This window comes from Populus euphratica, unplaced genomic scaffold (assembly GCF_000495115.2).
Source record: "Populus euphratica unplaced genomic scaffold, PopEup_1.0 scaffold421.1, whole genome shotgun sequence".
Taxonomy (NCBI): Eukaryota; Viridiplantae; Streptophyta; class Magnoliopsida; order Malpighiales; family Salicaceae; genus Populus; species Populus euphratica.
The window spans coordinates 72,392-140,026 of NW_011500307.1; the positions used below are offsets into that span (position 1 = coordinate 72,392).

At 30.6% G+C, this 67,635-nt stretch overlaps 6 protein-coding genes across 10 annotated transcripts; 3 read left to right on the forward strand and 3 right to left on the reverse strand.

Moving 5' to 3' along the window:
- Positions 1–9,266: 9,266 nt before the first annotated feature.
- GLA1 (Folylpolyglutamate synthetase family protein) lies at positions 9,267–14,375 on the reverse strand. 2 transcript variants are annotated; one of them, XM_011009625.1, is made up of 10 exons: positions 13,983–14,375; positions 13,699–13,796; positions 13,409–13,559; positions 12,914–12,976; positions 12,511–12,672; positions 11,321–11,512; positions 11,059–11,158; positions 10,498–10,629; positions 10,147–10,278; positions 9,267–9,718 (listed from the first exon to the last, which is right to left on the reverse strand). In XM_011009625.1, exons 1-10 carry the CDS (start codon positions 14,250–14,252, stop codon positions 9,396–9,398), a joined length of 1,623 nt encoding a protein of 540 aa, XP_011007927.1. In that variant the 5' UTR covers positions 14,253–14,375; the 3' UTR covers positions 9,267–9,395. The 2 variants fall into 2 exon arrangements, with proteins under 2 accessions (XP_011007927.1, XP_011007928.1); XM_011009626.1 differs by having other exon boundaries at positions 13,699–13,836; positions 13,983–14,166.
- Positions 14,376–20,283: 5,908 nt separating this feature from the next.
- Positions 20,284–23,577, forward strand: LOC105113452 (uncharacterized). Of its 4 annotated transcripts, none has more exons than XM_011009629.1 (4): positions 20,284–20,381; positions 20,487–21,045; positions 21,585–22,686; positions 23,018–23,577. In XM_011009629.1, the coding sequence occupies exons 2-4, from the start codon at positions 20,598–20,600 to the stop codon at positions 23,217–23,219; spliced, it is 1,752 nt and encodes a 583-aa protein (XP_011007931.1). In that variant the 5' UTR covers positions 20,284–20,381; positions 20,487–20,597; the 3' UTR covers positions 23,220–23,577. The 4 variants fall into 4 exon arrangements, with proteins under 4 accessions (XP_011007931.1, XP_011007930.1, XP_011007929.1 ...); XM_011009628.1 differs by having other exon boundaries at positions 20,493–21,045; XM_011009627.1 differs by having other exon boundaries at positions 20,517–21,045.
- An 8,196-nt stretch (positions 23,578–31,773) lies between these two features.
- Positions 31,774–36,801, reverse strand: LOC105113453 (mitochondrial carrier protein MTM1). Its single transcript, XM_011009631.1, has 11 exons — positions 36,694–36,801; positions 36,305–36,577; positions 35,643–35,732; positions 35,395–35,523; positions 35,003–35,062; positions 34,717–34,887; positions 33,590–33,686; positions 33,050–33,141; positions 32,776–32,925; positions 32,407–32,465; positions 31,774–32,225 (listed from the first exon to the last, which is right to left on the reverse strand). The coding sequence occupies exons 2-11, from the start codon at positions 36,572–36,574 to the stop codon at positions 32,090–32,092; spliced, it is 1,254 nt and encodes a 417-aa protein (XP_011007933.1). The 5' UTR covers positions 36,575–36,577; positions 36,694–36,801; the 3' UTR covers positions 31,774–32,089.
- A 6,059-nt stretch (positions 36,802–42,860) lies between these two features.
- On the reverse strand, positions 42,861–44,447 carry LOC105113465 (inorganic phosphate transporter 1-11-like). Its single transcript, XM_011009645.1, has one exon. The coding sequence runs from the start codon at positions 44,445–44,447 to the stop codon at positions 42,861–42,863; it is 1,587 nt and encodes a 528-aa protein (XP_011007947.1).
- A 1,974-nt stretch (positions 44,448–46,421) lies between these two features.
- LOC105113454 (plastid division protein PDV1-like) lies at positions 46,422–48,739 on the forward strand. The gene is made up of 2 exons (XM_011009632.1): positions 46,422–46,844; positions 47,947–48,739. Exons 1-2 carry the CDS (start codon positions 46,530–46,532, stop codon positions 48,460–48,462), a joined length of 831 nt encoding a protein of 276 aa, XP_011007934.1. The 5' UTR covers positions 46,422–46,529; the 3' UTR covers positions 48,463–48,739.
- Positions 48,740–49,332: 593 nt separating this feature from the next.
- LOC105113455 (CRAL-TRIO domain-containing protein C3H8.02-like) lies at positions 49,333–52,665 on the forward strand. The gene is made up of 6 exons (XM_011009633.1): positions 49,333–49,546; positions 49,661–49,916; positions 50,048–50,084; positions 50,724–50,841; positions 51,164–51,274; positions 52,347–52,665. Exons 1-6 carry the CDS (start codon positions 49,475–49,477, stop codon positions 52,482–52,484), a joined length of 732 nt encoding a protein of 243 aa, XP_011007935.1. The 5' UTR covers positions 49,333–49,474; the 3' UTR covers positions 52,485–52,665.
- Positions 52,666–67,635: the final 14,970 nt, after the last annotated feature.

Here is a 67,635-nt window from a genome sequence, read left to right on the forward strand (position 1 = left end):
AGTTTCATTAATTTCTTCACTTTGTCTTATTTTATTTGCACAGAGACGATTCATAATTTGTGCAGTTACATGTTATCTTGAAAGGACAAACGGCTAAGACGAATTTCCTTAAAATGCAGGGGTCAGAGAAGGCAGTGAAAGCTCTTTTAAACGAGGGGAATAACTTCTCTAGGAGCCATCAATGCCGTGGCTTTATTAGAAAATCAAAGCCATAATGTTTCACAGAAATATAATATCCTAGGTCCAAAAAAAGAGTGCCTTACAAACCCTATATATTCTCTTAATTTTATTTTACAAACAGTTGAGAGAATTTCCAGAAAATCTCTCATTCACTGTTGCACAGGAAGCAATCTATAGCTGTACTTTCGTATGTATTATGAAGTTGCAAGGTTCATACTTTAGACTGCAAGCAAACACGATGCATGCACTTTCTTGGATTAACTTTATTTTTTTGTATGAAAAAAAAGAGAAATTTTCATGTTAATTAATTATGAACTAGTTGATTATAACTCAATTAGTCGTTACTAATAGTTTATCACAACCAATTAATAATTGATCATTATAGTATAAAAAATAATTAAATATTAATTCCTTGATTATCATTAACCATATATGCATCCCCAGTTCAGAAGTTTTTTGTACTAAAAATGCCTTTTCTTCTCATCAAATTTTCACGTCTTATCTACTTCTCTCTTCTTCTTTTTTAATCTATTTCTCAAAAAGCAAAAACAGAGTAATTTGGAAAAAAGCGAGAAATTGACTAGAGTACTATCTTATTTATAAGCATATTTAAGAAAATAGAAATTGAATATAATATAGTTTTTAAAAATATGAGGATGACTTAATTAGTTTTGACGTCACAATATAGGGACTAATTAAGATATAATTAACTGAAGAATGAATTTGCTTTTTTCCATAATATTTCGAGTGGAGGTGAATTTAAATCTTGACATTCCAACTTTCAAAGACTCTGTATAAAAAAGATAACTAAATATAAAAACTTCCAAAGCCGTAGTGTTGATAACTAGACTGGTGATTCATTGTTTCGAAAATAGCTAAATAATTTCTTGCGCTGGATAAATAAAAATTTGATGTAAAAAAGGTATATAGATATTATTAATATGTTTTTTAATAGAAAAAAAATAAAACTAAGTAATGATTGATCTGATATGATCTAATTAGCTTGATAATATAATTTGACTAAAAAAAATCTAGACGACATAATTTTTAAAATATTGAAATGACAACATATTAAATTGATTTGGATCAAGTTAAATTAACTTGCTAAATCCACTTCTTAGATCAGAAGAATGAAATCCTAATAACCTTATAGAAAAATATTAAATATAATTCTCAATCAACCCATTATTAAAGGATAAAATTAAAAATATAATTTAACTAAAGAAATAAATTAAGTCAATTCAAGTTAATTAACCTACAAAACCTAAGTAAGTCATGAGAGTGAAATAACCCATAAAAAGCAAATAGAAATAAATTATAAAACTCAATTCTCAATCAATTCAAAGTTGAATGATAATATTAAAAACAATCAATTAAAAAAATAACACAAAAAACCACTCAAGTCAACCGTCTAAAACCATGACCCAAGTAATGAAACCAGATAAGCTCATAGAATGCAAATCTAAATAAATTATAAAATATAATTCTTAATTAATTTAATATTAAAGGATAAAAATAAAAAATAAAAAGAATTAAAAAACCATATATCAACCGGCCTAACCTACAACTCAAGTTATAAGATCATTATAACCCCATAGAAAGCAAGTAAAAAAAATATTATGATATTCAATTTCTAATTAATCAAAGTTGAAGGATTAAAATGAAAAAAAAATAAAAAACTTGAATCAACATAGGTTAATTTGTTAAATCCGAGTAAAAAAATTAGAATAAATCCATAAAAAGTAAATAAAAAAATTATAAATTTTAATTTTCAATAAACCTTATTTTGAATGACGAGATTGAAATATATATATATATATATATATATATAATTAAAAAGGAAAAAATAAAACCGGGTCAACATGGACTAACTTGCAAATCTTGCGACTCGAGTCATAAAATCGTGATAATCCTATATAAAACAAATAAAAAAACTATGAAACTCAATTTTCAATCAATTCAATATTGAAAGATAAAGTTAAAAAAAGTTAATTTAAAAAATAAAAAAAACAATTCTTGAGTTAACATTACTAATCTACAAAACTCGTAATCTAAATAATAAGATAGATATAAAAAATTATATAAAAAAATAAAAAAAAAATTATAAAGTTTCATGTCTAATAAACCCTATGTTAGATGATAATAAAAATAAATAAAAAGCTTGAAATTTTTAAAAAATAAAAATCTTGTCAGCCAATATAAGAAATACCGCATTTCAATCTTTCGTTTACCACATTGAAATGTAAATGTCTTTTAATAAATGTTAATAATAATAATAATTCTATTTATGGTGCAAGTTCTTATACCGCATTTCAATCTTTCGTTTACTACATTGAAATGTAAATGTCTTTTAATAAATGTTAATAATAATAATAATTCTATTTATGGTGCAAGTTCTTATACCGCATTTCAATCTTTCGTTTACTACATTGAAATGTAAATGTCTTTTAATAAATGTTAATAATAATAATAATTCTATTTATGGTGCAAGTAGTTGGAAAAATTATTTTTAGTAAAATTATCATTGCTCAGGAAAGAGATAAAAAAAAAATTGTAAATAGCTTGACTGCCATGATATGGAGGCGATGGAAACTACAAAACTCAAACGATTGTTTCAATGAATTCTACCAAAAAAACATGTTTGGTTGGCTCTAGCTTTAATATTATCAACAACGTTTTCTAAACACGACAATGTGAACATAAGTATGAACTTGTTAAAAGAAATAAGAACAAGAAATAAATGAGAGGAGAAGACGATGATGAAGACGAGTGCTGAATAAAAGCCGGCAACTTGTCTGCTGAAAATATTTGATATATTACAAAGATGGAGACTTAGCTTTCAATGCGCAGACACGGCATCTCCGTGCCTACTATGATATTGATATGATTTTCTTTATCGATATACGAAATATATTATATAGTTTTTTTTTTAATTTTTTTTATGTACAATATATTCTTGGAAGATTTAATGGTGGGTTTTTACATTTATTAAGAAAATAATTATATGGAATTAATTATGAACTATTTTGATATAAACAGATAAATTCATTGACATCATTATTATTATTATTATTATTATTATTTAATGATTTGATTAATGATTTGATCATTAGCGGCACATAATGCATTACTAACATGTTTACTAACATGTATTTTGTCATTGATTTATTGATAATATTTATTGATGGATTAATCAACTAAAAAAGGATCCTTAAATATTTCTTTTAAGTAAATATTATGTCAATGTATTTATCAATAAGTAATTTTACTGGTTAAATTACCGACAGACATTACATTTTTGACAAGAAACTTGCTGTTTACAGGTTTCCATCAAGAAATCTATACATGATCTATATATAGATAAAAATACATAGCTTAATCGTTGACATAAGAGTATTTCATCGGTAAAAATCAATTTTATATGTTCTTTTAAGTATTAATTAAATTAGATATTAATGTATAAAAACTGATCCGAAGATCATAGACAATAAAAAGAAAAGAAGAAGAAGATGTTTCTCTGTGATTGAGGAGGGGTCACATACGATATGGCAGAGATTGTAGGGGAGGAGTAAATGCAAATTCAGTATGGGATTGCGGTTTCATTTAAAGGTAAACGTGTCTTTATCATTCATGAACTTGTGTCATCACAATCAATTAATATTTCTTCCGAGTAGATACAAACATTTTCTCTAACCCATCAATTCTCAACATTTACCATCCTCAACAACCAAAACCCTTCTCTCTGTCTATCTGTTTCTCTCTCTAGTCTCTAGATGGAGATCTAGTGCAGATGGGATTTCGTTGGCTGAACCAGAAGCTATAACAACCGTGAAAATTATGTTACTGTGTAGATTCTTGTTACGTAGCTATTCTGCTGCTGGTGCTTTTTTATGAACAGTCTAAAACCCAAGGTTCGGTTTTCCGATGTCAGAGAGATTCTTTGAGGAGCCGTTGTTATGCATGAAATCAAGGCATGCAGATGCAGTGACCTCTGTACATCACTGACCTTATATCCTTCAACAGGAATCTTATCCCAAAAGGAGATGCTAGCTAGTTTAAGTCATCATTTAACGTACTGATCAAAGGCTTGAAGCAAATGAATGGTGAACCATGTTAACTACTGTCGATATGTTTTGGACCACCTTTGATTATAACAGTGGAATTACTCTTCGCTGCAATATTAAATGAGCTTGCATTAGGGTTTCGAGGTTAATTTGCCGTTTTTTATCTGTTTGGAGTAATAATATTTTTTAATTTTTTTTATAACAGTGTAATTATTATATTGACTTTAAAAGTTAAAAATCTAATCTAACCTTTGATCGAGTAACCGTATAGTAATTGCATTTTGCAATGAATAGTTTAATTAATTATTGTTTATTCAGCATTTTCATTTTTGTACAAATAATAAAAAAAAAAAAGAGAATTTTGTTTTCCTATTTGTTTTATTTTTGTATGTTGAATTTAGTCTAGCTAGCTAGTTGTGCGGTTCAAAGCTTTGAATCCAATATGTTTCCCTATAGCGGCTGTGATCTTTTTGGATGTGCTGATCGATGGTGTTAGCTCTAATCTACAACTTTCTGTTTTCCTTTTGGCCTCGTAATGTGGTAAAAATTGTGAGCAAGTACTATTGTAAATGTCAATGAATTGTAGCTAACTGGGGTTTGTATCTCCCTTCTCTTTAAGAAATCTCGAATTCAAAACCTCTCTGTTATAATTAAAAAAAAAAAAAAAAAGCCCTACTAATCTAAACTTTAAGTTCCTAAGCATGTGGAAACAGTGGAAACATAGTATAGAATAAATTGCTGCTTCCATTGCGCTGTTGGTCGAAAAATATTAAAATATTACTAATACTTTTCTAGTAAAAAGAAAAATTATAAAGAGATTGATCTAATATAACCTGTTTTAATATAACCTGTTTGGCATGATAGGTTCAAAGAAAACCTAGACAACAAATAAATATATAGTTTAACTAAAAAAATTCAAGAAAAGATAAATATTTTAGATACAACAAATCTTGCATCTTGACTTGGACAATAAATGTTTAAGAAAATAGAACCTCAAATTGTTTTTGACATTGTAAAACTAAGCATATGAATAATATGGCTTTAAAGAATCTGTACTAACTCTAATATGATAGAAGCATTTAATAATCAGATGTTATAATCAAACAGTTAAATTATTGTGGTACAATAAATGTTTAAGTATCTTTTAAACTATCCAGTAGAAAATGAAGTCACTTTAAAGGTGTAAGATAATAAGCAAATTATTAAGAACATCATGGCAAATATCAAATAATATAAAAGTTTAAGATGATAATTTTATATTTGAGCCCAACTCAGGCAAAAATACATTTAAAGCAACATTTGAATTGAATAATTTTTTCTTGTAGAACGAGAACATTATATCATAACTTATTAATGTACTAAAAACTTAGAGATGGAATCCAAGGAGAAATCAATTTCAAGAGAAAACAAGTAACATTAGAGTTTTACTAAGGCCATATATATATATATCATCTAGAGATTAAGTTCAATTATAGTAGACAAATAATTGAGTATAATTTTCTTAATTTGTTGAAACTTATTTAAAGGTGAATCTAAATAAAATGTTGTTTAGAGACGCACCTAAATAAAATAGTGATATTAAAATTCTTAAAAACTCATTAAAGTTAGTTATTTTATGCTAAGAATGAAAAACCTTAAGGATAAAAAATTAATTCTTATAATAATAAAATTTCAACAAGTATCGTACACTAACTTTTATTTAAGTATTAATTATATGTATATTTAGTATGCATGTTAGAATTGTATTTTAATATTTTATATAAATTTATATAGTTACTTAGTAAACATGCTAGCCTTTTATAATCATTATTAAATTACCATGTTCTTATAATGTTGTGTAATTATAAACTAAATACCAACTTTTCTACTTAATCTGGTCATTTTGGACAACGTTATATATGTTCTATGCATGGGTGCTTTTCTTCGTACAATAAGTGTTGACTTGTAAAGAGAAACGATGGCCTTGTCACTTTTTTATCTTTACAATATTATTTTAAATTTATTTAAAAAATGGAATTTATTGTGTCAAATTCACTCTTTATTTTTTTTACGATATTATTTTTATATAAAAAATAATAATACACGTGTAGAATAATTGCTTGATATTAGAAAGTTTAATAATTTTATAATAATTATGATGTTATTTAATTTATTTATTTTTTGCGAAAATCACATCATTGTTTTTGGTTAACTATAAAAGCACATGCTTCACCTATGGGGTCATGATCAATGCTCTATGTTTCACCAATTGTATCTATTATTTACCATAATCTTTCATCCACTCTCCATCTAAAATCTGTTAACAAAAACACCCATGTGGCAACTCTAGAGTTTAAAGATTAATAAAATTTGTCGTGTATAACTAACAAATGAATCATAAACTAAATCCCATATATCTACAATAAAATGTAAAAAAAAATGCTAAAAATCTAAAGTTAGGAGTTAAATAAAAATTGAATCCAATTAAATTCAAGATTTTCTAAATTAACTTTTATATAAATAGTGTTGGTAATTAACTCACACACATGCATAAGATGTTAATTCATGTATATAATAATTGAATTATTTATTTGATAAGAACCGGTGAAAAGCAAGCCATTATGCTAACATCATAGGAAACAGAATCCTCGTATACAAAACCCATGTAAAGATTGGTAGCCTTAGGTGACAAGATTGAAATCATGTTTTTTAAAATTTTAATTTTTTTATTTAAGATTATTTTTTATATATTTTTAAATTTTTTTGATGTATTAATATCAAAAATAATTTTTAAAAAATAAAAAAAATATTATTTTAATACAATTCTGAATAAAAAACATTTGAAAAAATAACCACTATTTCACCAAAAACTAACTATCTTTATAAACAAAAAATTACAAACCAGCTAGTTGGATTTGGAATCGAAAGGTATTTTGTGTAAGGAAGTTTGTGTTCCTAATTATTTCAACAAAAAGCTTGTACATTATTTGCTTGAAATAATGCATCAATGATCACTATTCCTTTTCCATTGCACGTAATGTGTGTATAAAGCTACTCATGATAACATAATATAAGCACACGACTCTTAATAATCATTTATAGCCTCCGATGTCATGTAACATGTGAATGGGAATGGGAATGGGAATATGGGACAAAGTTTAAAGACAAAGTTTGGAAAATTAATAAGATGGGACCTAGCACAACTTCATTTACATTCCTCTCTGAAACCTCATTTACTTGCACCACGAAATGTATGAGCAAAGCATTACTCCTATGATCATTACAGTAAAATACCCCTTGAAATCCGTCGCCTTCCACGGTGGCAAGGGTTGTGCTCCTCGGAAATTGTGCTACCGGGTGGCTGTCGGGGGTGGCCTGAACGGGGACCCACCAACTTGATTGTATATTTAGATTTCTATGCCCCATTTTTATGTCACGTCCCCATCCTGGCTGAGAACCGTTGGAGGCCAAACTTTGGTGCAGCTCCCCCTTGCCACCCTCTATTAAATTCAGTTGTGATTATAATTTAGGAAATCTTCTAGTATCTATCTAAAAAGCTATTGTAGTAAATGATCGAAAGCAATGGTGTATCCCCGTCCAGTACAAGACAGGCGTTAAACTAAGGGTCCTACCTGCAAGAAATTAATATTAAAATTAAAATGATACTGTTTACTACTACACAGATAAAAAAAAATGCTAAACTGATTATTGCATTTCTAGCTCGTCAAGATCTTCACCGTCTCTAATTTTAAATAATTTTTCCTTTCAAAAAAAAAATTAACAATAGTAGTAGAAATGCGTGTCTGTGTGTGTCTGTGTGTGCATGAATCCTCTTGACAATCGAGGCGAAAACAGGTTTCTTTGGCCGAGAGAGTCAACTAATAAGTGATAGAGAGGAGGACACCTTTTTGTCTATAAGGATATTGGTGCCAAGTCAACCATGGGAATCAACTAGTGGAATTTATTGGCAAATTCCTCCTATTATTGTTGTTTCAAAATAGGGTAAAATGCTAAAAGAAAAATCAACATTTAATAGACAACGAAAGATGCTAGGAGGGGAGGCTACCAAGTATTTTTTTTTAAAAAAATCATCATTTGGATCTCCCACCTATCAATTAAAGTTTCCCAATTAACCTTCACTATTAGATTTTAAAGAAGAAGAAGAATTTCCTTAACTCTATCTAATTAATAATATTAGCACACCGATACACCATGGTGAAGGCAAACCATCCATGGCAAAAGTGAGAAATGACATGAAACCAGTAAATATGTGGGTATACGAGTTGCAGTGGAGGACCGCAAGGCACAGTACAGCAGGTTTGATGCCAATAAATAATGTTTAAATTGATCAGACACCACACTTCTTGTCACAGATAGATTTAGCTCTTTTCTTGTCGTTTTAAACTCGGAAGTGACAAGATAGTTCTGGCCCTTTGGCTAGCTAGCTAGCTTGTACCTACCTCTGCAGCAGAACTGTCTTTGTATATGGTTGGTTTAATAAAATGGGGCGAAGTTATTCAGCCTACCCACCTTCTCTATGTCTCTCTCTAGCAGTTTTTGAATGGTTGATTTATTAGAATGGGCCATGAGTTGTTGAGCCTGTACCTATTCCCTCCGTCTGAATTATGGAACATGCCCTCTTACACATTGCCCTTTTAACCAGATGTTGTAAATGTGGAATGAAAGATGCCCACATAGTTCGCCCAGTAAAAACCAAAATTTAGAGCTTCAAAAACTCATTGAAGAAAATGACAAATGAATATAACGGTGGTTGGCCAAATACATTTGTGATTGTTTGTGCTCAGGCCCACTCTATACTGCAGGAATGTCTGTAACATATGGGACCTTAATTACTCAAAATCACAAGGATTTATGTTTTCTCATCTGGTGCTTATTAATGAAAGATCTTGCAAGGGGCTGGCACTGGCATTGCAATCTAAGGAACTTAAAGCATACACCATTTGTTGAATACTTGTGGTAATGGTGATAAGAATGATTAGTGAGGACTTTTAAAGCATTTGCTTGCTCCTTACAGTAAGGGTAGGTTGCAAAGACGAGGAAGTTGAATTTCTGGTATCAATTTCCTCTGAGAGAAAAATAATCAATGTTTGTGCATTAAAAAAAAAAAGAGTTAAGAACATTAAGAACAAATACAAGTAAATACAGGCAATTTTACCTATGCAGAGAAGCTAATAGTAATGAGACAATATGCAACGATCCTGTGACTACAATAACACTAGAACGGTTACCTGCTCTTCTTCTAAGAGTCTCATTCGCAGCCCTCATGGCAACCTCCGGTGATTTCTCAGTAGCTAATATGATTTTGTTTTCCTCTAACAATTCTGGGTTCTTCTCCGTTCCATCATGAAGAGTATTAATGCCCAATTCTTCAGAAGCTTGAATCCAGCAATCTATTAACAAGGAAGCTGAAGCTGTTCGAGATTTTCCCCCAGCAATGTCAGCTTCTGTAAGGAAGACAGCCTCTAATTGAAAACCTGGAAAAGTGTGACAAAATCCTAGTTAGACCTTCAAAGAATTTCCCACCTCTTGCGAGCATCGCTCAACTAAAGAACATGTACTAAGACCTGTCATCCAAAATAGAGAATCTAAGATAGCAGACAGAAATAGTTCCTTCCACAATTTTATTTTTTTTCAAAAAAAAAAAAAAAAACAGATGTCCATTTAGGTTCATTATATATGATGACTTGTCATTTAAGAAAACCTGTAACAATGATAACCTCAACTTGTTCTCATTCTAATAGGATGAATTGTATCCAGAACTTTTCACGATTTAGTAACCCCCACAAATCCCTAAGTTCTCTGCATTATAATAGCACGTTCTCATTTTTCTCATGTTGTCCACCTCCACACAGATCATAGACAGCCAGTACAAAAGAAACTCAAAATACAAAGGAGATAGCACCTGAAAGAAATTCTCTCGCAAAAGCTAAATGGTCTTTGTCACTTGCCATTGCAACTACAAGAGCCACTCGTGCATCTGGAAATGCCATCCGTACTGTGTCCACCAAAGCTTTAGCAGAGTCTTTAGTGTGAGCTGAAAGAGTATTTACAATTGCAATTAACAGAAGAGTAGACCTCTGTAGAGAAATACCTCCTTGAAGCACGCTCAACCAGCAAAATGAAAAATGGACCACAAAACAATATTTAGGAGGCGAATAGGAGGCATGATTACCAATCTGGAACATCACAAGTAAAAAACAATGCAGCATAAAGCAATAACAAGTATTGAAAGCTGCTTAACATGAGAATTAACCTCCATCAAGCAGTATTGTCACTCCAGGTAGTCCTAGCACCTCAGCTTCTCTGGATGCTAGAAATTGACTTCTTCCAAGCAAGAATGTATTCTCCAAACCAGCCCTAATAGATCTGTCTGAAATTTGACATCCTGAAACACATTAATAGAAATAATGACTTTTAGTAGTAGTAGTGGTACTAGTGAATAGTAAATTTGACTTAACAAGCACTAAACAATCAGTTAGAGCTAGCACATCTAATAGAGGATTAACATAGGGAGCAGAAAAGCCCAAAACAACCAATGGTAAACATAAAACTAATGGAAATTTTATCAAGGACCAAAAAAAGCTATATTTTTCCCTTTGACAGTCCTAGATTAAAAAAGATATGAATCAGTGCAATGGGAAAGGGTAGCAGACAGATGTGTGATAGAAAAATAGTGGTAAGCATATTGCACATTGCAAAAAACTCATTGTCTAGTCCTCAACATGATTCTACAGCCACCAAACGAAAAAATTAAGCCTAGTTCAATATTGTTTAGCACTAAAACCAAACAGAGCAAGCAAAAAACACAAGTGACCTTGATCACGAAGGCAGAGTGCCACGCATGCTGCAGATGATGCATTCTGAAGTTGGTGCCTTCCAAGCATGCGCAGCTTCACATCTGATAACTCAATGGACTGCATTGGTTTACAGGTTCATAAAAATTAATAAAAGAAACGATATCCAATTTGAATGGAAAACTAATTTGTAGAATGTGAGACTCAAAAATCTGATTTGCTATGATTAAAAGCAAGTAGTAAGGTTCAAACTAAGCAGAGACTAATGCTTCATAGGAATACCAGTGGAAAATCCCTCTCAACTTGTATCATTATATCACTCAATTGGCAAGGTCTACCATCGAGTATGATGAGGCCTTTAATGGAAGTTCTGATTCCAGCATCAGATGCTGACACCACAGGAGAACACATCACTGATGCTTTATCACGTAGTATACGATCAACATGTGAAAGAAAAGGACCACCTAGAACCACCTGAGAATTTAAATCACTTAGAAGTGTGAATGATGGAAAAACACCAATGTATTTGGAAAAACTTCAGTACTCATGGCTATGCAACAAACAAATGGATTGCTACATCATTAAGTGGGAAAACTGCAGGACGCAACATCAATTCTGCACAACTACTCTTACAGATGTAAAAAATACAGCTAAATTCTAGTTGTGCTAACATGCCTGTACTACTCCATTCACTTTAATACCATGTGACGTGCTCATTGCGTGCATATGTTTGGATGGAGGGGTAGAATCTTCAAGGATCACTTCTCCTCAAGCCAATTGTTGTGTGATAGGATAACATTTATTTCTTCTTTGTTGTGTAACGCCTGGTTTCTAGGGAGGTTTTTCATATTGATATCCAGAGGTCCTGGGGCACTCATTTATCTCAAGTGTTGATTCTTTTTCTATTTCATTTGGAGGATATCTTGTTCATCCATTCTATTTTCTCTAATAATACTTTCTTCTTCAATCCAAAAAAAAAAAAAAAAAAAAAGAATAGAGTGATATATGGGGTTTGAATTATTTGTTCTGAACAAGTTTTCACTAATTAAATCTTCACCACTAAAAACTCACTAAAGAAGTACATGGAAAAAATTTTAGCTGTGGAAAATAATTATAATACCACAAAGAAAAGCAAGTAAAGCCAGCTCCAGGGAAGTATCAATCTCATTTGCACAACAGCAAAAATGGTTAACAATCTACTTCAAGGGCAGCAATGGCTGCTATTTTCCAATCAAATTTTACTAACATCAATCCAAACAGGACATACTGTGTGATTAAATCAAGGCCTTATGAAATACAGACACAGAAGCACAGATATTGCAGAGAAGGGTAACTTTGGTGGTGACAGCAAAGATAGAATCCAGTGGAATTGCAGAGTAGATGACTTCAGTTATTTTCTAAGAATGCAGTTCATATAAGCATGAAAAGATAAAAATAATAGAAAACGAATAATTAAGGGAGAATCACCTAACTGGGCGACCATACTTAATGATTCCTGACTTTGCCACAGCAATGCTTTCCAAAGAACCACCAAGTGCTGCCAAATGCTCCTCGCCAATTGTTGTTATAACAGAAGCAGCGAGTTCAGAACTACAAAGGATATTTGTTGCATCTCTTGCACCCCCTAGCCCAGCCTGTTACATTGAAAGTTAGATAAATACAATATTTTTAGTATAGCCCTAAATTAGTTTTTCTATGAGAAGAAACAAGACAGTTAGTTACCAACTCAAAATATATTAAATAGAAAACATCATATATGCACATATTTAGCACATGAAAAGCAAATATCACAGTGCCAAACATTAACAAAAAATATGCATAAAAATTTATTGGAACAAACCAAGTACAGACTGGAAGGAAAAAAAATGAAATAACCTCAATGACTGCAATGTCAACTTTCTCTTCTGCCATTAAGGTGAATGCTGTAGCAGTGAGGACCTGAAAAGTTTCATTGTTGAGTGCCAAAAATGGGAAACTATAATTTAGAGAGAAAACTTACAAGCATACAAAAGGCAAGGATTAATACACAGAGATTTCATGAAAAATAAGGTAACATTCAAATCAACGATGGAAGGAATTATGAATAAGCAAGGTCCACACACATCCTGTGCAATTTCCACCCAAGATTTGATCAATGTTGCAAGATCAAATGTCAAATACAAAACTTTAAACAGAGAGGAATATATACCATTCTGACAACCTAACTACGAAATATAGCTGTAATAGTTGAAACAAAAAAAAAATCATTAATGAAGAAACAGAACAGGGTTACACAAAGCATAAAAAAGAATCATCAACAAGAGACTAGAAAGGCAAGGAAATTAAAAGAGAAGGGCCTTTCAAATCCGAATGCTATAGTCAACTCAATACCTCAAAATGCGTCAGAGACCCATTTTCTAATTGAATCGCCTCATCAAGTTTTGGTTTGATCATGTGAAACAGTTTGTTCAAAGTCTTTGTTGACACAGGATTGCCTGATTGTCCTAATGAAATCCTTTCCCTTATACTCATCATATGTGGACTGCTCAAAAAAACAGAAAAAAAACTCTCCATCAAAAACAAAATGAACGTTGAAAATCTAAAACAACAATAACCAGTACATGATTGGTAGTAATTTTTTTAACATGATAACCAAATCATAAAATAAGTCACAAACATACCTAGTATAACAACCAACAGAATAGCCTTCTGCCCTCAAAATATTTGACAGATATGCAGCTGTTGATCCTTTCCCTTTTGTCCCAGCAATATGCACTGCCTGTAAATAATCCAGTTTCGCACTAATCACGCTCAATACACTATCTTAATAGCAAAGCCAGATAAGAAAAACAATCATTCAACAAGTTCCATGCTAAGCGCATTCAATGCCTAAGAGAAAGCAACACCTTGAATAGCACCATTGAAAGAAAGAAACCCAGAAAGAAAAAAAGATAAAAGCTTGGACCTTGAATTTGGATTGTGGGTTACCAAGCCGGTCCATGAGCCTCCGCATCCGACCCAGATCGAGTCCATCATCTGAATCAGTGCCAGCATCCTTAGGCACACCTAATTTCTCATAGTTTTTAAGAGAATCCAAGTAATCAATGAACTCTTCTGGCTCTGGTTCCTCTGTGTATTTAGAAAAGAAGAATCTTGTCTTAGTGAGAGAATGGATTACGGGCTTTTTTGGATGGTTTCGTCTTGTGGTTTGGTTGAGAAGTGGCAAAAACCTCATCTTTTTGTACTTTTTCTGTTTGTTTCTCGGGAAAATGTAAGGGGAAGTAGAGTCAGTCGAAAGTTTTTAATGTTGTTTCGGAATTTTAATTATTGAATTATTATTGTACTGTCATATGAGTATTAAAAATAGGATAAAGCGTGTCTTAGGACATATTTACAGAGAAACGCTTCACTTGAGTTTCTATAGTATTATTAGATTTTGCAGTATTAACCCTTTGAGTTAATGTTAAATATTAAAGGAAAAAAATTAAGAATACACATGATTAATTAGATTAATGGCAACTGCCATTCGATCCCACATAAAGATTACAATTTAATGGATTTGGATTATTTTTTTAGTTTTTTTATTTTTTTAATTATAGTTCCAAAAAAAAACATAAAGATTACAATTTAATGGATTTGGATTTTTTTTGAGTTTTTTTATTTTTTTAATTATAGTTCCCAAAAAAAAAGTCTCAATATGTCTTCTTTTTTTCTTTGCTTTTATGAGTTTAGTTGTAATTTTATCATAGTTTATTTGTTGTTGTTATATAATTTTAATGGCATTTTCAGTTTTGTACAAATATAAAAACGAGAAAGTTGTTGATGCGTGCCTCCCACGTGGCAGAATATAAGCTACTTTTGGTGGAATGTGCGGCTGACCTCGGTGGTTGTTGTCACACCCTTACACAAGCACGGCGTTGTGGCGAACCTTTTCGGAGCGAAAAAATGATGTTGAGGTTTTTGTTTTGTGAAAAAAAAAAGTCAACACCTAGCAAAGACTCGGACTAGAATTCTTCTCACGGCAAGATTCTATGCTTTTATGCTAGATATTCAAACTAGAATATCTTGAGCTTCAAATATCAAAATCAGACGATTCAAAAACCCAAATTCATTTACAAGTATATGACTATAACTTTCATGAAGGATTTAATGTTAGATAAAATCATTTTAAAGAACAGAATCTTGCTGTAATTTGGTTGGTAGAAAAAAAGTCTCCTGATCTGATTTAAAAATTGATAATATCGAGCATCCCAACATAACTAAGAGTTTAACCTAAAAACAATGAGCCTTAAGACCCAATAAAGGTGCAAATTAATCAGTTAACATGTCATGAATGACAGCGTTGGATATTGCACAAAATCAAGTCAGAATCAAAATATAAGTTGGAACAAAGTTGATATTACAAAAAAATTATGACAACAGCAGAATTAGTTTTTAGTGCAATTTTGAGGGATTTATTCAACATTAAAGACCAGATAAAGAAGGAATGGATTTAGCATTATGAAAACTCCTAATTAGCCTAAAAATCCTGATGATTTAGGCAGCAAAGGGGGAGGATACAAAGAGTAGAAGATAGTTGAAATAGAGTTCGAAAAAACATTTCTTTCTTTTCTGCTTTTGTTAATTTTTCAATAACCATGAACTAAACTTCTGCATTTAGTTCAAGAGAGATCCACACCATCTCCATTATGTGGGGCTAAAAACTGAGTAACAATAGTTGTGATCGTGATTTCGTTGTTTCATTTAATTCATAGTTGTTGTTACTCATTTTTGGGCCTTACATGTTGGAGATGATGTGTACTTCTTTTAAACCGAATGCAAGATTTTAGCTCATAGTTGCTGGAAAATTGACAAAAATAGAGAAGAAAAAAATATTTTTCGAACTCTGTTTCAGCTGTTTTCTGCACTCTTTATAATTCCCCTTCGTTGTCGAAATCATTTGTATTATTAGATTAATTAGGAGTCTTCGAGATGCTAAACTTGTCTCTTCTTTATCTGGTCTTTAAGTTTAGATAAATCACTCAAAATTTGCACTAACAAAACTCATTCTGCTATTGTCGCAATTCTACTTATAATACGAATTTTGTTCCAATTTAGATTTTGATTCTGACTTAGTTTCATGCAATATCTAACCATCTTAATTATATTCTGTTGTTCATGACATGTTAAAGAATTGATATGCACCTTTATTAGGTTCTAGGGCGTACTATTCTTATATTAGACTCTTAGTCAGATTTGAATGCTTAACATTGTTAATTTCTGAATTAGATCAGGAGATCTTTGTGACCAAGTAGATTGTGACCAGATTCTATTTTTCAAATTAATTTTATCTCACTTTAAATCCCCATGAAAGTTGTAAACCTATACGTGTAAATGAATTTAGATTTTTGAATCGCTTAATTTCGATATCAGAAGTTCAAGATATTCATGTTTGAATGTCTAGCATGAAAGTAGAGAATCCTACTGCAAGAAGGATTCTAACTTGAGTTTACAAGTCTAATTTGAAGGACCTGATTTAATGTTTCAAGAATTTATCAGGTCAATTAAAAACCAATTTTAAACTTTTAAAAGATAATAGGTTTGATTAAAGGAATTGAAAACTAGGGATTGGATTAAAAAACATCATAATAACTTATGTTACCAGTAGCCACATTGGATTATATTCTGCTTCTCTTCACAAGAAAAAAAAAAACACTACCGTTTAAGACTTTGCAGCATGAAACAACATAGGAATTAATTAGTATGGTACTGTTTGTCATAACCCAATTCTGGGTTATTCTTTAAATTTTTGTTTTCAAAATAAAAATAAAAAAATAAAATAATGGCTGGCAACATGGAAAAAGCAGGCCGGAAAATCAAGCTACAATTTTTGGAGGAAATTCAAGGCTTAATTGTACTTTGTTATACCCAAGAACAGATAAAAAATACAAATTCAAGGTCAAATTAAATGATTATTGGATAAATTCACCTATAAATTAAGTCTAATGACATAATTAAATTTTTAATAGGCCAATTTGATTTAATCATAGGCCAAATTAAATTTTAATTATGTTTAAGAATTAATTTGGGTTCAATCAAAGGATTTAATTAAGTGCAAGGACTTAATTATACTTTAAATGGGTCAAATTAAATTTTAATTATGTTTAAGAATTAATTTGGGTCCAATCAAAGAATTTAATTAAGTGCAAAGACTTAATTATACTTTAAATGGGTCAAATTAATTTTATTTAGGGCTTAATTGGTGAAAAATTAAGTTTGGGAGTCTAATTTGGGCTTAATTGAGAATATTAAAATTTTAAGAAACCAAATTTAATTTTTACCAAGTTAATTGATTGAAATTAGAGGCCAAATTGCAAGAAAATTGAAGTTTTGGGGTCAATTACAGGTTAAATTGACAAAATCCGAGACCAAGGACCATATTGTAAAAGGTGTCTAACTTCGGGGTTCCAATTGAAATTCAGCGGGGGCTTAATTGCATTAAATCCAAAGTTTAGAGTCAATTAGGGGTTCAATTGAAAGAAATTAAAAGTTGGAGGACTAAATTGAAAATTAGTTCAAATCCTTAATTCAACCCATAATAGCAACGTTTTGGAAAAAAAAAAGAACCAGACGACGCGTCGTCTAGTCACTATTCATTATTTTTTTATTTTTCTGAAAAAACTAGTTCGGTCATCCTCTTTGCAGGTGCATTTAATGCACTTAACGTCTACCAAATTTACCAAAACTTGCACGAAACTGATCATCAGAAATCCCTCTACATCCAGGGATGGTCGGCACCAGCTCACTGGCAAATAAACGGATGTGGCACCACCCCAAAGAGGCCAATTCAGGCAGCCTGCAGCTATAAATTTGACAATTTGACAGTGTATCATGCCTACTTTGAGTCAATTGTTAGGATCCCTTTCATTTGAATCAAGGGCTAAAATTTTTCTTTAGAGTAGACAAGATTGCCCTCTTCCACCGCCTATAAATAAAGATGGATTTGATGGCCTGAGGAAAGAGAAAATTTGGTCCAAAGTCGACCTAAAACCAGCCTCTCTGCAATTTTTTCTCTTGCTTTCTCTCTCCGCCGTTTCAGTCACCAACAACCTATCCACCACCAGCTCCGCCATAGGAGACCACTTACCGACCATCGAGAGCCAACGTGAGGTCCTACCTCCCTCTGTTGCAGATTTCCTTTTTCTGCTTCTTCTTCTTTCTTCCTCTATCACAAGCAACCAACACCGCCACCGTGTGCTCCACCAAAACCTCCGCCAACTTCACGTCAAGCCAGTGACAACGACTCCTTCTTCTCCGTAAGGTCACCTTCCTCCACCCATCTGCTTTTACAACCATTTTGTTGCATGTAGAACGTAAATAGTAAATGTTCACATTTCTGCAAATAATTAAAACAGAATTGGGGTCGAGCCAATTCTGGCCTAGCCTAATCAGCTGGTCTGGCCTGGCCCCGCCCCCCCCCCCAAAAAAAAAAAAAAACAAAAAACTAAAATTTTGAGCCAATATCAGCCCAACCATTTTGGGCTGATATTGGCCCGCCTCTTCTGGGGCTAAGCTCGGCCTAGTTAGCTAGGCCGACCCAGTCCACATGTTTTAATAATATTTATTTAATATATATAATATTATATTATATATTTTTTTGAAAAAAATTCCAAAAAAAATAAAAAATCCTTTAAAAAAATTTGTGATTTTCTTAAATATTTTTCTACTAATTTTTCATAATATTGGTTTGTATATTTACACTGTAAAATATAAATCTAGTATTAAAATACCCATTTTCTCCAAAATATTTCAAAAAAAATCAAAAAAATCTTTTAAATCAATTTGTATTTTTTTTTAAAAAATTATTTTCATGCATACGGTCAAATCCTAAAATTTTTCTAGCATGTTTTCATTAAAAAAAAAAATTACATATTTCTCATGTTTTAAAAACTCGAAAATGGATATCATAACCAGTTTATGATCACCCATTAGGGTTTAGCCAAAATATCAAAAAAAAAATTCTAATTTTCTCTAGGATCTAGATATAGACTTTAATATTTATGGGTGTAAAATTACATGATAAAGTATATCCTCAGGTATTAAAAATACAAAGTGTAAATAAATGTGATACTAAAATTTAGACTTTAGAACGATTAAAATTTAATCCGATAAGGTAGAAACTCTCTCATGAAGTAAAATCCGCCTTGAGTCTTAGATAAGACCAATAAATAGAAATTTAACATAAAAACAATCAAATAACAATGTAGCTTATCTTAGGTAGAGTACACTGGGGATGATGTGTCTTCCCCTTGCATAATCAGTCCCTTACTCAGATTCTCATAGATCATAAATTTCTAATAACCATAATATTAGATGACGATTTCTAAAAATTAATAGTAATTTTTCAATACATAATACTCCTTATTAAAAGATATGATAAGAGCCTTCATCATCACGAGAGTACATCGCTCCCCTGTGACACTATTAATGAAAATGAAATACCTACTAAACTATAAGGGCTAAAATATGGTTAATAGTTTAGTGAACGTCCTTGTATACTTAGTTGAGTTGATTTTGCCCTTATATAATTATTAGTTTCTAATCAATCATTCCGTAAGATTTCCAGCTAACCATCGAAATCTATCACGGAACTTGCACTGGTCGATTTTTTTAATTAAAAAAAATAGCATTGCCGGGCATACTTATTTTCCAAAAAAAAAAACTCCACGTCCCTAACTTCCTTTACCCATTTAAGTTTTCTTTCATGATTTTCTATTTTTTGAATTTTAAAAATACAAAAAAAAAATATGTTACAAGATTATATATCTATAATAATAGTTATATTATATACCCGATTACATTTTATAGCATAAATTAAACTAAGCCATCATACCATAAATTTAATTTTTCTTAAACTGATCATATTACATATTGCAACTACAATTCACGTTTTATAAAATTTTGGATTTTTCTATATTTTTAGATTTTTTTATATATTGATATTAAAAATAAACTTTAATAAATAAAAAAATTATTTTCATATATTTTTTTAAAAAAACAATTATATATTTATAAAATATGCTTCTCCATCCCAACTCAAAAAAATGCTAAAAAATAAAAGGTCCATCTGTCCAAACGATGGAATTTTGACCCACGTGTCTGCACAGGTATTTTATCTGTTGACCGTCTTCGAAATAGTATTTTGACTGGTGTATTGTACACGTGGCGTATCTAGTAAGATTCCCTAACGTCACCAAGCTGCTCAGTTATAATTCACTTTCCAGTTTCCACTCTCTAAACATCTATGAAATCAAGAAAAGCCCTAGAGGTAGAAAGAGGCAAACTACGACTCAAGCTTTCTAATTATTAACTACCAACTTTTATGGTAAGTTGATTTATTTCTTCTTGGGGCTTTCTTTAAATACCTTTGTCATTTGGTTTTTGGTAATAAAATTTTTTCTTTTTTAGAAATTTCATTCATTGTTGTTAGTTTTAGGGTGTGTGATAATTTTGAACGCAGGATTTGAATGGGCTTATTGAGGTAATTGGTAAGGTGCAATCTTGCATCTGAGTTTTGATTGTTGGATTCTTGTTTTTAGACATGGAAGTGAGGGCAGAGGAAGTGGAAATCAAAGTCTTGAAGAGTTGTAAGTGTGGTGAATTTGAGAAGAGGATAGTAGAATTAGAATGGGAGATTCAAAAGAAAAGCATCGAGTATCATGAACTTGAAGCTAAGCTTAAGGAACTTGGAGAGGAAAAAAATAGTCTTGCAAATGAAGTAAACGGTTTGAGGGCAAAGATTGGTGAAGTTAAAGAGGTGGATGGTGTGGTTGATTTGACTGCGGAGGAAGAGGAAGATAAGATGGCGCAGTTAATGATTGAGAACAAAGTTTTGGAATACGAGAAGAAAAGCGCTGCAATAGAAGTTGAAGTTTGGAAGGAAAAGTACAAGGAATTGGAGTTGTATACTTTGAAGCTGAATGGTGGTATGGTATTGAAAGGTGGGAAGCGAGGTGAAGATGGTGCAGATGCTACTTGCAATACTCCAGGTAAAAGCTTTTATACATTAGCATTGTTGATTTGAACATCGAGAGTATGTATTATCCAGGCTGATGGAATTAATATGCTAGATTTTCTTGTTGGTGAATTTAATTATCTTAGATAAAATCCAGATCTTTTGAGTCTTTTATCTATATATTTGGCAATGTTTTGGAGGAATTAACTCTTGATCGTATATGCAATCTGGCTGTGATTTGATCCTTCTTATGAGAGTTTCTAAAAGGGCACGGTCCCATTTCCATTGTTAGAATTGTTTATGACAAAGGACGAGACTGTGTTCCTGCAGATCAATTTCCTAGGTTTATCATAGAATTCTTGATTCAGTTTCATTTTTATTCTGTCACTCCCAAAGGTTGTATCAACTTATTTCTTATAGTGAAGTTTTTCATTTGCATACCAGAATACAGCCTTTCTTTTCTGGAAAAAGAAAACAATGCTGTTCTTTTCCTTGATTAAATAGGAAAAGCTGCTTTATTTACTTTTTTTGTTTATTTATTTCCTTGACTGAACTTTTTTTTTGTTGAGTTAGGCACACCTTTCAATGACATTATGCGTAGCCACACTGTTTGTGGAAAACCAAGTATCTATTTAGACTCTGAAGGGAAATGTGGTGGACAAGTTAGAAAGAGTTTATCATTTGAAGAAGGCAAAAGCCCAAGCAAAAAGATAGCCCCATCAACCCCAGGTTATGTTTGTCGTGCTGCTCCAAATGTTATCAACATTGGTGACAGTGATGATGAATTTGATACCCGTGGTATACAAACGTTTACTTCTGATGGTCAGGGAAATGGAAAGGTTTGCATTTCAATGGATCATCCACTAGAGAGAACTCCAGATAGTAAAAACCAAAAGATTTCAGAGATCATTTTAAAGGGGGCAGTTTGCAACCAGATTCGCAAAGAATATATGGATGCTGTCTATGATAATGTTCCACATGTTTCGACTCCCAAAAGAAAAAGAGCTGCTAATGTTATTGCTAGTGATACTGAGAGTGATGTAGATGACAATGTTCCAATATCTAAACTAAAGAGGTTGCATCTTCAGGAATCAATTCCTCATGTAGTAAGCATAGATAGGGTGACTCCCAAGAGCGATGATGTTAAAGGTCCTGTAACTCGTTCAAGGCGGCGTTTAGCAACATTGAGGAATGATGAAGGAAAAGTTAAGGCAAGTATCTCTCCAAGTAACACCTCTGAAACCAACTACCATCGAGGAATTCCTACAACTGATGATGTTGAAGATAGTGAATCTGATGATGCTGGATCAGACAGTGAAGGTGGGAGCTTGGATGGATTTATTGTGAGTGATGACACCTATGCATCTGATGCTGATGATACTTCAAGTGAGTCAGAAGAGAAACCAAATGATGGAAATGATGCTTTTGGCCTGTCAGATGATGGATCAGATGAAGACCCCGACTTTGGGATGATTTTGTCTAGATTTCAAAGGAGCAAGGATCACAAGTTCAAGTGGGAGTTTGAGGGAGATATGCTCTCAGACTTTGGCAAAGATCCTGAACTGTGTATGAAAGCTGTGTGTGCTCTCTATCGGCAGCAAAGTGATGAGGAAAAACTTAACAAGGAAACATTGCATGACAATGGTCGAGGATTTAGCAAATTTGATGCTCCCAGGTATAAATTTAGATTCTTCTTTTTTATATCGGCCAACTGCAGTTTAAAAGACTCACTTATGAAAGTCTTTCCACTTGATTTATATATAAGCCCATGCACATATCAAGTCATAGCATCTTCTTCAATATTTCAAGAATTCTGCAAGTTTTGCTTATTCATTGACTATTTAAAAAATTTCCCCTTTGCCTTTTTCTTCTCCCTTTGGTCTCAATGAGCTAATAAAAACTCAATATATATATAAGCACTCAGATTCAATGTTTCCTTAGGATGCATTATTAAAAGTTCCTTGAAATTTTGATCATTCTGCTAATCCTTTTGAGAAATCTTACAGGGGCAGTAAGTTAGCTGAGTTTCTCATTGATGGAGATCCCTCTGGTGATCTAAAGAAATCTGTCCTGGAGCTGCAATCATACAACTCGAAAGGTGTTACACTGTGCCGGAAATTGGCTACTCACTACTCTAAACAATTGTTTCAGATCTACAAAAACAAAGAGGATCCTCTTTTCCTCCCTCAAGACCAGGCGAGTCAGTGAAACAGGTAGAAACAGAACTCACATAGATGATAAACCTAGAATGGTATTTTGTTGTTTCCCCATCCTCTGCTAGCAGGTTAATCCTTTTGGTTTTTGTGAAGTGTATAACTTGTAAGCATAAATAGATTCTATCACCGTGCCACTATAGGTTTGCATGTATTAGCGGAACATCCACTTCTTCCATCTTTTGCTAATTTATGTTCATATTTAGTCCTAATTAATTAGGTTTGAGCCGTCAGACTTGTATAGGAGAGTATTTAGGTATCATCTTGTTGCATTTCTCATCAGTGTTTGTAATTCTCCATGAACTTTCATTCCTCTTTGATGATATGAGATGATACAAGTGTTACTTCAGTTATTGAGGGAGTTTCCAAATGTTTGGTGGGGATGATGGCCAATTGTCTTCTCTTTCAAGCATCTCCAATCATTCGATGCAGCCCCTTTTTTGGGGTATATATGTGAAGAAAAAAGGGGGCGAAAATTCTGGTGAAGCTGCTCAGTTCTTATGCTTTTAAAATCAAAACTGTCTATGCTAAGTTCTGCGACAGTAGAGCAAGGCTCCGCTATGCTTACAAGGACTGTATCATGTTGGTTTTAAAATTTAGAGACCATCAAAGCCTTCCAGACTTGAAAATAAATTGCTCAAAACCAAGATGGGCAACTTTACAAGGTGTAAGTTCGTTTCCACTCAACATGAAAATAATATGCTACACTTGGTCTGGCGAGGGCAAGAAAAGCTTAAGAAAGTTTTAAGCAAGAATTCTAGCAATCCTAATCAAAGGACTGTCTTATAATTATGTATCCCTGTGCTTTGATAACTGATATAGCATGAGAGATTGCATTCCAGTGATCACACATGGCGATTTCCACTCTTTGGATTATGGATCATGGATCAGCCCATCAATCATGTCATAGACGGGCGGCTAGAAGAATTGGAAAGGGACAATACGTTAGGTATCCTTACTGAGAGTAGATATTGTTTTGTTAGAAGAAGATGCTTTGGATCAGGAAAATGATATTCATGGTGACTCCATGGTTTCTCAGACCTGGTCTGGGACCGATGTTATTTTAGATTTTAAAAAAAAAGTTGTTTCTGATAAAAAAAAATTTAATATATAAAAAGTCCTAAAATTGACATGATGAAGTCTTTCATGGTTTTGACAGGGTAAATTGAATTTCATTAGATAAATGTTCAAAATAGTTTGAGAGCAATTTCAGCCCAGACGAGCTTACAAGTCAGAGTATGGGAGAATGCCCGAGTGGCAACTCGATCGCTTACTCATAGAATATGGACATCTAATGGTTCGAAGTGATGAGCAGAAAAGGAAGTTTGCCATGGGAGCTTTCCTTGGCCTCGCTAGAGATTACATAAATGTCAAGCAACAAAGATATATGGGACATATGTATCATGTATGTCTAAAATGGAGCAAGTTCTTGGCACTTCCGAGGTGTTGTTTGGGGTTCTGTAAAACATGTTTGGATGACCTTTTCTTTTAGGCAAATAGAAGCAGCAACCACTTCAGTAATTATCAAGGTGGTGCAAGATTGGCTCCACCAAATCCAAGCGTCCGGGGACACCTTGAATCCAAGCTTTTTTGGAGTCCCCCAGTCACATTATAGCTACCAAAAAAATAAAAACTCCTAAATTAACTCATTGAATTTATAATATAAATAATAAAAATAATATAAAAAATAAAATAAAATAAAATAAAATAAATTATAGACTCTAATTTCAAATTAATTAAATATTAAAAAAATAAAATTAAACAAATTAACCAAAAAATCAAGTTAACTCTCAAAATCTACAACTCTATTCATAAGAATATGATATATAAATCTAGTATTGAAGAATAAAATTTTAAAAAAATAAAATCTTAAGAGCATCTCCAATGCAAAAAACTAAATTGATAAAATGACTTTTTGAATAATATAAATATAACTTTTTTTATTATGTGCATTCCAATAGTAAAAAGCTATTTAGAAAAGCTATTTATATTTTAATATATTTCATGTCAAATTTATTTTTATATAATTATATAACTAATTTAGATATTTTATATATAATATAATTATGATGTTATTAATTATATAATTAATATGAGTAATTTATAAAAATAATATAAAATTTAATGAAATAATATGAAAGTTAAAAGATATAATTTAAAATTAAACTTAGAATTTATTTATATAAATATTTTTAATTTTCAGTTTTATATGTTACTGTTAAAAATTTAATTTTTTAAAAGTAATTTCAAATTCAAACTTTGAAAAAAACTATCAATATTTTAAATTTTTTTATTTATTTTTTTTAAAAAAATTCATGCTTTGAAAAAATAACCGCCGCCATTTTAAATTTTAAAATTTCAAATTTTGAAAAAATGACTACCATCATTCTAAGATTTTAAAATTTGAAATTTTAATCCATCTATAAATATTCTCATATACCTTAACATTTTTTCTCATCATTCCATTGTTTTCTCTCCCATCAAAAATATATTTCATTAAAATTCATCATGAATCATTCTTATTTTAATTTTTATGATGCTTTTGATTTTGATAATGACACTCCTATGTTCGCTTTTCAAGTTGCTACTGTTATGGTTGCTGAAGAAAAATCGAATAATCAAGGGCAGAGAACAGGATCTCGTAGCTCTATTCCTGGCCACAACATTGTCAATCTTAATAGAAAGAAAGGTGAGTTAAGGTTATATAATGATTATTTTGCTGAAAATCCTAAATTCACTGAAACTCAATTTCGAAGAAGATTTAGGATGAGTCGTCGTCTTTTTCTTCAGATCGCAAATGTAGTGGAAGCTCATAATCCATATTTCAAACAAAGGACAAATGCTCTTGGTGTTCTTGGTTTATCTTGTCTTCAAAAGGTAATTGCAACTCACAGAATACTTGCATATGGTATTTATGCAGATCTTACTGATGAATATCTTCAAATTGGAGAAAGCATTGGAATAGAAAGTCTTAGAGCTTTCGTCAAAGTAATTGTAGAAGTTTTTAGTGATTGGTATTTAAGGGCACCAAACGAGGTTGATATTTGTCGATTATTATCAATTGGAGAACAACGTGGATTTCCAGGGATGTTAGGGAGCATTGATTGTAAGCATTGAAAATGGAAGAAATGCCCAATTGCATGGCATGAGATGTATACTGGTCATTGTCGTGAACCAACTATAATTCTAAAGGCAATGACTTCACAAGATCTTTGGATATGGCATGCCTTTTTTAGAATGCCTAGATTATTAAATAATATTAATATTCTTGATCGGTCACCTATCTTCGTTGCATTTGCTGAAGGTTGTACTACTCCTGTCAATTATACAATTAATGGGCATGAATATATAATGAGATACTATTTAGCAGATGAGATTTATCCTAATTGGTTAACTTTTGTTAAGACAATCCCAAGGCCATTAGAAGCAAAGAGAAAATATTTTGCAACTAAGCAAAAGTCTGCAAGAAAGGATGTAGAGTGAACATTTGGGGTGCTCCAATCTCGTTTTGCAATTATACGTGGACCTGCTCGATACTAGGATAAAGAAACGCTTGCAAATATTATGAAAGCTTGCATAATAATGCATAATATGATTATTGAGGATGAAGGAGCAATGAACCTTGGATTTGACCATGAACATGAAGTCAATTCTTTTATATCAGTGTCACATGTGAAATACCAGAATTACATTATTTTCTTCAAACTCATAATAGAATCAGGGATAGAGCAACTAGCTCTCAACTACAAGAAGATTTGGTTGAACATTTATGGGAACAATATGATAACGAGTAGAATCATTAGCTTTGAACTTCTTATGTCATCATAATTTTCAAGTTTTTTATGTTTTTTTTTCATTATGTTTGTTATCTTTTAAGTTAATTAATCCTATTTATTATTGTTAAGTGTTAAAAGAACTTCAAAAACATATTATGAATTGATACCACTTTTATAATAATATATTTAAAATAAACAATAAATTTCTAAATATTTAAATTAAAATACATTACATTAAACAAAAAATAAATCTAGTTAATTAAAAATTAAAACCCCTCTTTTGTATAATTTCTAACCTTTTATTTTGAAAATACGCTGCAGAAATTAGATCCAAATTAGAAATATCCGTTTTCATAATTTGTTCTTCTTTCTTAATTATGTCCAATTCTTGTTTCTCTTGACTTTGTTGAATTATCATAGCTTGTTTCTCTAACATAATTTTTCTGTCTTATTTCTTCTAATCCTCAATTTCAACTAGAGTATCCCTGAATTGTTGTAAGAGATTTGTTACAGTTGTCTCTCCAACTTTATCTTTTCCTTATTTACGTTTAAGTTGTTTCTTTGCAGCCTTCTAACCAATTGGTCTATCTTGATAAATCAATGGTTCATTGTCTTCTCCTAAACTAACAGAATAAATGGTAGATGGAGCTAATGAAGTCGGACTTGCATTGACATGACTTTTTTGTTTCTTGTTTGACCTTTGATGTTGACTTGCACGCTCAAATTGTCATTTGAGTTCTTTTCTTAAGATAACCCAACAATGTTCTAGTTAAAATCGTTTGCCAACGCAAGAAGCATATATTTATCAAGCATCATTAATCTGGTAAGTAAAAAAATTAGAGAAATTAAATAATATTAAAATATATGTTAAACAATTTAACATGAAAACGAATATTAAAATATATGTTAAACAATTTAACATGAAAACGGATATTAAAATTACCCTTCATTCTTTTGTCATTCCACTTTGCTGACGATTTTCAATTTGAATAACAAATCCAACAAATTTACCGACTTCTCTATTTATTTCTTGCCATCTATTTGAGATGCTTATTTGGGAACGATTATTCAAGTTTTCTCCCTTCTTTATAAAGTAAGCATGTACTCGAGCCCAGAACTGTTTTGTTTGTTGTTCAACTCCTGTAATTGGATCTTTGCTTGTATTTAGCCATGCAGAGACAAGTAAACAATCTTCCTCTGGTAAGAAGTTTTTACTTCTTTGTGATTTTTTTCTTGTATGGACATTTAAATTAGAGTATGTTAAGTCATCAATTAATTGATTAGAATCACTTGGTTGAGAGAGAATATCTTCTGACTCACTCATAAGAATGTTGGTGAAAGAGCTTGGAAAATTTGAATCCATTTACATTAAAAAAAACTTCAAGTTAAAACCTTATAAGAGAGTGTAAAAGAGGCGCACATTTAATGTCTAGCAATTTTATAGTTTACATACATGTGAATTAATAACAAGCGTTGCATCCTACTTGTTCTAACATTACAATTTGACTATTTTTTGGAACTAAGAGAGGATTGATATACTGGTTTAATTGCATTTTCAACAAGACAAAATATAATTAATCTTAAATTAAAACAAACAATCAAAAATAAATTTTAAATATGTTACTCTATATTTTTATCAATATCAGCTACCATTATTACTTCATCTTAATTTTGTTAAAGATAGCAACATAAATAAAAAATTATTTTCCTTAACCCATATCAAAAACATAAAATAACAAAGAAATAAAAATCATCACAAATATCAAATTAACAACAAAAGATCTACAAAATCAAGAGATATTAAAGAGTAAATATAAAAAGCTTTTAAATAAATATACCTTTTAATTTCAGCTAATTGACACAACCGATGTTAGTAATTAACTAAAAAATAATTGATTCTTGTTTTTCTAAATTTGAGAGAAGATTGAGGTACAAAACAAGATTTTTTTTTTTAAAAAATAAGTTTCTTTCCTTAATTTTAAAGAACAAACAAACAATGTTGACCAACGGCTATAAAAATAGTCATTGGCAACGTTAATAAAATTTTGGCTATTCTACAAAAACTTGTAGAAATAGCTCTTTCTAAATTGAAAAGCCATTTTACCTTTTATTGTTGCCTACTCTATTGTAATGATCAAATAAGAAAATAAAAGTTAAAAGGATATGTTTTTTAATTTGCCTTTCCATTTACATCTTTGGTTGGAGATCCTCTAAAAATAAAATAGTATTCAAGTAAAGAATGCTATGAGAGGAGACTAGAAATGAATTTCAATCCTCAATTAGTCTATTTTAATTTAGCTCAATTCAATCATGTTAACTTAATGGTATTGTTTTAATAAATAAATAAAAAAATAACTCATGGACCTATAAATTAATTAAATCAATTTATAACCTGAATTTTAAATCTATTCATATTGCAAATCAAGTTTTATAATTATGATCTAAACTCTCATGCCACAAATGCTTAGTGATAATGGCATTATTATTATTATTATTATTATTATACAGTAATGACTTGAAAAACATAGAAACTCCAACGCTTAAGAAAAGAGATTAACTTGTATTTAAATAAGAGGAGATACAATTGCCATTAACATGGAGTATAAGTGGGTGTTCAATCCATGGAGGGAGCATACAGGTAAATTTCAAAATAAAATATGCTACAGCAATAAAATTAACAGAGCCAATATATCAAGCCCCATACGTTACCTGCAATTAAACTCAAACTTCTTTTTTTTTTTTAACCTTGCTAAGTAATGTTAAAGAGTATTAAATATTTCATATTTTACCATAATTTTAGGATTACATGTTATGGTATTTATTTTTGAAATTATTAGATGGGAATCTCATCACATTCAATTGATATAATTGCAATTCTGTAATGAAATTGATATAATTGCAATTCTGTAATGAAATAAATAATCACATTCATGATCATATAATTATCATTATGGAATCAAAAAAATAATAAATTAAGAAATAATCTTAGCAGTGGATTGATTTGGTAAGTTGATCCGAGATCTTAACTAATCCAAGTTTTAAAAAAAAAAGTGATTAGGTAAAAAATTAATCATTAATCCATTGATTTTTTTTATTAAAATGATATCGTTTTGATTTTTTAAAAAAAAATTAAATGATTAAAATTAACCCGGATAAATTATTTCATTATGTAATCTAAACTGAATTGATTTTTTAATTAAGTTTTAAAACCAGCAACATCATTATTTAGAAAAGAATAAATATATCTATTATATTTAGATGGAAGGCTTCTCTTGGAGTCATCAACGCCAAACAAATATTGATTTAGGTTTGATTGTCAAAGAATTTAATTTCCCACAATTTAGAATATAGTATCATGCGAGAGAAACACTTATCTATTAGAAAAATGGGTTAATAATTCAATCTTTCCTCATTAAAACTAATTTAAAATTTTGCTACGTTTTAAATGTTTTTTTTTTTTTGAAGGACAATTCTAACTAATAGGGACCTTTTAGACTTGACTCCATCAACTCTTTCTCGGGCACCTCTATTTTAAGGGCTGAAATGCTGTGACTAGAACAAAATTTGACTGTCTCCCAGGTAGTAAAGATGGGAGACTCCACTAATATAGGGAGAAATTTAGTAAATTAATGGCCTTAATTTAGTATCATTGATTCTTTGTCATGAAAAATTATTAGATAGAATTTATTTATAGACTAGGTCAATATATGTAAACATGGGCACAAACCCTATATCCATGCATGTTCTCACTATAAATAATATTCCCTCATCACCTCTACATTTAGCACCATTGTTTTCCAATATTCTCTGCTTCTTCTCTCTGTCTTTCTATTTCCATAAACTTCCTCTCGATTGTTTTTTTCGAAGAGAGGGAGTTTTTTTTTAAGGAAGTAGCGAAGAAAGAAGAGATAAAGAAGAAAATGGCTGTTTCTCACATTTCATTTGGAGTTTTAGCTGCCATTGTTGCCATGATTTGTGCCATCTTTATGCCTTTGGCTCATGGCCAAACCTCAGCTCCTGCTCCATCACCCACAAGCGATGGTGAGTCTATTCCTTCTTGTTGCCAGCTTCTTTCATTGACATAGAAATAAATGGACAGATATGAGTTGCTAACTTGCAAAAAAAAAAGAAGCTTCTTGAAGTGTTGTCAATTTGAATCTTGTTTCGTAGAACTTGTTTTTGTTTTCTTTAGCAATTTTATTTCTTCCCTTGCCTTGCTTATTTTAGGGTTAAATTAAGGCTCAGTGTTATGATATTGGTCTTCAAATTTTGGGAAACTGAATAAAAACCTACCCTTTTAAGAATATTATTTAATAAAAAATAAAATTTACTCACCCTTTTTCCTCTTATATATTGTGTTTGCAGGCACTGCAATTGATCAAGGAATAGCTTGTATTCTGATGCTTGTAGCATTGGTGCTCACATACCTTATTCACTGATTCAGAAGCCAGAGGAAGTTGTGTTGCTTTGAAGAAGAATTGTGTTTGGTATGTTTACAAGATCCAACTAGTTCCATATGTAACTCGTTGAAAACTTGAAGGATAATCTCCATCGACCATCCAGGGTTTTTATTTTTTTATGTTTTTTGTCTTGGAAGAAGTAGTGTGTTGTCTCATTTTATTACAGCAAATTTAGGGATCGAAAATGTGACAATTAACTATTTTTCTTTTATTATTATTTTCAAATGCCCAAGTTCTTGTTTTCCATTCAGTGATTTAGATCGAAATGTAAGAAACTGGCGGAAGAAGTGCAAGAGAGTATGCAAGGTCCTCAGAAGACGGGAAAAAAAAAACTTTGATCAGGGAAAATCCCCAAAAGTATGAAAAATTTCTGTTCCTCTAGGGCAGTACACGTTATGGACAACCTGGAAAACAAAATTGGATGATGAAAAGATTCTATCCTACTCTTCCAGGCCTAGAGATAAAGCACCTAACCATGATTAAACTGCATTTCTTCTCTGCTTGTATGTTATTCACGTAGTTACTATTGACTGTTTTTCCAATGTCAAAAATGTTGTTCCCATGCCATCACCGAGCATTGCTTCTGTGAAAAAATTAAAAAAAAATGGCAGCAGTACACCGATTCCCATTTACTCTGAAGTTGCATATCTGTGATGTAGAAGATGCTTCGCGACTTCATAAAACGAAACCACAATCCCAACAGATGGCCCGGCACGGCCAACACGAGGACCAACACCTGTGAAAAGTGCCCTCATTCCTCCATCCCTGTTTCAAACAAACAATAAATCATACATAAATTACGAAGTTCAGAAGATCTGTCATGGCAATGCAATCAAGTGGTTTGCATGCCAGCAGCCTACAAAAAACACTGAACAACCATTTGGCGTCATGGTTTAAAAAAGATGGGCTTTAATCAACAAATACATTCATGAAATTAGGAAGCTACCTCCAAACCTCCTTCAATGTTTGCCGGGTAGTCATCCTCAATGCTCTAACAGGATCCTTCTGAAAATCAAATGATGATATCAAATTTGTCAGACATTGTAGGTCAAGATAGCAGCGCATAAATCTCAATTTTCAGGCCACAATCTGGAATCCAATTCAGTTGGTTCCTTTTGTTCTCATTTGATTTTCATGAGACAAATATATATATATATTTCATTGCACTGTCCACTCCTATTTGTTTTTCAAAATATTGATTCCGAACCAGTATTCATTAGCCCTAAATTACATTCTACATGGAACACCTTAGCACATGATTGGAGGCTAACATCTGCATAAAATTGCATTCAGAAGGGCAGGGGAAAGCAATAACCTCTATCTGCCGGCGGGTTTTTGCAACATCTAGAGGGCATGTAGCAGCAGCAGCAAGACTTCCTGCGACAAAAGCAGCAGAAAAGTTTGCTCCAAAGACTTTAAAAGCATTGGGGTCCTCGCCAACCAAACTTAGAAGCCTTCTCCTGATCTATATCAACAGAAAACAGAATTTTCCGTTTCTCAGCAAAATATACAGCATATAGACAATAACTACATCCAAAGACCATTAGCAAATTTTTTTTTTGTAGAAATGCAAGAAGATGGCTACTTACTGGCTCAAGGGTTGACCAACAAATTGCTGAGTATGGAACATCACGAGCAAGCTGTGCTCCCATGCCTGTCCACAAGATGCGATAGCCTCTCACTGTTGCAAGAAACCGTGTTAGTTATCGCAATAAGTCGTTCCAAAACAGTAAGTTGATTATTCCGTACTATACATTAAAAGAGACACTCTTTTGACTTTGGAGACCTTCACTTTTAGCCTTTTTTATCTTCCAACTGGAATTCTACGTTGTCCTTTTATATTTGAGATATTTTCACAGGTTTCTTATAGGTGATATGTATGGATTTTAATGAGCCAACGCCAATCAGCCGGAAAATATTTTTTCCTTCATGGACACTGATATCCAGTGAACTTTAATTAATCCTCACCAGTCATGACAAACTAGAAAGATGAGTCTGAGGCAACAACCTTTTATTAATTGGTGTAGGTGAATTTCATATGAGGCACGAAACAGGTTACATATTCCACTACCTTCAATTTCCAATCCAATGAAGATCCAAAATTATGCAATGATAAAAGAACCATTTACCATTTTGAACATTGTTTGTACTTCTGACATGGGAGAGGACCTCGACTAATGTTTTCCAAACTCCCGGAGGTTTAACAGTTTGAGCTGCCTTAAATGCCTACGGTTGAAGAAACAAACAAGTCAAGTAAGAAGCTCCCCTGAAAATAAACAACAATCCAGGATCAAGTATTAAGGCAAACACAATTTCATATTATAAACTTAGTTTTTTAAACAATGTCTAGGGTGATAAAATATATACTAAATCATTGAAATTGTGAAATTTCCAGTTAAACATGTTCTGTCACAAAATAAATTCATGTATTAAGGAAGATTGCAAATAACATCCTATTATGTTAGTTGTACTGCATTATGGAATTTGGGAGAACAGTGAGTAAAAAATTGTTGTCCGCGTAATTAATTGGAAACAAAGATCCATACACCAAATTGTAATTCATAGAAAACAAAGAACATACACTAGACACACACACACACACACACACACACATAAACACACACAAAAAACAGACATGGAAATCATCTCAAAGTCTGTTTCCGACAGATAGCACCAGTCTAGACTACATTGGGTGACTTAAAGCCTGTTTGGAAGTGTGGTTGCTGTTGCTTTTCAAATAGCTTTTCGTGCCAAAATACATGCCAACGATATTTTTTTATTTTTTAAAAATCATTTTTGACATCAGCACATTAAAATGATTTGAAAACATTAAAAACATATTAATTTGAAGTTAATAAAAAAATAAAAAAATTTCAATTTTTTTCAAAAGCGCTTTTGAAACGCAGAAACAAACATGCTCTTAGAGATCAAATAAAATTATAGAATACAGGAAGAGAGAGAGAGAGAGATTACAAAATGCCATGGTAATTCATTATCTACTTAAACAGGTGACATCAACAGTTCTGTTTCTAGTATCATGTTGAAACAAAGACATCAAAAGTTCCATTTCTAGCATCATGTTGAAACAATGACATCAACAGTTTACTACTAGTTGTAGGATAGGGAGCTTGGAATCTGGAAACTTGTATCCATACTGGAGATGTATAAAAGATGAAACCATTTCTTTACCATGCCAACAGGGGGATTCATTCCCAATATAACACAGACAAATATATATATGAAATCATTTATCTACCTGCATGCGGGTTCTAGCAAGTTCAATAGGATAGCAAGTCGCGCAAGCTAACGAACGTGCCAATGAACCTGCTACCAAAGGTACATATGGAGTGGCACCAGGAATATTTTGAGCAGTTAGATCCTCCAGCCAGTTACGAAATAAATCATAGCATGGTAGGTAGATCCCAACCTGCATGAGGGAGTACGAACAAACATAACTAAGAGCTGATATAATACAAAATATTTCAACCTTGCAATAGAACCATCTCTCAACTGAAAATTTCCTTGCTAATTGAGGGACTTACTGTTGGTACAGCCAGCGCCAGACCAGCATTTGTGCCTCTCCATAGCCTCGCAATTCCTTCCTATGAAATTTTCCTCCAATTAAACAATTGATAGTGGTTCAAGCCCATAGAACAATCAAAACCAGAGTCACTATGGATAAACCCTAGAGTTGAATATGCAAATCACAATCTTTTCGCAATACTAAAGATCAATATACAAGCCTGCAACTAGTTCACCCAACACTATGTCAAACTTTTGATATCAGCATCTGAGATGACCACTGCAAAATACAAATACAAGCACTTCACTGTCCAATCATGCTGCTTGCTGTTCTATCAGTTCTTTTTTGGTGTTTCACCCCTAGAATTATTTACAATTCTATATTATCACAAATTATTAACAAATCACCAACCTGCCGTATGATTTTGTAGAAAACATCTAGAGTTCCCTTATACTGAAAACAATCAGGAGGACAAATTGACACCGTTCCATGAACCCCAGCATGTGTACATGATGGTGAACACCTTAAATCAGCGAACATCTGAGCCAACACCAAACATCCCCATTAATTGCAAACTTTGGCAGCGTGAAGAATTTATACAACAGTTACATCCAAAATATAAACGAAAAGGAAAGATAAGAAAAGAGAGAAGTCCATACCATGGTTGGCCCAAAATATGCCATTCTACTTATAATGTTACTTAAGGGGTGTGAGTATGCAACTCCAGCTGCCTGTGTTTGCAACCTTGTCTGAAATCAAAGATCATGAAATAATTCAGTAATCACCATGCTTTTAAATTTTTGAACCATAATTAGTATTGAAAAATATATTTTTATCGAGGTTTTATATAAGTATTTTATATTTGAAGTATCACTAATTATTTAACTAAAATAATACTATAAAATATCTTTACTTTATGATAAATATTTATCTAATATAAATAAAATATAAATTAACTAGATAAGAAAATAAAAACCATAAACAAACCACTAAAAATAACATAAAAAACAGAAATTATATCCCATTAAACAAATGAATCAAAACTCGCATTCAAGTAACACCAATGGATCTTGTAGACAAAACCCATATCATTTATCAACAACATTGGCATAAATTAACAACCCAAAATCACAAAATAAAACAAAAAGAACACCTCATTTTCAATTTATTAAAAAAACCAAAAAAGATAAACATGAAGCACAAATATAACAGTAATAAAAAAAAATGTTAAACAATATTGACATAACCTAAATATCCGAAACTGAAAAAAAGAACTGAAACCCATAAAAATAAAAAAGAAGAAAAAAACGTAAATAATTACCTTGACAACATCAAGAGGGTTAACAATAATAGCAGACAAAAAAGCCGCACCAGCAGCAGACACAGCTCTTTCTCCAATCCCTAAACTCACATCCGTCGTCGTTGTTGTGCATGCACTATTCGATTCTTGTTGCACCTGCGCATCACAGAATCCTCTCTCAGAAAATCCTCCATGATCATGATTACCATCAAGAGCCAACAAATCATGACCGTTTCTGCTGCAGCTATCGTTATTTATTTCCCATTGATTTTGAGTTATCTCTGCCCCCATTATCTAAGAAAAAAAAAGAAAAAGTTTCGAGAGATTAAATAGATGTTTATAGCTAAAAAAATAATGGGCTTTTGGTCTTAATTAAAGAGAGCATTTTCTCGAGATTTTTGTGTTCTTACCGATTCCTTGGAGAGCAGGAAAAAGAACAGATGGTAGGGGGTAGGGGGTAAGGAACCCTGTGTGTGTGTTTATACTTAAGGCCACGTTTGGAGACGGGTTTTTTTTTTATTTGAAAGAAGCGTTATTTTAGGGTTTCGATTGCCTTCGGTTTTAAGACCTTTTTTTCTTCAGTGTGGGCTGTTGTAATATCAGTTTTTTTTCTCAGAAAAACAAAATAAATTGTTAATTTATTGTGGTTTTATTAGATATAAATTTCACAAGTTGATCTAAATTCAAAAAAAAAATCAATTGATTATTGGGGTAAATCTTTTTTTTTAGTGATTGATTCGTCTCCTTGACTAATTTGAATTATAAAGGTTTGAGAATAATTTCTCATTTGGTTTTTATTTTAGATTTATGAATCTTTAATTTAGCATTAATTATTTAATATTAATTATTTTATAATTTACTCTTAGAAAATGGAAAACATGAAAAAAACAATTAAAAAATAAATATAAAAAAATTAGATATAATATTATTTTTTTGTGTTAATAAGTTCCTGTTGGGTTAATTATCGATATAAAATTTTTATTTTGTATAAAATATTGAATAAAAAATAGATAAAATATTAAATTATAATTTAATTGATGATCGAGGATAAAAGTTACCATTTCAATTCTATATTTTTTAGAACATTTAATTATAGTTTTTAAAATTAATTATAATGTGAAAAAATAAATATTCAAATAAATTAGATGTTCATTTTATTTTCAATAAAAAATGATTTTGATTTTATTATTGGACAGTTATAGTTTCTTATATCTCATGTTTTCAAAATAGACCTTGTTAAACAAGAGACAATTATTTTCAAATCAATTAGAACCAAAATAGTAGTTATCACAAATAATTTGAAAATAAATAATAATAATAATAATTATACAATAAAAAAAATTGTGATAGTAATACGATAAAGGCACATAAACTGAACAAACTCACTAAATTGCCTTCCTGAGTGAAGAAGAAGGATACAGGCTGCGAGAGGGAAAAGACTGCATTTTGTATCGGAAAAAAAAAAAGTGAGGAAACAAACAGGGCCTTATTGGAGACTTCACGGGCGCCGTTAATGCTAACTAGTTCCAGGGTTTTCTAGTTTCTTCCGTGGTCCGCAAGCCGAGGCGCGATTCCCGTTTCGAATCAACGCTGCCGGGGTTACAGCTGGACACTTATGCCACGTTGTTCTTTCAGCAATATACTGTTCAAAGGGGACAATTTTCGTAACTATTTTTTTATTATAATTATGAAAATAAATATTTATAAAAATTAAATTAATTTGAATTTAGTAGAAAAAAAAAATTCTTTATAAAAAACTCATTTTTCATTTTTTTATTTTTTATAAGAAACATTGTTATAAAAGATCAAATTTATTAGGAGTATAAGCTAACAAAAATACAACTAGAAAAACATAATGGACAACAACAAAACATAAAATAATATCAAAATCAAGAATATTAACTTACACGAGTAGTGGGCTAATGTGAGTTGGGACTTAGATGATAGAAGATCCAAGACACCTGTGAAAATATAACAGAATTGACATTTAAAGGTTGCAATTAAACATTCAATTTATAAGAGAAAATGATAGCAGAGTTATAAGAAGTTTGGTTAGTTTTTATACTTCGCTAAATGTTAATTACTGAAATTAAGTTGGATTATTTCCATACTTGTATATTGGTATAAAGAGTTTGGGAGAGTCAGGTAAATTTATAGGGGTTCATGATCACTATTTAAAACTTTATATGAATATATTTGTGAAGAGAATGATGAAACCTTGAGAGATGCTTTAGGAGTGATCAATATCATAAAACAAGTTTGTGGGTGAATGATTTAACATATGAGATTGTAAAAGGAATACATGTTGTGTGTTGTTGTGTATGACTTGGGGGAATTGCATATGAATTTTTAGAGATATAAGAAAAATGTGGCAATAATGGTATAATATTTTTTTTGTTCAAATAAAATCAATGGGGTTGGTCTTTATAGTTTTGGGATGATCTCAAAGTATTTGATTTAACTTTGTTTGGAAATAAGCAAGGATCTTAGAAAAACATAGTTATAGTTTTGGTTTGGAAACAAATTGATGATGGAATTATCAATGTTCTTGTTACTATATATTTGATGGACTAAACATAGAAACAAAAGGGTTTATATTAGGGCACAACATTGTGATAATAGATAGACTTAGAGCAGAGGTATTTTATGTTTGTTCTGACAACAACATTGGGTTCTTTTATTGGAGGAGGTTTGTTATAGGGTTAGATTCATCAAGGGTATTGTTGGAAAAACACATTAGATAGTGACAAACCGTGAGATAATGTTGAAATCGATAGCAGCAGAAGTCTGTGAGACAATGTTAAAATTTATAGCAATGACAAAACTGATAATATTAGCTTATAAAGGTAATGAGCTGATATAAGTTAGGACTTGGACAACAAACAATCCAAACACATATGAAATATAGCAGAATTAGAAGTTAGATATTCAATTTATAAGGGAAAGTAGCGATAAAGTTATAGAAAGTTTTGATTGTTTTCAGACATTACTAGTTGAGAATAAGACTATCTAAATCGTGAGTGATGGGCTATTAAACACGGGATGTGATTGGAATACTCTGCAAAGTCACTAAATTCTTAAGATCACAGGAGGAAATTTCCCAACACTTGTTGGAATGAGGCCATTAAATTTATGAAAAATATAAAGAGAAACTACCTCATTGTGTCTTGAAAAATAAGTACAACAACTTATTTTATAATTTCCATAAAATTATTTATAAACAGGCTTTAAAGTCTTTTTTGTGTGGTATGCAAATTTGATGCAAGTTTTGTGCATAGCATACATATATGAATTTGTATATATTTCTATGTTAAGAATTAATAAAAAATTAAGAAAAAGTTCTTGTGAATCTTGTTGTGTACCTTACTTTGCTTGTGTTAATTTTGTCTGTTTAGGACATGTTAAAGTGTAGGAATTTTTTTGGGTGAGTGAAACATATAATTATGGGCAAATACGAGTGAATTGATAATAAAAGGTTGATTTTAGTTGAACTAGACTGATATGGGCTAAAACTTATAGATAAAAAATTGTCTATGTAACACATTGTTTTTTAAATAAGAACTACTAATGATATGTAAAACAATTTTAAATCATGAAGCATGTTTTGATTATTTATACGTGACTATATAAAAATAAAAGGATAATTAATTTGAGTAAATGATATAAAAATAACAAACTATATATTTTAATCTCATTGAATATTTATGTGTAATTTCTTAGAAAAATTGTGCGTATTAATTTCATGTATAAGTATAAAACAAAGTGCGTATATTATCATAAAAAATAAAAAATAATATAAAAAATAATATTTTAAATATTATTCTAATTATTTATTTAATTAAGATTTTAATTTAAAATAAAAAGCATTTAAAAAAAAACAAGAGATCATAAAATATTAAGCTCAAGCATACTTAAGCCTTTAAATCTAAGCCTTGGAGCTTGTACCTTAATTTTTTTAAAAACAGTGGATGAATGTATAATTCATATGGAATAACAATGTTTTACCAATTATAATAATCTTCAATCATCTTCTTCAATGGTTAAGAGCATGGAGTCCAAGCTTTTGTACCTTAAAAACTAAAATTTTAATATTTTTTTCAACCTAAAATTATAAAAAACAAAAAAAATTATTACATAGTCTTAAAAAAAAACTTCATTTCCAACCATAAACACATTCTAGTCAGTCTAAAAACTTAAAATAAAATAAAATAAAAATAAAAATCACCTATGTAAAACCTTTCTATTAAATATGAATCTATATACACTAAAATCAGAATTATTGATGGTCAAAATTTGATCATTTGAGAGTATTTTTTCTCTTTTATATTTCTAGTGTCTTTCTTCTTTTCCTTTTTAAATTGACAATGATTAAAATATAAAAGAAATAAAATTTTATTATTGAAAAGTAAAATTTAAAAATAAAAGGACCAAAGTGTAGAATGTTGCATCCTATAAACATGAAAAATGAGAAGTAAAAAAAAGCAGCCCTTATTCTTTTATGCCAATTTAGTCCTTTTAAAACAAAATTATCATTTAAACCCTATAATTGCATTTTATAATAGTATTTTGTAATGTATCATTAAAATAATATCTTTCATGATACATATATGAGAGCAAACAAAATAAAACAAACTCCAATACACAAAACCATGGTAACAACTCCAAATGACCAAAAACAAAGAAATAAAGTTCAATAACCAAAACATCAGGAAAAATTAAATACTTTAAAGAAAAACAACAACATAAAATAACATAACTTTAAATGCATAATAAAACATTTGTCTTATTTAATTTAGTTTGAATGTATAAATACAGTAACCCAAGAAGAATTTTTAAATATCTAATCTTGTTAAATACATTTTATTACCATCAATATCACTACAAAAACTCTTACACCACTACTTTAGCCTTATTATCCCCTCCATTATCAATTATCTCATTAGTATGATGCCTTATTGATCTTTATCATTCTCATATCACTATATTTTTTATATTATAATATATCAAGTATAAAGTATCGTAAATAATATTTTTTGTAAGATGTTTTTTGAAAAAAGATTTTACATCTTATTCATAAAATATTTTACACAAAACAAATACCTCTTAATTAATTTCTTCATTCATTATAAAAAAAAAACTGTTTCTTTATTAAGATATACTTTTATGTTTGCTTTTGACAATTACACTAGATTATTGTATAATTATTATCTCATTAGTCTTATTGATATCAGCCTAATGTCCAACGTCAAGAAAAACCTCTTTATTTTTTCAAATGATGCCTTACATGGTTTAATTTGAGATATGAATATTGAAATAATTCTTTCAAATAAAAATTTCACTTAATGTGATTTTAAATGGAGTTATTGCAATATAAATCAAATGCTTATGTAATAATAAATAAAATTGACATGAAATGAACAAGACTTAATAAATATATTGATAGCTTTAACAAAATAGGAGGAAATGGATTTTAAATTGCATCTTTAATTCTATCTATTTTTAATGCATACATAGATATATATATATATATATATATATATGTATGTATGTATGCATGTATGCATGTATGTATGTATGTATGTATTCTCCCATTGACTTTATATTGTATAATTTCCTATAATTGATTCATATCAACAAAGGATGGAATCTGACAATAATCTTATGTCACTAAGTACTGCACTAAAATAGGCAGGGATGCTCTCATGGGGTACTTTCAGAGAGTGCATGGCATTTCGTCAAGTGCTTTCTCTTGGTGTTTGTTAGACTACAACATTTGTGATGAAATATTTTATAAGTATTTTACTTAAACCTTGTTCAATTTAATTTGGACTAAAACAAAAAACTTTAATTAATAAATGGATCAATTTTTTTAACCATTGTATCTTATTTTTTTAATTTTAATAGTAAACAATATTTTAAAAATAATTTTGTTAGTTAATAAAATTATATTTCTTTGTTGATGATATTAAAATAAAGACATGTGAGTTTAGAAGTGTGGTTGCGATTATTTTTCACTTAAAAATATATCAAAATAATATATATTTTTTTATTTTTTTAAAATTATTTTTGATATTACTACATCAAAATGATCTAAAAACACAAAAAACTATTAATTTAAAATAAAAAAAATTAAATCTTTTAAAAAATATTTTTAAAATATAAAAACAAAGATTAAGTCTTGAAATATTGTTTGTAATTGGTTGATGTACTATTCAATCTTTTAATAACATGTTTAATATTGTTGTTTTTTAAAATAATTTTTAAATGAAAATATATTAAAATAATATTTTTTTAGTTTTTTAAATTTATTTTTAATATTAATATATAAAAAATCCAAAGACATTAATTTTTTTTTGAAAACATGGAAGCAAATTAGCACAAAATGATATTTACTACACACAGACACTTATGTTTACATTTCCTATACTTTTTTCGGGGGCCTTTTTTTTAGGGCTTAAAAATTACAATTTGTTAATTATCAGGACATGCATAAAAACAAGAATATCAAGCCCAAAAAGCTACCTTCTTTTCTCCCCATTTATTAACTATATATATGCTGGCAAGCAGATTTATCCCTTCATATAACTTGCCTAAGTTGGCCATCCCAACTAGCTGAGCGTCTAGCAGCAGTTTTCGTCCTATTCTGACCACCATCTTCGCCGGATATCTCCTCCAATGACTTCCCTTTGGTCTCCGACAGGAAGAACGTGAAACAAGCCCCTAGAATATTGGTAAAGGACAGAGCCAACAAAGCAAGTTTTATTTTGGTAACATCCCCATCCAAAGTATATGTTTGAACCACAAATGCCCCAATCATGGCTCCAGCCTTTCCGGCCGCCGCGCTCAATGCGTGGCAAGTTGATCTGAGTCGGGTTGGAAACAACTCGGCGGGAAGCACAAACGTTGTGCTATTCGGACCGAAATTGGCAAAGAAAAATGTTAGGCCGTAGAGAAGTGCAAATAGCCACTTATGTTCTTTAAGATCATCATAGAAAACTCCCATAAGCAGCATGAAGCCTGACATCATGATAAACCCCATGACCTGGATAAAAAACCGGCCTAGAGTTTCAATGAACAAGACGGTGAACCAGTAACCAGGGAATGTGCCAAACAATGCAACGATGAACATGGCACAAGATGTCTCATAGACTTCCTCTAAAGCACTAACATCCGCAGCTTGTTTCGTTAATCCCATGGCTGGAAATATGTCCTTTTGTGTTAAATTTTGGCTATAGAATGCTATATCCAACAAAAACCATGTGCTCATTGTACCTATCAAGTGATATCCATGCCGATCAAAGAACTCCCAGGATAGTAGCTTGTAATTATTTGAGGCCCTGATCTCGGACAACTTGTCTGATTCTTCTTGGATATCAATATCAAGAACTCTTCCCATATCGACTGCAGCTTTTTTAGCATTCCCTTCAATTAGAGCGGTGTAACGACCGGTTTCGGGCATCTTCATCCGCCAATAGAATGTTAACATGGCGGGCAAAGCACCAAGCATTAGCACAATTCTCCAAAGAAAATCCGCCTGAGGTTGCGTAGACAATATAGGATCTTTGCTAAATGGCACAGCATGATAACGAGAGAGAAAAATCTTAGAAAGAATCATTGACACTAGCCCGGCGAAAATAATTCCTACTCCTTGCATGGCAAACACTGCAGCTATAAATTTCCCACGAGTTTTCTTGTTTGCATACTCAGACATTATCGTCGCGGAAAGTGGATAGTCACCACCAATGCCAAACCCTAGCCAAAATCTGAAGAAACAAAGTGTGCCAATCACAGATTTGGCTGATGATCCAAAGGATATGCCTGAGCCAATAGCACAGATGACCATGATAATCAAAGTGACACCATAAACCTTTTTGCGGCCTAGTTTGTCACCAGCCCAACCGAAGATTAATTGGCCACTTAGTGTTCCAACCAGGGCGACACCAATAACCACGTTGTTGACATTTGTTGGAAGCTTTCCCGGATTTCCTGTGATTGGATCATAGTAATAAAGGCGACCGAGGAGTTTCGACACGGTGGAGATGCAAAAAAGATCATAAGCATCGGTGAAAAATCCCATGCCTGCGATGATAATCGCAGTGACATGGTACAATTGTATCCTAGCATTGTCAAGAGCATTAAGCACCGCTAAATTTGACGAGGACATGTCTTTCTTTTAGTTCTTTTGGCGGGAGTGGTTTTCTTGCCTAGGATTTCATGGATATATAATTGGTATTTTAAGCAATATGATAAAGAAAAAATAGATAATGCACTCGAGCTCGATGAACACTAAGCCATGGGAGAATAACTAGAAATTAGAAAGGGAATATTGAGGATATACCCATTTGGGAATTATAATTAATCTAATTTAGAAAACTAAATAATTTTTTAAAAAAAATAATTATGACTGAAAACAAGTATGGTTAAGCTTTCATACACTCTTGCGATCATAACGAAGACACAAAATTATATTAGAAAACAAATGCGTCCCTCTCTCTGTCGCCTCAAGGAAAGAGATCAATATGTAAACGTCTCCATGCTACTGAGGGTCAAATTTAATGTTCTGGGATATTCCTAAGTCTTTTCAGAGCTAATTAACTAGAAAGAAATCCAGCAATGTCTTCTGAAACCATGACCGGATGTCCTTCAATGTCCTTGGAATATTCTTCATTTTTCTGATATATATATAGCTTAATTGCTATAGGATACACTAATTAAAAATATCTCATTGTCTATTTTAATTGATCAGCATTTGGCTGTCCATGCGGTTTGTTTCTTAGCGGTAATTAAACTATCCGTACAATTTTTAATAAAAATTTTAATATATTGTTGCCCTATTTTATATTTAATTAAAAAAGGGTTAGGGTCTCAATCACGTGTCGAATACCTAGATGGGTACATATAATTATCAGCATAAAAAATCAATACATGCTACTTTTTTATACAAGAAGAATGAAAATAACATTATTATCTTTGTTTGTTCAATTACTATTATATAGAAAATTATTTAATTAATTCTATAAACATGAGATGTATTCTTGCTGGTTGAATCTCATCTTTACATAATATTAAGGTAACATTAATCACAGACAAGCCATCCTTTGCTTGCTAGCACCCCAACGTCCATGAAAATTGGTGGCCAATTAAGATGAAAAAAAATATTAAATTTTTTTTAAAAAATTCCTTTTGAACATAAAATCAAACCCATTTGGAAAATATTTAACATATTTTATTTATAAAAAAAAAAGCAAATTTAAAAGACTTGGAAAACTGTTACGAATAATAACTGTAGAATTTGATTAATTGCCGGTATAAGGTATAGGAAGTATGATTTTTTTATATACAATAAAAAGTAAAAAATAATCCAAACATGGGCATCACTTCTTATACATACATACATATACATATATATATATATATATATATATATATATATATATATATATTGTTAGGTAGATTCCTGTTAAAATGAAATTCTAAAGTCTATAAAATGAAATATATATGCACAAAGACATGCTTCAAGCTTGAAAAGCATCTATCCCACCACTGTGAAGCTTACATGGCAAAAATTGTTGCATATTATTTCTAGTAAATCTCGAGCCACGTGTGAAATAAAAGTGACAAATAAAGTAACGATTTTTCCTACAATAGTTCATAATTTTAGAATCATTTTCAATTAAGGTGTTGTAAAACCTGGTTTAGAAAAAAATTAAATCAGTTAAACATAATTAATTTTGCAAGTTAACTTTTTGATGAAATTTGATTTGATTATAAAATTATAAAAAATAAATATTTTAAAACTATATTATTTTAGTTTTTTTTAAATAACATTGTTTTGAATTAAAATAAATTAACTTAACTCGCTAAACTAACTTTATAATTTAAACTTTAAACCAAGTCTCAGATTTTATAATTATGTTTTTATATTCATTTAGATTATTAAAATATTAACTAAACTTAACAGGTTTTAGCAAATTAAAAACTTAATCTATTTGATTAATAACCTAACTAGAATAAGTGTATTTTCAGTAATATGGTAAAATGTATTTTTTAAAATTAATTTTCATGTATCAAAATCATTAAAAAAAAATAAAGGCTTTGAATTGCGAATTTTTCATATTAACTTACCAAATAGCAAATTTTCCTTTTTCTAAAACTTAATCGTACCCAAAATCGAACAAAAAGCCATTTTCCATCTTCACATCCTTCCTTTGTGTCACGTTGCTTATCTTCTTCAATGAAATGAGAGATGGAGGTCGAAGAAATAGAAGCTGTGCTAGAAAAAATATGGGATTTACACGACAAATTAAGCGATGCTATTCACTCAATTTCACGCTCTCACTTCCTGAGCTCAATCAAATCCCTTAAAACCAACAACAAGAAACTGAACAGAGAAAGCGATGTCGGGTTTGAAGAGAACAACAACAGTAGGGCTTCTGGGTTCGTTTTTGTTAAGGATTTTGGGGTTGATGACAATGACTTGTCGGCTATTCAAGAGGCTAAGAGTCTTAACTCTATTCGGACTGCTCTTGAGAATCTTGAAGATCAGCTGGAGTTCTTTCATGTGAGTCTTGGTGCTATGGATTTATGGGATTTGTTTAGTTTATTGATTGGTGGTTTTTGTTTTGATTTTGAGGAATTTGTGGGACTTTATGAGGTTTTCTTTTTTGGGTATGGTATAAAATAATTTGTTAGTGAAATCATGGGAAGAAAGAGAAATCTTGAATGTAGGATTTGTTTGTTTGTAGGTGAAAAAATTGAAAGATTGAGGTTAACTAGGTGCTAATTGTCTGTTTTACAAGCAAATGGGTTTTTATTTATTGACTCTTCGGTCATTACTTTTTTGATAGAGAATTCATGAGATTATTTCTATCCTTGGAGGTTTAATTTGATTGATTTTGATTGTTTTGCCTGTTTGATAAATTCGCTTGCTGACTCGATTTTGATAATTGTTTTCTTGTTAATTTGCAAAAGTGTGTTATCCACTTTTAATTGTAATCAGATGAAATTGAGGTGATTGAAAGGCTTGTGAATTGTTTATACACTTAGATATTGTGGGGTGTTTAATGACTGGAAGTTGTGCAAAGGACTAGAGGAAGTGAATTGCGTAGGAACAGGATAAGTATTCTGTTGATTCTTTCTAGGTCAAATAAGACCAAGTATAGTGCAATTGTACAACTTGTTCGGATACAACTGTTTTACAGTTAAGATTGCTTTGACAAAAAGGAATTGTTTGAGCAGCGCCTGGTCACAATAAAGCTTTCTGAGTTCATTTCAGTTCACAAATGGTGAGTTGTGCTATGTAAATTGCTGTAACCACATGTAAGGAGGGGGTAAACAGATCTGATTGATTGTCATTAGATATGATAAAGACCTGCTAATGTTAGGGATAGCATAGTATCAATTGGTAGTCTCAAAGAGAACTGAGAGAAACAGAATTGGCAATCACACTTGTTTGATTAAAGTAAACAGAAGTCATCTGGTCCTGTAATGAACAGAATGTTTGGGGCAATGCTTTGTTGAGTTGTTATATGTGCCAATAGTGATGCTCTTCAACTATATTGGTCTTTGTTTTTCATGCTTCAATTTATGTTTGTGGAATTATTTGCTTCACATTTCCAACTTATGCATCATTGGATATACATGTCATTTTGTCTGTTATGCAGACGGTACAAATACATCAACGAGCTGAGAGAGATGCTGCAATTGCTCGATTAGAACAAAGTAGGATTATTCTGGCTGTGAGATTGGCTGAACACCATGGTAAGAAGTACAAGGTAATTGAAGAAGCTCTGGCATTTGTTGGGGATGTAAATGATGCAAGTCGGTTTGTTTCCCGTGAAAACCTTTATGGTTTGCCTACAAGCCCATCAGGTGAGAACCTGGTTAGGCATGAAGGGAAGGGGCCTAACACGGTGATCAAAGTTCTCCTTTCTAGTTTTGAATTCGCAAAGAAATCCCTCAAATTGGATCTTGTGGGTGGCATATTGGGCAATGCTGCTTTATTCACGGTTAGCATGATTGCCATGCTCCATCTGCATCAGGTAGCCTTCAAGGACCATCCCAATAAGCAAGAAGATCTTCTCTACAGCAATAGAAATGGGAAGAAAGTTTCTGGGCTGGAAGGATCTTCATCCAATGGTAGCTTGAACCACTTGGATGTGCTGTTTGCAAGGGGTTGAAGTAAGAGCCTGAACTTTTTCGGTTAGTTAAATGGTGGAAGCTATGCCGTTGTTGTGATTGAAAAAGCTTTGTTGTTGTTGCGGATTTCTTCCCACGCAAATCTGGAGATGTCGAGAAAGGAGCTAGCTCTATTCTTGTTGAGATAGAGCTAGTAGTTTCTTTGTTGATAATTTTTTTGTTTCGACTGTGTATATCATAATATCTAACTAAGTTCATCTTTCAAGTGGGTGATGCCATCCAAGTTTTTCTGATATGAATGCCTATCCTTTGCTACCATTTTACTTTTCTCCCGCGTTAAAATTGCTTTGTCGATCACAGTTTTCTGCGAGGGAACTATTTATAGGAGTGGTCTTCGTTATAGCGAGCGTTAGATATTGCTATATGGTTCCTTCTCTGGTTCTCTGGTTAAATCGGAAGTCCAACAGGCTTAGCCCTGTCCCAAATTCTGATCTCATCTTTCTAAAGATTGTAATGGAAATTCCAAACCATTTTAGTGTCCGGATCGGGAACAGATGCTAGATGCTTGCTTACTGCCAGCAAGTTTGGATTAGGGCAGATTGATTTTGTGGTTTTTGTTTTAGATTATTTATTTTATTTGTTTTGATATATTGATATTAAAAGTAAATTTTTCAAAATAAAAATATTAATTTAATGTATTTCTAAAAAATATGTATCTTAAAAAGTAAATATTATCAAAAACACTATCAAAATAACTGTAAACTGTGCAATTGTCCATGGAACACATGTTAGATTCCGTGTTGGCCACTTCAAAACGAAAATACAGAGAAACTAATCAGCTCTGCCGTCGGCAACACGAATTCCAGACCATTCACTTCAAAAGAAAAGTATGGGTTCTCTCTCTCTTATTATTATATCAATTCTTGTATGTTTGCCGCTTTACCTCTACGCTACTCTTAACCCCAGAAGAACTGTTCTTTAAATTAAACAGGTCGACAGCCCTTCTCGTTCAACCTCATCCTCAACACGACGCAAGCTTTGCTGTCTTGCCAAATGGATAAAAAAGAGGAAATTGCACTTGACCGGATGAGAAAATCAGTCCAAAAACTCGGTGGCTCTACTGAGGTATGAATGTCTTCCAGGCAATATGCACCACGATATCCTGTAGAAATGTAACTTTGTGCCCTATTTATTGGAGTTCAGGTTTGAGTCTTTTTGACGCGGTGGTTTTATTGGCAGAGGTATGGGGACCCAACATTGACAAGGTTCTTGAAGGCAAGATCAATGGACTCGGAAAAGGCAGCAAAAATGTTTGTGCAGTGGCAGACATGGAGGGCTAGTTTTGTTCCAAATGGGTTTATTCCTGAATCTCAAATTCCTGATGAATTGGAATCAAGAAAGGCGTATTTGCAGGGTTTATCAAAAGATGGTTACCCAGTTTTAATTTTCAAAGGAAGTAGGCATTTTCCCTGCAAGGATCACCTTCAATGCAAGAGTATGTATTCAAAATTCCCATCTCATTTTAGTAATTTTTCTTTTTTCTGTATTTTCACTCTCATGTGACATGTGACATGACCTAACAAGCACGAGGCATATGATTCCTCTTCTGCTTTCCTTTTGGTGCAGGGTTTGTGGTATATATGTTAGACAAAGCTGTTGCAAGGTGAAGTTAATTTGCGGCTAACCGAATCAACTTAGATCAATTATTCTTATTAAAATAATGTAATTTCATTTGTTTAGTAAAGAAATTCCTTTGATATTGATCTGACCAGGTTTAAACTAGATTTAATAGAGTCAATTGGATCACTAAGAACCTGCTTGGGTTAATTGGGGTTTACTAGGTCAATGTTTTTGTTCAACTTGAAACTCGGTCTAGATTAGTCTTCAGGTCATGACTTTTCCTGGACATCACACCAAATTAGAATGGGTTTAATAACTAAAACTCAAACTTCAAAGTAATAGTGGATTTATCATTTTCATTTTGCCAGGGGATATCTCCTGATAACAGGAAAATGTATCGAACCGATTCGTCATGTAATAAGTTCATGCTATTGAGGGATCTATTTGATATATCCATTCATTAGTATCTTTTGGCTGCTTACGTTTTCCTCTGATCTTCAGTTTAACTTGTTCATGAGTTGCATCCCCTGAAACCTGATTCTCCTCAATTTTGATTGCAAATATATAAATAAAAAACAATGTTTCCATTCATCGTGCAAAGTAATTTCTGGTGATCAGAAAGGTAAAATGTAGAGCTCATTTTCTGATTTTTCATAAAGAATATTTGCTTATGCCGTTTCAGGGCAATTAAAGAGCATGAAATAGGAAATGAGAAGTTCATTTGCCTTATTGATCTTCGGCAACTAACATATAAGAACTTTGATCCTCGCGGATTAATCAATGCTGTACAATTTCTGCAGGTAATTTTTCTTATGTGTTTTTCTTTGATCTTTCTTCTTAAAACAAAAAAAAAAAAGGAAAAATCATTAATGTGATGAAGGGGGAAAGGGAAAATTGTAGAGTAAGCAAAACATAATTAGTGATAATTCAAAGTATTTGACAAAAGAACATTAATTCAGTTGTCAAACTATTTAACCTAATCTAAATCACTTGCTAAAAAATAACATGTGTTAAAGAAGTGTGTTTTTGTTTTCATTTTAATTTTTCAATTTCATCCTTCCAATTGCTTTGCTTGTGTTCCAAGAAAGACATTTACATCATCTGCCACTCTCATTCATATAGGCTTACTATCCTGAGCGTTTAGAAAAGATATACATGTTATTCATGCCCCGATTCTTTCAAAGTGTTTGGAAGATGGTTTGCCACTACCTTGACAAGGGAATAAGAGAAAAGGTATGGATTTTATTTATTTTTAGTTCATTGGACCTCCCGATATTCATGAGATGTAATTCAATCTTTTTTTTCTTAAGAGTGTGTGTGTGTGTTACTATTTTTTTAATTGCAGAATTGTTTTCAATGCTATACTCCAATGTCATCTTTTCCCCTTGGGCTAGTATTTATTTGTGTTTTAAGACTTGGCTTAATTTGGTAGGTCAACCCGAGAACTCGAGTCTAACTTGGATTGAATTAGTGAAAAAAACTTATTTTTTATTATTATTATTAAAACAGCATCATTTCAAAAGTTTTTTTAGAAGTGTTCATGAATATAGTTGGCACAAGTTTTTGTCTATAATTATATATAACCCAACTTATGATATTTCATAAATCGTAAATCTAACACATTTAATTTTTTTAAACCTGAACAAATTAAATTTACGAGGTTGGACTAAAATTTTTTATAGATATTATTGACTTTTATAGGTTGGATTTATATTGCTAATTTCTATGAGTTCGGGTTTAATTACAACTAATATTTAAGCTCAATAAATTAGTTGAAACATGCTATAAGTTGTAATAAATAATTTAGACTCAATAAATCAATTGAATCAATTGACTACAAATAAAGAATATATAATAATAAATTAAGTTTATTGTTATAGGATTTACTGGTTGGGTTTGGATTTCAAAAATCTCGATTCACTTTTCAACTTGTGATATCTATTTATTAAGTTTTTTAATTTATTCTCTTTTGTAATATTTACATTATTTAACTTTGACTTGTAATATCAGGTAAAATAATATAGATTTTAAATGGCAATCTATATTTCAATAAATCAAATAATAGGAAATAAACAAAGTTTCTTTTGGAAGTCCCTAGTTAATTAATGACAGGAGACAAAGTTTCTCTTGGAAGAATTCCCTAATTAATTTCACTTTGAAGAAACGAAGATCATCAACTCATGTTATAATGTTCATCCCAATCAAATCTTATAACATGCAAAAGCCTGTTAAATTTTTATAAGCAGAGATCGTTTTCCTTATTATATTAACTTTGGCTACCTTAATTTGTGACGAGAAACTGCAGACTGAGATAGTGAAGAATGATGAAAAAGCAAGAGTCGAGTTCGTAAAAAAAATTGGTGAGGAGGTCTTACCCAAAGAGCTTGGTGGTCGAGCACAGCTTGTAGCTCTGCAAGATGTTACAGTGCCTCAGTTGAACTGAAATAATGATATAGAGATCAGAAGAGCTATAATCAAGTTTTTCTTTTTTTGGATCTTCCTGTTGTGGGAGTATTAATTAGCTCTTTTTGTTGACAATTATAGCATTATAATTAAAGATTTGTCAAGCTTTACTCTGCTGAAGTTTCATGCTTTGGCTATGAATAATGCATTTTTGAGACTTATCATTTGCACACATGACAAGTTTTTTACATGGACTCGTATTTAAAAACTTGATTATTAGATTTTTTATTTTATTTTATTTTCTATGGATAAGATAGAGAAGTTTTTTATTTAATATATAAACTTATCCTAATTCAAAACCATGTCCAGCTTGTTTGACATTATCAAAGAAAACCACTAAAATTGTTTCTATTAGGTAGTGGTAGATTTATAGTCATCTATTAGCTATTTGATTCGTGATTTGGCTAGGTCGGATATTTATTTTAATAAAAAAATAAATATATAAATTTTTTCAACTTTTTTTTTTATATAAAAACTCTTAAAGTGTAAATAAAAAAATTTATGTAGATTGAGAACTAGCTATATCAATAAATGAAAAAAAAATCATTAGTGATAACTAAAAATTTAACTAGAAAAATCAAGAAATAAATATAAATCAAGATATTATGTTCAATAACTCTTTTTTATTAAAATTATATTTTTATTTAATTAAATGATAGTAGAAATAGACATTCATATGAAATTGATCGAATAAAATCAAAGAAAAAAAATATTATGCAAGATTGCACTTATTAGAAATACTATATAAAAATAAATATTTTATATTTTAAAAACTGAATTTTATCATATAAAATACATAAAAAAAATTATAGATGGATTATAATAATCTTTTCAAAAATTAAATACATTCAAAATAATTATAAAAAAAAAAACAACCCCTTTTAAAAAGGTAAAATAAAAAAATAAAAAATCAAAGAGAAGGGCTATTAATTTAAATATATATTAAAAAACTAATATAAAAAATATATATTAAAAAACATAAATATTAAAAAAACAAAAAAAATTCAAGTTTGCGTGGCTAACCTAATTGGAAAGGGCTTGCATACATGGGCTCTTACTTTTTAGAAAAATACCAAGGAAGTGGATGACATGTTGTTAGCAAAAACAAAAAAAACAAAAAAAAATAGACAAAGTGTTATTTGTTTTTTTTAGATTACGGTTATTATGGTGACAAAAAATTAGAATTTGTGATTTTTTGATTTATAATCTCATTTTCAACTTATTTTTTCATCCAAAACAAATAAAAAGAGCTTAAATACGGTGATAAATTCATCAATAGCCTTAAACATCCTAAAACACCATGTAGAAACCTAAAATCAACCTTAAATCAAAATTCTTCTCGAGTCTAGATCTAGTTCCTTAAGAATTTTAAGGTAAAAAAACATTTAAGAAGAATACATAGATCTCATTAACACCAAGATCGATCAATTTGATCACTAGAATTGATGTCAATATCTATTATTTTTCTTTATTGCTAGAATTTGTTAATTTTTTCTTTTCTCTCAAATCAAAAATTTAAAAACAAAATTTTGGACTAAAATTAATATTTTTCAAAAAAAATAAATTGGAGGGATATAATTTTTATAATTAGAAACGTACGAGGATTACAATGAACATTTCTTCCAAAGTTTAAAAAACCCGTTTATTTCTTTTATTTTTTTCACTTTAATCTCATGTCTTTTAATTCCATCATCTCATAACAAATTAATTTACAATTTTATCCTATAAAGGCTAGCTAAATAAAAAAAAAAGATATTGATAAGAAAAAAACATGTAAAACATTAAGTCCAAGATGTTTCGTGAGGGAATTCACAATGCAATCATGCATAGTAAATCACCCAAGCCTTTTAATTTCCCCAATAACTACCCATAGAGCAAGTTATGATGCCTATATAAGATGTCATCATTAAGCATTTTACAGTTGATCATGCTATGACCAACCTTAAAACCTAATCTTATATAATAAAATTGACTTTTAAATTGATTTGCCAGTTAAGAAATGAGTAGGTTTAAATATTTATTAGTGCTGTAATTCGCATCTTTATGGGTTAATATTTAATAAAAAGAAAAGATCCCAACATAAAAGAATGCGTTTTTGGATATCATAATTTTTAAAAAAAATAGGAAACAAAAAAACTATTATTTACACTTAATAAAATGAATTAAAAAATGTATATGAATTGATAAACAAATATAGTAAAAGGATTGATTACTATTTAAAAAACAGAGTAAATTCAATTATTTTAAAACATAAGATAGTGGACATAAATCAATATTTAAATAAAAACAAATGATGAAAAGAGATAACTGATTAAAAAAAAAAAAAAACAAAGAGAGTGATTAAGTGTTAATAAGTCAGTCCCACGTGTTTAGCTTTAATTAAAAATAAAAAAACCACGATTGCATTTTGTCTTGGAATTCTACGCTTAAAATTGATATTAAAATTAATTTTTTTAGTTGGTAAAATATGATTCACTGATGATTTTTTTTTATTATTAGTTTTTAAAAACTTTCCCTCTCTTCTCCCCATTCAAGAACTAAAAAATAAATAAAATAATTTTTTTTAACAAAAATATAGAAATTTTTAGTATATTTAAAGTATAATTGTGACTATTTTTTAAAATATTTTTTATTAATAAATAAATTAAAATTATTTTTTATTTTAAAAAAATTATTATTAGTTTTTAAAAACTTTCCCTCTCTACTCAAGAACTAAAAAATAAATAAAATAATTTATTTAACAAAAATATAGAAATTTTTAGTATATTTAAAGTATAATTGTGACTATTTTTTAAAATATTTTTTATTAATAAATAAATTAAAATTATTTTTTATTTTAAAAAAAAATATTTTTGATATTAGTACATTAAAATAATATAAAAAAATAAAAAATATTAATTTAAAATAAAAAAAATAAAAAATTTAATTTTTTTTTTAAAAAAATCATGCCTGAAAAAAAAGAGAAAAATTTAATTTTTTTTTAAATTTTTTTAAAATAAAAAATCATGCCTAAAAAAAAGAGGATTTAAAAGTCTATTTGTGTGAATTTTATACTTGCCATGAAAAAACAAATTTGCACCCTTCGCTGCCAAACATACACGAAACGATCGGTTTTGTTACCATTTTTTAATATTATCCTCAAATAAAAAATGGCCGCCACAATCATGATTGGATTCCCAGCCGGACTCACCCTAGAACAGCTTAGCCAGCAGGCATGAATGGATTTCTGCACCCACTTTGTTCTTTATGGCAAGCTGGCCCGGCTCAGGTTTATGATAGGCCTAGAAATTATATGACCCAGGATCGGACCTCCTAAGCTTCCAGCCCGGCTTTCCGGTTCATGCAGCACAAATTATCGAAGAATTTACTACTGCATCAAGATATCTGTATGCATTTTATTGCTACAAAGAAAGGGTTCGAACTCCTCGAGTGTAAAATATTTATTTGGAATAACAAAAATATTGAGAAACATTAACATTTACTGCATGTTTTAAGGGTATTCAAGATTGTGTGCATATCATTTAAATAGGGCCCATTTAAAAGCTTTGGATCGGCCCATTTAATTATCCATTGCCCATTGAAGATCCTCGGGAATTTTTGTAACTGTTACTTTAATGATGGGGCTGTTATGGTTGAAGGAGCTGGAGCTCTATTGCCTTTCCAATTTCCTGCCAAGAAAATTTGGAAAGTTTGGAGAGCTGGTGGCAACAGCATGCTGCCCAAATGTGCAGGCATGGCAGCTTAAGACGTTATTAGCAAGAAGCTCGAAAGTTTGAGATGAACACCCTGCAGCCATTTCCAGGGCACCAAAACGTTGTTGTGGGCGGCTTGAAAAGCTGAAATGCTCTGCGATCTGGCCCCGAAATGTCTTCTTAAGAGATGCTGTGAGGGCCTTTCCGATCCCCAGCAGTTTCATTGCATCTCAAGCTTTCAATTCCAATACGTTAGCAAAGGGACCAGCCTCAAAGTTAGCCACTCAATTCTTGCCCAGATTAGTCATGGGTTGGATATTATATAAAAGACATTTTGCAGGAAATACTTGAAAGCCACCTTGTAGGGTCAAAGTTCCAAGCGTTCCTTTCAGAAGGCGTGACAATGGCAGGAACACTTGATTTCCACACTGGGCCAATCTTCAGTCGCCATGGACATTTCCCTGTGAGAACATGCTCGTGTAGCATGACGATTTTTCGCAACTCAACTGGCATTGCGTGGATTGTAAGCTAATAGCTATGTGCCTATGTCTCCGTCACTGACCAGGTCAAACTGGAATTTGAAGTGACTGAACACAGATTCCGACATTGTAATGCCACCGTCATGCAAGAATACAACAATTACCACGATCACCGGCACTCGAACGTCGAGGGCAAAAGATATTGTTAGATTTGAAATTGCTGGCATTGATGTTAATAGATTAGTTTCTTTATATGATTTTTTTTTGTTAATTTTATTATAAAAATTTAAGTTATTTAGTGAGATTTTAGTATATAATTTATATTATTCTTTAAAATATTGATTTGAGTTAAAAAAATTTAACTTTAAATTTATACATAATTATATTATTTTGTACTATTAATTAATTTTAATTATTAAAAAATAAAAATAGTAAAATTTGAAGTAGCAACTTTTTTATTATTAAGACATAAATATCATGTTAGCTAATTAATTATCTCAATCTAAAAATCAAGGAGCTTAATATTTGCATTTCAATTTGCTTCTTTTTATTTTATTTTAAATAATTCTTTTCATTTTAAATAAATTAATGAGATTTTATCCTATAATGTCATTACTATTTGATTTTGTTGGGAGATTGCAAGTAAACTTGAATGCTTGGATAGTTTTGACTTTATTTTTTTAATTTGTTTATTTTTTTTTCAAGTTTTGTTTTTAGAGTTGCTGTCTTTTGATTTTTATTTTTTTGCTCAAGTTTATGCAAGATTTAAATATGAGAGAATTTGATACACTCGTAAGGATATATATTCTTTGGAATCCATCTAGAAAAAAAATTATAATAGGATTAAGATTGATTAATACAAATATATTAGACAATATCTCAAGCTACAAATATAATTACAGATATAATTTTATTAAGTTAAGTTGAAAATAAAAAATATAAAACTAAATATCTAAATCTCATTCGATATCAAATGATGCTTGAATTGTAATTTATATTATTTTTAACCCAACAAAGTTAAAATATAAATCCAAATATTTATAATTAGATGTGATTATTTTTTGTTTGGTTTGATTTTTATAAAAAAATAACCAAATCAAAAATTTTAAAAAAAAACCAAAACTAATTCAAACCCTGCAGGTTTCAGTTTGGTTTGATATTTAAAAAAAAATCAATTCAAACAGGTTTGACTTGGTTTTTCCGGTTTAGTTCAATTTTGGCTTGTTTTTTGTTTGGCTTGGTTTTTTTTTTTTTGTTCGGTTTGATTTTTTTTATTTTAGGCTTATAAAATATAAATCAAACCGAACAGGTCAGTTTTTTAAATTTTTAATTAGTTTTTTTCATGGTTTGATTTTTTTAATTATTTTTTTTTAATTTTCTTAATTTAACCAATTTTCTGATTTGTTTCTCACCCCTATCTGTAATACACGTACATCGACATGTTTGCCCTATCTTAAAATTCATAGTCAACACCGTGAAGCAAAATATAAGATGCCAAGAGCCAAGGAGCCGATAATGAAAAGGAATGTCGGAAAGTAACGTTTTGTGTAAACACTTCCGATCGGCAAAGAACTAAAAATAAAATAGGATATGAACACATAATTAGCCTTATAATTTGGAGATTGTCGCCTAAACAGTTTCTTTGACTTCGAATTGGATGCATGACTCAGATCTCCATTTTAGAAGAAGAAAATTTCACTTTCGAAGTTTTAGAGGACAACAGCAAAACATGCTCCCTTTTTTGTCCTACCTTTCTCCCTCTTCGAAATCTTTCATGTAATCCTAAGTGGGGCATGCTACCATTCCCAGATCGTGTGTTTTTGGTGGTCTAGAATTTCAGCTGAGTCAATTTTGACACAAAAATAATAATAAACAAATTGTAAATATATTTGCGTCAAAAATTTGATCCCAATCTTCATTGACTTCAAAGCCAGCTTGTCTTCCCAGCTTGTCGGATGTGAGTTTTGAATTCATTTTGTTTTCATTAATGTTTAATAGTATGATATGAGTCCTTTTTTAATTAAAATAAAGAAAATATTTTTTTAATTCTTCATATTAATACATAAAAATCATCATAAAGTACTAAAAAACACTAATTTAATATTTTTGAAAGCTACATATATTTTTAAAACACAAACAACATAGTTTAAAAGGCTAAAATAAATAGTCTTTCATGTATTACACTTATTTTTCTCACTATATATATATATATACACACACTTGTGTGCAAAATATTAATGCAAAGAGGTTTGGGTGGCTAATTAGTTAATTAATGTCGGGTTCATATTTAGATATGATTACGTGCTTATCTACATCAAAGTATGCAAAGCCTTTGGGAAGTTGCAAAATTTTGTGGATAAGATTTTATTTATTGTTCACACACTAGAATTTTAAAAAGTGAGCAACCCGTACTTACACATTTTTATTAATCTCCGTGTACTGATTAATTGTACTTTTAAGATTCTCATCCCATGAATGGGACGTTCTTTTTAATTTCTTAAACAAAAATAATAATTTTGCATTTTAATTTCTCTATTCTTATGAGTAGTGTGTGAATAAAAAAGTTTATGTTACTAATTAAAAGGGATTTTATTAATGGCTTTATATATATATTAACTCCAATGCATGCCCATGCTATTTTACACATGATCACGAGGAGAATAAGAATAATGAGACTCAAATTATCTCCAACTAATTAAATGTTTAAACTATTAAATACAATATCATTAATGGTTTTATATAAACTATTGTCAGCATAAAAATAAGGTTTCTTAAATAATATTTTATGTTTCAAAGGGATAGGAAAACGAGCTGCCAAGAACGTCCCTTTTTAATTTATGGTAGACAAAACAGCGTACATATCAACAACGCCACCGTCAAGGAAGCCCCACCGTGGGCACCAGGGGTTGGCGTCTCTCCCTTTTATATGCAATATTTATCTGTTTAATCATTCTTTTTAGAAAAGAGATGGAGTATGCAACTTGCAAACAGCGTTGAGCATGAATGATTTTGATTTTTCACAATTTTGTAGGACCTTCTCACCTGGTAATCATGCTCCGAGTTCCCACCATGCATTATAAAGTGAAATCTTCATGGACAAATGGTAAAGCTGTAAGAGAAATCCCAGGAAAAAAAATCTTCAAAATCCTCTCCTATGAGTTCAACTACTTGTTAGCAGGTCAAATGAAAACTGTAAGAACATCTTAGGCCCCATAACCAGATCACCTTGCAGTGGCCGTCCTTGGAGTTCGATATCTACTGCTGTGATCGTTACTGCTATGGGTTCATCTGATGATCTCTTATCTAGGTTTTATTGAGTTAATCTCCCAACTAAATTAAAATAAAATATATTCATATTATAAATCAACAAAGTAAATACATCAAAACAAATTGGATATAATAAATAAGAAATATTCTAGCCTTAAAATTGCACAAGTATCTAGTTACAAGAAAAAAAAATCGATTTTGCCTGATTATAATGTAGCATCACGATTATTATGACTGGAATAGACAGGAGCGACGTGTATCATGATTAGCTGTGTTTGACCATTGAATCATGATTGCCGCGGTGGAAACAGAAAAATCAACTCTGATGGGGTATAGTAGTCCCGTACACCCTTCACGTGTTCCACCATCTGATTGTCTTCTCTTTTTTTAACCTTATATTGGGCCAGATGTCTAGGGCCCACCGTAATGGCCAAAAGTCTGATTTCGCATGTGCATGGGGGCTCATGGTAGCAAACCAAAGGCTTGATTTTGCGGGTCCCAAAAGTGAGATTGGACGACAACCACTTGATTGGTCAACCAGTGATGAGATCTCTGAGCTAACATGTAATGATTAGTGATTGTTAATTGACCATGATTCGGGTAATGTCATATTTGGGCCAAGATTTTTCTCGTATCAAAAAAATCTTGTTTCCTATTCGTTTATTTATTTATTTATTTTGGTTGAAAAGAGGGGAAAATTATCAATCCAGGCTGATGTACGGATAGAAAATCTTTGTCTTCGAGAAACCATGAGTTTAATCCACATTATAAGTAATCATTCTAGGTTGAACCCATAAAAAGTTGAAGAGAAAAAAAAAGAAATATGTCTGTCCAAGTGTGAGTAATTTAATGAAAATCTAATAAAGAAATTAGGCTTTTGTAGTGAATGTAGATCCAAATATATCACTATCATAAAAAATAAAAATAAAAACAATGAGAAACTGGCTACATAATTTCACTTAAATACTTTGAGCCCTCTTGTTTCATAATTCCCATCTTCCAAGTGTTTTATTGAAATGTTTGATAAAGAAATAATTAATGTTATTAAACTTGATTTTATTTGATAGATTAATTTGTAGACTCGAAATCTAACATGAATCTAATTCTAAATTAAATATTATGGGAGTTAATACATGAATCTAATTCTAAATTAAATATTACGGGAGGTGGTTAGTTTAATAGCTTTGTGGGAACAATGGCTCCTCTCCCTCTTATCGTAATAAAAACTTAAATTGAATTCCCACGTACGTGAAAGTGGGAAAACATCCTCCCATGGCCACCAAGGATTGAAAAAGCTCCTCGGCAATTCTCATCTGAGAATGAACAGTAAATTATGAATAACTGCATGAAAATAACAAGACAGCATTAAAGATCAAACACCTTCACTGCCAGAGACGTATGAACACAAACAAAAATTACGTGTTTTTTTAATAGGAAAAAGAAAGCAAAGAAGCCTAGGGAAATGCATGTAAAAATAGAGTATTAGTGATGTTCTCAAGAGGGGGACCAAAAAAAACACAGAGCTTTGGAGAAATACAAATCTCAAGAGGGGGACCAAAAAAAACACAGGGCTTTGGAGAAATACAAAGTTGAGAACAGAGGAGAGCCAAAACCAAGAACAAGTGAAAAACAAGAGGTTGAGGTGTTGTCACTGTTTATTAATTTTTCTTTGCAACATATCGCAGACTCTCTCTCTCTCTCTCTCTCTCTCTCTCTCTCTCTCTATATATATATATATATATATATATATATGCAAGTTGGCTCTGATGGCGAGCTCGCGTCTGAGTCCTCTCAAAGCCTGCAACCCTACCTCTTAACCCTTTCTCCTAGCTAGTCTTATCTTCTTAACCAGAAACCTCTGTTTATTAATTGAACTAAAAAGGGGGGCAAACTTGTGCACCTTTCTACATGGCCTAAACCCTAAAAATGTGAGCAGAGTATGTTAAATAGCCTTCCACAAGTAATTCTGAGGGTAATCGTTTTTCTAAAACTTGATAGTGTTTTACAAAAATAACTTAAAAAACATTTTCTTGGACATGATTTTTTTTTTAATTCCTAAGAATTTGCAGCACCCCTCACGTTTTAGATTTTGGCAGATTAGTTTTCGTTTACCTGAAATAATACATGGTATTAGATTATCAAAATATATTTGTTTTCATATTTTAAAAATATTTAAAAAAATTAATTTTTTTTATTTTTTTAAATTAATATTTTTTTAATATTTTTACATAACAATATAAAAATAATTAAAAGCAATCTATATTCAACTTTAAAATTAAAAAAAAAAAAAAACAAATATTAAGAGGTGAGAGGTCAAGGGAATGTGCGCCCTCAGGTCTTCCACCATTAATGCTCTACAGTGAACAGTGTCTACAGTGCACATGATACATTCAGCAGAATTTAGAATTTTATTATAGGCTGGCTTCTACTGTATATTCAGTGTACATCCTTTGTATTTTCTCTGTTTTTTTTAATGGATGTTTAGGCAGCAGCCAAAAGAATTTATACTTTTTGGCTCTTCTGTGAATTTTTTGCTGATGTAGAAAAATATATTAAGAGTTTTATGCATCACAAAATGGGGCTGTCCATTTTACAGCCAAAATAGGATAACTTATTTCCATTACTATTAACTTTTAACTGTCAATTTGAGATTTAGTTAATTTAAAAATAGATAAAATTTAAATCGGATGATTTAGTAAATCAATTTATAATATAGTTAAAACCTTGTTTAATTTTAAAAATTAAAATAATATTATTTTATTTTGTAAAAAATATAATTATTAAAATTATACCGTTTTGAAATGATTTAAATTAACTCATTCAATCTATTTTTCGAACCGAGTTTAATGCTATTTTTTGCTTGATGTGCGCTGGTTTTTGACCCATTATTTTTTACCAAATAAAAGGAATTTAGTGATTGTAATTAAGTAATTTTAGAAACATCGAAATTGCATAGTAATTAACACCAACTTGGGCATGACTGTTTATTAATTGAACTAAAAAGGGGGGTAAACTTGTGCGCCTTTCTACATGGCCTAAACCCTAAATAATTCTAAACTATAACTTAGTCCTTAATTATTGTCTTCAGAGATTATTAACCCCGTCCGGCATAGTTCAAAAACCATCGTTTTCTATTTCTATATTTTAAAAATATTTTAAAAATATTTATATATTTTTTATTTTTTATTTAAAATTAATATTTTTCTATTTTTTTAGATTATTTTGATATATTAATATTTAAAAAATTATTTTAATATTTAAAAAAAAAACAAATATTAAGGGATGAGAGGTCAAGGGAATGTGCGCCCTCAGGTCTTCCACCATTAATGCTCTACAGTGAACAGTGTCTACAGTGCACATGATACATTCAGCAGAATTTAGAATTTTATTATAGGCTGGCTTCTACTGTATATTCAGTGTACATCCTTTGTATTTTCTCTGTTTTTTTTAATGGATGTTTAGGCAGCAGCCAAAAGAATTTATACTTTTTGGCTCTTCTGTGAATTTTTTGCTGATGTAGAAAAATATATTAAGAGTTTTATGCATCACAAAATGGGGCTGTCCATTTTACAGCCAAAATAGGATAACTTATTTCCATTACTATTAACTTTTAACTGTCAATTTGAGATTTAGTTAATTTAAAAATAGATAAAATTTAAATCGGATGATTTAGTAAATCAATTTATAATATAGTTAAAACCTTGTTTAATTTTAAAAAAATTAAAGTAATAGCATTTTATTTTTTAAAAAATAATTATTAAATTATATTGTTTTGAAATGATCTAGATTAACTTAATTTATTACTCGAACTGAGTTTAATGCTGTTTTTTTTTCTGATGTATCTGATTTTTGACCCATTATTTTTTACCATATAAAAGGAATTTAAGGATTGTAATTAAGTAATTTTCGAAACATTGAAATTGCACAGTAATTAACACGAACTTGGGCATAAAAAAAAAATCAAATGATAGCAGATACCATAAATAGCCGATTTATAATAAAAGAAGATCACCATGTTCAATGACTAGCTTCTCCAACCACACTGTTTACCGTAGGCTGCTCATCAATGTCTGGCATTTATTACATCAGTTGGGAATTTTATTAGCAATAATGCAGAATGAAGAACCTAAGATTTAATTTGAAAACTTTGTTGTACAAATAAGGTAGCGGCTAATAATGAAATAGTGCAAGTTCCTTAAATATCCAATTTATAGCAAAGAAGATTGCATTAATTCAAAAAGGACGTGATTGAGATATTTTTATTTATGTAACTCAATTACATAAAATAAATTATTTTTTTATCGAAAAATATGCAAGTGCTGGACTCCTAGCCACCCTACACTCTGTTAACTAACACAGTTTGATAAAAATAATTGAAAGAATGGTATAAATTAAAAAAATATTAGAATGTATAATGTCCTTTTAAATTAATTAACCTTAACAAAAATCAATTCAAAGTTTTAGAAGATCTAATGTCCAAAAGATAAAGTTGAAAATTAATTTAAGGGCAGAAAAGGGAGTAAAGTAATGTGGAAGGAGAAAAAAATAAATAAAAAAGAATAAAATAAAATAAAATTATGTTAGAATAAGAAGACCCTTGTACCTTTTGATAAAAAGAGAAACAAAACCCTGTTTGTGTCGTCTGCTTAGGTGCCTTTGGGGAGTAGAAAGATCAAATAAGTTGTTCAAGTGTCTCAGTTTCTCTTTATTTGGCCCCCAAAGTGGTCAGCTAGCTAGCTGCTATTATTACCATTACAACTCGCCCGAAGTCCAAACTCGACTCGGGATGCATTATGCTCAACATCCAGGCAAATAATCGATCAAGTTGATAAAAAAAATTAAGTTTTTTTTTACTAACCTACCTTAATTCTATTTTTTATTTCATATTTTTTAAAGTGTTTTTAAATTTTTATTTTTGCCTAAAAAATATACTTTTTAATTTTGTTACATATAATGGTAATTATAATCCAAAGAGAAAACATCACTTTTTATTTATTAAAAAATATTTTTATTGATGAAATTTTGTATAATATTTTACAAATAGTAATTCATTCATCCAACTATCTCACCACTTCTTCTTTCTCTAATATCATTAAAAAATATTTTTGATATAAAATATTTTACTAGAAAATATTTTACATGTAAAATATGTATACAAAAATATTTTATGCAAAACAAACAGATTTTAAATATAAAATTATTTGCTTTTATGCTAGTATAAATTGAACATAAGATTTTAACCTAATGGAAGCAATTCAAGAAAATAGTAATCTACTTAAAAAACGCACTATATTAATTTAAAATATTTAATTTTAAACATCTTCTGATTTTTTTACAAGATTTCTGTGTTGGTGAATTATTGCAAAGAGCCTTTACCAATTGGTATACCAACTTGCATAAATAACAAATAGTGATAAAAGATTACTCTGCAAAATACTTTTTGTTTAAAAATAAATTAAAATGATATATTTTTTATTTTTAAAATTTATTTTTAATATTAAAAAATTAAAATAAAAACTTTACAAAACAACAGTTTAATCCCACACAGCGAAACACCCATTAAGGAAATGGGAAGGAAAAGCAAATGAAAGATTAAAAATTATTATCACACGTGAAGAAGAGAAGAAGCAAAGCATGTTAAAATGTTGCAGTAGTGATGAATTTTTAAAATATTTTTATTTGAAAAGGTATAAAAATAATAATTTTATTTATTTTTAAAAAATTATTTTTAATATAAATATATTATAACAACCTTAGAATATTAATTTAAAATAAGAAATTTCAAATAAAAAAAGTTGGAAAATGAGTACGAAACAAGGATGGAAATCAAACATATAAAGATAATAATATGTTATTCGTAAAGATCACTTTTGCAATCATATTGCGATGATTTCATGGCCCTTTTGTCTTGCCGAGGCAACAACACTGTGAGCTTGCCAGTCCGTAGAGACCTCCTCCTGTCACCACACATTTGATGTCTTCTCTTCCACTGGGCAGAGAGTGGTTTCATTTCACTGCGGCATCTTTTCCAACAACCGCGTCAAATGGGTAAAAGTAAATGCTTTCATCTCAGATCTCTTCCACTCTGTTCATCGCCAGGCGGAACAACCTAAACCCAAAATACGCTTTAAAATTGTTATACCATCCCTTATCTTTTATCTCAGATCCTTCTTACTGATTGCTAGATTCTCAGTCTTTTACCACTTGAGATTTAAACCTAAAACTTTCTAGTGAAAAACTCAAATTTTAAGCATTGAAATATGCCATATGATCAAGGTAGGTCTAGTCCATTGGTGAAGCCCTTCATGTCCATTGATGAAACCCTCCATTCTTGAACTAAGCTCATTAAGCTATGGAGTAAGCATTTACAAGTCAGAATCAGCAACGTCCATTTCATTGAAATGAAAAGATAAGAGGGCTCTGCATGTCCCTCCAGGCTTATTCAATCCACTGGCATGACGACAACGACAACAGATGTTTTTCATTAAAAACACTATCTATTGGTAGGAAAATCTGCAGCCAAGATTTTAGTTATGCAGATGGAAGGCTTCTTTCTTGACATTGCGCCGTTATTGTTGAACTTTCTTGTGCTTTTCCGACGGTAGATTTCACTTGCTTCTCGTAGCAAGTAATAATTGACCATAGATGATGATGATCTTTACTGTACCAACAAACTTACCTCTATGATAAAAACAGTATCGATGGAAAAAAAACAAGAATGAAAAAGGATACCCTTCTAATGAATCCAAATCTTCAGTGGCTAATTGGAGTTTGCATAGTCATTTCATGATGGTAGAAAAAAGGGGTAACAATCTTGAGCCACGTTTCCAACTTTCTTATAGTAAAATAGTGAAGCAAGGGGCATAAGCTTGAAATCTTGGAGTTTCTCAAGTGTATGGAGACCACGAGTTTTAAAGGCACCAAAACTTTCAAAACTTTTCGTTCTTTCTTTATGGTTAAAATACGTGCAAAAACTCCATTCCGAGCACATGATTTTGACCCTAATATAAAACTGGTCCTACTTGTTGGTAAATAGATCAATTTAAATTGAGTATTTTAATTAAAATAATCCTTTTTTATTTTTATAATAAAACATTGATTTGATATAAAAATTAGTTATATCAATTACATCAATAAAAACTTGTATAAATAAACCAAGTTTTATAAAATTTATTGAATAAGTAACCTGTTAGACCGAGTTCGTTAATTTAATAATTATATATAAATATATGAAAAAGAATGAACCATATAAAATAGTTTTATATTACATCTAAACCTTTCAAATAATTTTTTTATTTATTATAAAAATATATAAAAATATTCAGATGACCATGTGTAATAATTTTTTTATTTATTATAAAAATATTCAGATGACCATGTGTATATCTTAACTAATTATATAAATTTTAAAATTAATAATTTTATAAATTTTTAATAATCTTAAATTTTTTAAAATTTAAAATAATAATATTTAAAAAATAAATTGAAAATTTAATAAATCAAGTTACATCACTCAAAATTAGTTTTATTTGATTTGAAGAGTGTGAAAGGAAAGTAGAATAACAACGTGGTTCAAATTTTCCACAGGCAACAATTCAAGCGCGGACTTACAACCGTGTGAGATGGTTCACACCTGTAACCTAACCAAGACACTTATTTGACCCAAATACGGCTTGCACGCACCCACGATAGG

Excerpts from the sequence above, each read along its gene's own strand:
- GLA1 (XM_011009625.1), bottom strand. The coding sequence starts at position 14,252 with ATGAGGTTTTTGCCACTTCTCAACCAAACCACAAGACGAAACCATCCA. Across the intron at positions 10,630-11,058 it reads ACTCTGCCTTCGTGATCAAG|GATGTCAAATTTCAGACAGA; the intron begins GTCACTTGTGTT and ends AATGTGTTTCAG. Across the intron at positions 9,719-10,146 it reads TGCGAGAGAATTTCTTTCAG|GTTTTCAATTAGAGGCTGTC; the intron begins GTGCTATCTCCT and ends ACACTTTTCCAG.
- LOC105113452 (XM_011009629.1), top strand. The coding sequence starts at position 20,598 with ATGGAAGTGAGGGCAGAGGAAGTGGAAATCAAAGTCTTGAAGAGTTGT. Across the intron at positions 21,046-21,584 it reads TGCTACTTGCAATACTCCAG|GCACACCTTTCAATGACATT; the intron begins GTAAAAGCTTTT and ends TTGTTGAGTTAG. Across the intron at positions 22,687-23,017 it reads AGCAAATTTGATGCTCCCAG|GGGCAGTAAGTTAGCTGAGT; the intron begins GTATAAATTTAG and ends GAAATCTTACAG.
- LOC105113453 (XM_011009631.1), bottom strand. The coding sequence starts at position 36,574 with ATGGGGGCAGAGATAACTCAAAATCAATGGGAAATAAATAACGATAGC. Across the intron at positions 35,063-35,394 it reads TCTACAAAATCATACGGCAG|GAAGGAATTGCGAGGCTATG; the intron begins GTTGGTGATTTG and ends AAAATTTCATAG. Across the intron at positions 34,888-35,002 it reads TGGCGCTGGCTGTACCAACA|GTTGGGATCTACCTACCATG; the intron begins GTAAGTCCCTCA and ends TCCCTCATGCAG.
- LOC105113465 (XM_011009645.1), bottom strand. The coding sequence starts at position 44,447 with ATGTCCTCGTCAAATTTAGCGGTGCTTAATGCTCTTGACAATGCTAGG.
- LOC105113454 (XM_011009632.1), top strand. The coding sequence starts at position 46,530 with ATGGAGGTCGAAGAAATAGAAGCTGTGCTAGAAAAAATATGGGATTTA. Across the intron at positions 46,845-47,946 it reads ATCAGCTGGAGTTCTTTCAT|ACGGTACAAATACATCAACG; the intron begins GTGAGTCTTGGT and ends TCTGTTATGCAG.
- LOC105113455 (XM_011009633.1), top strand. The coding sequence starts at position 49,475 with ATGGATAAAAAAGAGGAAATTGCACTTGACCGGATGAGAAAATCAGTC. Across the intron at positions 50,842-51,163 it reads ATGCTGTACAATTTCTGCAG|GCTTACTATCCTGAGCGTTT; the intron begins GTAATTTTTCTT and ends TCATTCATATAG. Across the intron at positions 51,275-52,346 it reads ACAAGGGAATAAGAGAAAAG|ACTGAGATAGTGAAGAATGA; the intron begins GTATGGATTTTA and ends GAGAAACTGCAG.